Source organism: Tauraco erythrolophus, unplaced genomic scaffold, assembly GCF_009769465.1.
Source record: "Tauraco erythrolophus isolate bTauEry1 unplaced genomic scaffold, bTauEry1.pri scaffold_45_arrow_ctg1, whole genome shotgun sequence".
Lineage (NCBI taxonomy): Eukaryota > Metazoa > Chordata > Aves > Musophagiformes > Musophagidae > Tauraco > Tauraco erythrolophus.
The window spans coordinates 21063-90574 of record NW_028238615.1 but is presented as its reverse complement, the minus strand read 5'-3'; the positions used below and the strand labels follow the sequence as shown (position 1 = coordinate 90574).

The following is a 69512-nucleotide window of genomic DNA, read 5'->3' as shown; positions in this document are numbered from 1 at the left end:
CAAATATTTTCTAATACACTGCTTCTAAGACCAAGATCCACAATGTGATTTAGATATATACTCTCCATACTTTCTAATACCTTCGTATTTGCAGCGATGCCTTTACTTTATGGATTTGAATACATTAACTTTTACTTTTCTATAGATTAATCAAATACATGGTGCTGAAAGATGTTGATGTGATCACAAGGCTGCTGCCCATTATATATTAAAAATTGTGCCTTTGGAGAGGTCTTTGATGACTGGAAATCAGCTAATAGAGCTGGCAGATCTTTAATGATACTTCCCACAGAGTGCAAGAGCTCTCCATCCTCATGTGTAAAAAATCAGGAAAGGATGGCAAGAGACCAGCATGGCTGAATAAAGACCTGCTGGTCAAACTAAAGGGCAAGAAGGAAAGGCACAGGCAGTGGAAGCAGGGACAGGTATCCTCGGAAGAGTGAAGAGACCTTGCCTGGTTGTGTAGGGATGGGGTCAGGAAGGCCAAGATACAGCTGAAGCTGAACTTGGCAAGGGATGCAAAGAGTAATAGGAAGGACTTCTATAGGTATGTCAGCCAGATAAGGAAGGTCAAAGAAAGTGTACCTGCCCTGATGGACATGACTGGCAAACGGTAATAACAGACGAGGAGAAGTGTTGCAGACGAGACCAAGCTGGGTGGGGGTTTTGATCTGCCTGAGGGAAGGAAGGCTCCACAAAGAGCTCTGGACAGGCTGGATCGATGGGCTGAGGCCAACTGTATAAGATTCAACAAGGCTGAGTGCCCGATCCTGCACTTGGGTCACAACAACCCCACACAACACTATAGGCTTGTGGGAGAGCAGCTGGAAAGCTGACCAGCAGAAAAAGACCTGAGACTGTTGATTGACAGCTGGCTGAACATGAGCCAGCAGTGTGCCCAGGTGGCCAAGAAGACAAATAGCATCCTGGCTTGTATCAGCAATGTGTGACCAGCAGGACTGGGGAAGTGATTGTCCCTCTGTACTCGGCACTGGTGAGGCCGCACCTCAAATCTTGTGTTCAGTGTTGGGCCCCTCACTACAAGAAGGATATTGAGGTGCTGGAACGTGTCCAGAGAAGGGCACAGAGCTGGTGAAGGGTCTGGAGCACAAGTCTTATGAGGAGCGGCTGAGGGAACTGGGGTTGTTCAGCCTGGAGAAAAGGCAGCTCAGGGGAGACCTTCTCGCTCTCTACAGCTACCTGAAAGGAGGTTGTAGCGAGGTGGGGGTCGGTCTCTTTTCCCAAGTAGCAAGTGATAGGACAAGAGGAAACAACTTCAGGTTGTACCAAGGGAGGTTTAGATTGGATATTAGGAAAAAATTCTTCACTGAAAGGGTTGTCAAACATTGGAACAGGCTGCCTGGGGAAGTGGTTGAGTCACCATCCCTGGATGTACTTAAAAGATGTGTTGATGTGGTGCTTAGAGACATGGTTTAGTGGTGGACTTGGCAGCGTTGGTTAACGGTTGTACTCGAAAATCTTAAAGGTCTTTTCCAACCTAAAAGATTCTGTGATTCCTTGATTCTACTCAATAACTTTTTTGCCTCAGTCTTCATTGACCATCTCTCTTCCCACACCTCTTGAGTGGATACACCTCAAGGCAGGGACTAGGGGAGCAAAGTCCCTCCCACTGTAAGATAAGATCAGGTTCGAGACCACCTGAGGAACCTGAACATACATAAGTCTATGGGACCTGACAAGATGCATCCCAGCGTCCTGAGGGAATAGACTGATGTATTTGCCAAGCCACTCTCGATGATATTCGAAAAGTCAAGTGAAGTCTCAGGTGACTGGAAAATGGGAAACATTGTACCTATTCTTAAAAAGAGTAGAAAAGAGGACCCCAGGAACTACCGACCAGTCAGCCTCACCTCTGTGCCTGGGAAGATCATGGAACAGATCCTCCTAGAAGCTATATTAAGGCACATGGAGGACAGGAAGGTGATTTGAGACAGCCAGTTCACCAAAGGCAAGTCTTCCCTGACCAATCTAGAGGCCTTCTATGATGGTGTGACCATATCAGTGGACAAGGGAAGAGCTACAGATGTCACCTATCTGGACTTCTGTAAGCCCTTTGGCACGTTCCCCACAGCATCCTTCTCTCTAAACTGGAGATACGGATTTGATGGATGGACTACTCAGTGGATAAGAAATTGGCTGGATGGCTGCATCCAGAGAGTACTGATCAACGGCTCAATGTCCAGATGGAGATCAGTGATGAGTGGTGTCCCTCAGGGATCTGTATTAGGACCAGTACAGTTTAATATCTTCAGCAATTACATAGACAGTGGGATTGAGAACACCCTCAGCAAATTTATAGGTGACACCAAGCTGAGTGCTGCAGTTGACATGCCTGAGGGACAGGATGCCATCCAGAGAGACCTGGACAAGCTCGAGAAGTGGGCCTATGTGAACCTCATGAGGCCAAGTGCAAGGTCCTGCACATGGCTTGAGGCAAGCCCCAGCATCAATACAGGCTGGGGAATGCAGGGGTTGAGAGCAGCCCTGCAGAGAAGGACTTCAGGGTACCGGTGGATGAAAAACTGGACATGAGCCAGCAATGTACACTTGCAGCCCAGAAAGCCAATCATATCCTGGGCTGCATCAAAAGAAGCATGGGCAGCAGGTCGAGGGAGGGGTTTCTCTCCCTCTGCTCCACTCTGGTGAGACCTCACCTGGAACACTGCATCCGGCTCTGGAGTTCTCAGCACAGGAAAGACATGAAGCTGTTGGAGCAGGTCCAGAGGAGGGCCATGAAGATGATCCGAGGGCTGAAGCACCTCTGCTATGGAGACAGGCTGAGAAAGTTGGGGCTGTTCAGCCTGGGGAGACCTTATTGTGACTTTTCAATACTTAGAGAGGGCTTATAAGAAAGATGGGGACAGACTTTTTAGTAAGGCCTGCAGTGACAGGACAAGAGGTAGTGGTTTTGAACTAAAGGAGATTAGATTTAGACTAGATATAAGGCCGAATTTTTTTACAACAAGGGTGGTGAAACACTGGAACGGGTTGCCCAGAGAGACTGGAAATGCCCCATTGCTGAACACATTCAAGGTCAGGTTGGACGGGGCTCTTGAGCAACCTGATGTAGTTGAAGATGTCCCTGCCTGTTGCAAGGGGAATGGGCTAGATGACCTTTAAAGGTCCCTTCCAACCCAGACCATTCTATTATTCTAACACTACACTCACCTTTAAGAACAGCAAGGAGGAACTCAGTGAACCATCAGTTTGCCAGAGTCATCTCCGTACCCAGAAAACTCATGGACCGCATTGTCTCAGAATCCATTTCTGAACATATGGAGAACAAGGAGGCAATCAGGAGCTAGCATAGATTTAGCAAGCACAAATTGTGCTTGACCAGCCTGATTAACTTCTCTGATAAAATGACTGGCTATATGGATGAAGAGAAAGCAGTGGATGCAAAGTTCCTTGATGGCCTTGACAGTGGCTCCCACAAGAATTTTCATTTATAACCTGAGGAAGTATGGGGTGAATGAATTGAGCATGAAGTGAGCTGAAAATTGGCTGCACCTCTGGGCTTAAAGGGTAGTGATGAATTATTCAATATGGGGTTGGTGCCTGGCAGCCAACAAAGTATACCAAGCGTTGCTTCGAGAGCCAATATTGTTCATATCTTCATTAATGTTCTGTAATGACACAGAGTGCAAGTTTGCAGATGACACTAGGAGAGATGGCTCATACGTTGCATGGCAGAACTTTGGTCCAGAGAGATGTCTAGAAATTCAAAGAGTTTGATCAGCAGGAACCTCATGAAGTTCAATAAGGAGAAGTACAAAGTTCTGCACCTAAGGCAGAATAACTGCATAATTGGTACAGGCTGGGAACCAACTGGCTGAGTTGCAGTCCTGCTGAAAAGAACGTGGAGGTAGGGGTGGACACTGAGTCACGAGTCGGTAGTATGCTCTCATTGCAAATAAGGCAAACAACTTACTGCGATGCACTAGAAGAAGGGTGAGCAGCAGATCAAGGGAAATAATTATCCCCCTCGACTTGGGAAGTGCTGAAGACACACACGGAATCCTATGTACATTTCTGGCTCCCTCTGTTCATGAGGCATGTGGCAAAACTGTAGGAGAAAGGTAGGGACCTGGCACAAATAGATTTATAAAGAGAGATGGTGGATGCTCCATCCCTGGAGACGTTCAAGGCCAGGTTGGACAAGGCCCTGAGCAACCTGATCTAGTTGGAGATATCCCTGTTCCTTGCAGGGGGGTTGGACTAGATGACCTTTGAAGGTCCCTTCCAGCCCTAACCATTCTATGATTCTATGAGACTGAAGAAGGTGGGCTTGTTCAGTGTGGTGATGAGTAGGCTGAGGGGCTTTTTAACAGCAACCTACTGATACCTGAAGGACAAGTTAAAAAGATGATGGAATCAAATCCTTCTTTGTAGTAGCAGACAACAGAACGGCCACAGTGACAGCTTGGGAGAGTCAGAGTGAACATTAGGGAAAGTTTTTTCAGCAGGAGAGTAGTGTAGCACTGGAAAAAGCTACTTGCAGAGGCTATGAATCTCAACCCCTTGCAAGTTTTCAAGGCTGATCTGACCCAGTATTGTTGACAGTCTGTCTTCAAATGAGAGGTTGAACTATGCATCTCTGGAAATCCCGTTTAAACCTGAAGAGTTGTGTACTATGAATCTATGAATTTCATTCCATTTTGGTTAAGTACTCCTCAATAGTAGCTTTTTACTTTTGTTATGTTCTATCACCCTCTGTACTCACAATGCCTCTTCATTTTGTGTCACTGATGAACCTTATCAGCATAATTTCTTCTTTTTTTTCCTGAGATAGGCAGCGGACATGAGGAGAAGGTGTCGCCCTCTATGTCAATGGCGAGCTGGAGTGCATGGAGCTCCACCTGGGGATGGATGAAGAGCTGACTGAGAGCTTATGGGTCAGGATTAAAAGAAGAGCAGGAACAGGTGACATTATAGTGGGGGGTCTACTACAGGCCACTCAACCAGGAAGACAGAGTGGATGAGGACCTCTATAGACAGATAGGAGCGGCCTCACGTTCACATGCCCTGATCCTCATGGGAGACTTCAACCACCCCGATATCTGTTGGAGGGACAACACAGCAGGGCATAGGCAATCCAGGAGGTTCCTGGAATGCGTTGATGGTAACTTCATTCTTTAAGTGACAGAGCAACCAATGAGGAGAGCTGCTATGATGGACCTTGTTCTCACCAACTAGGAAAGGTGGAGGGGAACGTGAAGCTCAAGGGCAGACTTGGCTGCAGTGATCATGAAATGGGGGAGATCAAGATCCTTAGGGCAGCAAGGAGGGTGCTCAGCAAGCTCACTACCCTGGTCTTCACGAGAGCAGACTTAGGCCTCTGGAGGGATTTGCTTGGTAGAGTACCACAGGATAAAGCCCTGGAGGGAAGAGGGGCGCAAAAAAGCTGGGTAATATTCAAGGATCACCTCCTCCAAGCTCAAGAGCTGTGCAGAAACGCCAGGAGGCCTGCATGAATGAACAAGGAGCTCCTGGACCAACTCAAGCACAAAAAGAAGGACTACAGAGGGTGGAAGCAAGGACAGGTACCTTGAGAGGAATACAGAGAAATTGTCCGAGCATCCAGGAATCAGGTTAGGAAAGCTAAAGCCCTGATAGAATTAAATCTGGCCAGGGACATCAAGGGCAACAAGAAAAGCTTCTATAGATATGTCAGTGATAAAAGGAGGACTAGGGAAAATATGGGCCCTCTCTGGAAGTAAACAGCAGATCTGGTTACCCGGAATACGGAGAAGACTGAGGTACTCAATGACTTTTTTGCTTCAGTCTTCACTGGCAAGTGCTCCAGCTTCACCAAGAGGGTGGTGAGGCACTGGCACAGGTTGCCCAGAGAAGCTGTGGCTGCCCCATCCCTGGAAGTGTTCAAGGCCACATTGGATGAGGCTTTGGGCAACCTGATCTGGCGGAAGATGTCCCTGTCCATGGCAGAGGAGTTGTAGCTAGATGATCTTGAGCGTCCCTTCCAACCCAAACCATTCTATTATTCTGTGATCTCTACAGAAAAAAAATTAAGTAGATGAGCTCTTAAACTGATCCCTGAATAGACTGTGCATTCCCTCCAGCATAAAACTTGTGATTTACTGGTAGTCCTTTTCTTTTTACCAGTCTTACAGTTTTCATCTTAATTTCTGTCTTCTCTATTTGAATTGACTATTTCTCTGGTGTTGCTGTAGCAGTGCAGTTCAGATAGTCCGATCAACCTTTTTTCCTGACCTCAGAAAAATCACTTATAAAGAAATTTGTCTGATGTGCTCATCTGGCATGATTTGGCAAACTTGCTGCACTTGATCACACATGCCATTTTCAAATTTTGAAATTATTGTTTCCCTTTAAAATCTGCTTTGAAACTTTTATACTACTGCGAACAATCTGCATTTTCCTAGTCATCAACTTCAGTCCTCCCTTCTTCAGTATCTGCGATGTTTGTTATTCTTCAGCCCCGTGGCGTTACCCCAGGTTATTAAACTACCCTTCTCTCAGACTTGAAATTTGCACACAAGTACTGCCTACTTAGGGATGGAAATCAGTGAATTCCTTTCGGTCTCCTAGTTAATTCTAATTTACTATATATTCTTGGAGCCCCTTGGCAAGAGAAGGGAGAACAGATCCATATCATGTGCTTGGACATTCAGAGAGATCTTAGACAGTCTTTCTGACATGCAAGTATCTTTGGAGCTGTATGTGGACTGGTAGAAAAATCTAAGTCAAGCTATGCCTTGTAAGAGCAACTAAGACACAGAAACAATACCAGAAATACGCCATTCAGCCATTCAGGGCAGAATGTTACTGGTAGTAGTAAAGGTGGGAACAGGACTGAAAGTCTCCCAGCTATGTCATGCCTTTTGTTGGAATTATTAGTGATATGGAGACTAGTGTATGGAGAAGTGAGAAAATTTGAAGATAACAGTTCTTTGGATTAATCAGTGCTTTGGTGAACTTCAGAAATTGAAATAACTTAGGAGCTGGTGAAACATGGCAAACTGGAGTCAGTAGTGACCCAAGCATAGCTGGTAGGCAGCACAGAAAACATGCTCCCTGCATGCTCTGTGTTTCCCTACATCTACAGTGCAATGGGATGTTGTGCCATCTCTCATGTTGCTATTCTGTCACCACAGTGACCCTGATCCTCGAGTCGTGCACATCCCCACCCAGACTGGACTTTGCATGTTCCCACCCTCATCCATAGCAGGTGGGAAGTGGTCTGGCAGTTGGGCATCTTGCTCCTGAACAGGACAGAAGCAGTCTGGCAGGTAGCCCAGCAGGACTGAGTTGCTCAGAGGCTTCCACTCTTGCACGCTGGAGTCTGGCTCAAAAGTCCCAAACAGGAAATCCTTCTAGGATGTGCTTAGGCTCTAATTCCCGGATGTTCACAGCAAGCAAAGGCTTCCTGCATTCAGAATGAAGGTTAAAAATAAAAGGCAAGCACCTGCTAGGAACATACATGACTGCAGCACGAGGGGGGAGGGAGGGAGTGAAGTGAGGGGACAGCTCTCCCTAAGACAGGAGTAAGTTTTTCCAGGTGAGATCTCAAGTTTGTCTCTGTCATTGGAATGCCCTTGAAATCCATGAAATACAGAGAAAGAGTTGCAAGATCATTTCACCTAGCAAATGGAGCTGGTTCCTCAGCTTTGCGGCTCTATATTCACAGCGTGGTCAAAAGGAAATGCTGCTAGTGCACTGCTGCTGGATGTAACCTGACTAGATAGCTTTGACCCTTACAACGGAAGAGTTCTGCATCTCCTGCTTGTCTAGATGGACGCAAAGCTCCTGTCATATAAAGTTCTTGTAACAGATATTTCTGTGTCATAGGCTTTGTTCATGAGCAGCCTGGAGCCCTGAACATAAGGTCCTCTCCCTGGGCTGCACGTGATGGTTGGTTTTAGGGTAGAGCAGGTAGAGTTCATGGTTTGTATTAATTAGTTTATGAGAATGTTTACCATCTTGGAAATTTGGTGGAGCTCTGGTAGTGTGGGAAGCAGCTGGATTGACCAGTGGTCTTAACGTCACACTTATGCTACATCATGCTTGAAGTAAGAATGTCCAGCAATCACCTCCCATTGCTTCCCATCTTTCTCATAGTAGCCTGGTAAGGACTCCCACAGTCTATTTTTCAGGGCTTTATCTAGCACAGTCCTAAATGCCCTGAACTCTTGATTGTCACCCTCTCCTCTTTTTTAGAGAAATTCTCTAGCACAGCAAAACCTGTAAAATAATTGGGCTTAAAATGTTGCCCCTTGCTACCTCCTTGTCTTGAAGTTACGTTATACTGTGCATCTTGCAGGCTGGGAGTCCCACTGCTCATCATTTCATCTGTCCCAGCCCTGGACTTGTTCTTAATTTTGCTAGTTTCTTGCATTCCCGACTAGCAGCTCTCTTGTAATTCAGCTTGGGAATTCTCAAACAGCTCATTTGGTCATTTGGTATTATTTTAAGTTATAGCAGCATAAAGGTTAAGACTTCATGTGCAGCAACAAGACAATTCATATCCAGAAGACAAAATAACGAGAAGCGAAGGCAGTAGGTACATACAACAAAGAGTGTGGAAGGATAAGGCTACAAGTGAGACAGTAGTTATATTCTTTACAAGTATTTTCTAAACAGCAAAGCATAGGCAGATTTTAAAAAGCAGAAAAAAAAATCTAGGGCTGTCAGGTGCCTCATTCCCATACTTCGAAGAGGGTTCAGTTGAACCCAGAAGCCCCTGTCATGCTCAGCAGATGTGCACCTGACTAGTACTTAAAGTCCTCCCATAACGAAGACTTCATAAAACTGCCAGTCAATCTATTCAGTGCTAAATTTTCTTTGCTATTATTTAAACGCATTATTTCTTGTACTATCTGTCATGAACACTGGAAATAGATGGCTCTCTTTGCAACTGTCTTTTACAAATCAAGGTGGTTATCATATCTTCTTGCTCTACTTTAAGCTAAACTTCCACAGAGCATTTAATCTTTCCATATTGCATTTTCTCAACCTCTAATCGTCTCCTCTGGACTTTCTCAGATTTGTCTACGTTCTCTGAAGTGCACTAAGATTGGACACAGTGCTGTGGCTAAGGGCCTTATCACAGCAAAGCAGAGCCAGAAATGTTACTTCATGCATCCTGCAAGTCATATTCCTGTTTACACCATCTCATATAATGTTATTTTGCTTTTGCAACAACATGCCCTCAACTGATTTCATATTCAACCTACAGGTCACTATAAACTAAACACAGAGAACTACTGTATGGACTGCTGTTTGTCAATCTCTATCTGTACAGCTTATTATTCCTACCAAGCCGATAATCCTCCTACCTAGGAATAATGAGAATGTCAATATTTCTATCAACTTTGTTTAGTATCTTGACTAATAATCTGCAAGGAAGTATGGACTGACTAAACAAAGCACACGGAAGAATAGGGAAATTATATTACTGCAGCTTTAGTGATGTAAATTTAATGTTCAATACAAAGACTATAGAAAACTCAAACAGTCAGAGAAGAGTCATAAGAATGAGTCAAGATCTATAGAACAAGTTTCCACACGGAGAACTTCAGAAAGAGTAAAAACCAGGTGATTTCTAAGGCTCTGTAAGAAATATTTTTTATTCGTTATTTTTTATTAAAATTATTTTATTAAAAATTATATTTTTAATAATGTTTCAGTCTAGCATCCTGATCTAGTTGGAGATATCCCTGTTCCTTGCAGGGGGGTTGGACTAGATGACCTTTGAAGGTCCCTTCCAGCCCTGACCATTCTATGATTCTATGATTCTATGATTCTAACAATGTTTCAGTCTAGCAAATGAAGGCAGAACAGGAGCAATGGCACGGAACTGCTGTTATACAAACTAAAAGTAAAGGGTAACAGTTCAGTGGAAGGAGGAATTAATCAGTAGCATGATCAAGAAAAAGGTGTAATAGATTCCTAGCAGTCAAGGTTGTCCATCCTCAGCTGGACAATCTTGTCTAGAACATGCTTTTGTCAAAGAAAGGTTGGACCAGGTGATCCTTGAGGTCCCTTCCAACCTGGTATTCTATGATTCTGTGATTCTACGATCTTTTTCAAGAGATGTTCTAGCTTAGCGAAAGTTACAGAGTTTGAAAGAAGAGTCTCTCCCTGAGGCTCTGTGAGCTTCGTGGTTCCCAAAAGTCACAGACAGTGTCACGCAGTCCTGGTGTCTGAAGTGCCCTCTGAATCTGCGTGCTGATTGCACCTTTACACTCTTCCCAAAGAGATGGCTGAGCTGTGTCAAACCAAGGAATGATTTTTATGATGAGAAAAGGGAATGAGAGACTGATGAGAAGGAAACCGCCTAATATGTTTTAGTCTGTGAGCCAAGACAAAACTGAAATCAACATTTCCAGAGAGGGGAGTGGACTGAGCTGAGCCCGGTGCTACTGACGGCTCTACTTCCTGTCCTGGCTTCTTCCACCCTCCTCTTCTGGAAGCTCTTCATCCACGTTTCTGCAGCAGGGTGACCTCATTTGGCAGCGCCTCCGCGAGCATATGCTGACTACAGCGCACCATTCTCATAGGTGCCTCTTAGAAAGCTGCTCGCTAAGGCCTGGACTTCCTCCCTGGTAGCAAACAAGTCTCCTTCTGTTCCCCTGAAAATCAGCTGGGAGGAAGTGAGATGGGGAGGTGGTTTCCGAAATATTGTCGATTGTGATTACAGACGTAGTCTCCGAATCCAGGGGTGGGGGGAGGGAGCTCAGGAGCTGCATGGGGAACCCGGATTATTTTCATGAGAGGGGAACACGTGCCTTTGATCAGCAGTGTTCACAAACAGATAAAAGCCTGATGGCAAAGGGCCTGCTGGTGTTTTGTAAAAGGCAGAAAACGATCTGAGGAATATCCCTTCCCAAAGAACATGGCTTTTACTTTGGAGGAGCTTTCTATATATAGTGAGGTGATTATTTCAGAATGGAAAATGTTTGTTCAGGAAGGAAAGGCTCTGAGATCAGCAGTCGAGTCTCACCCACACGCTGTCGGCTCCACTGGACTCTTCTGCCCGGCAGCAGGGAGCTGGGAGGAGTGTGCAGGGGCGACTGCCTGTCCAGGAATCGCCCATCTAACCCAAGCTCTCCTTGCTGAAGAGCCTGGCTTCAAGCTCTGCTCTGTCACAGAGGGGCAGGTTCTGAAGTAAGATCTGATGATTCCTCCGGGAAAAGGAAAAATGCAGATGGTCTGACCTGCTTTTCGCCTTTGACAAACGACGTTTATCACCCACAGCCGACACACAGTGGGATGGAACAAGACATCCCACAAATACACCATACTCCTGTACATGCCGGGGGGCAAATTGGCAACAACGTGCACACTGACCAAATGGTCCGTGCTAAATATGCTGCATGCATGTAGAAGATCTGAATGGCACTAAATACACCTGCCACAAACAGACACAGGAAGCTGTGCTTCTTAAGCTAGAGAGGATGACACACAAGCACGCGTACATCTCTGCTCCTTCCCCGCTCCCCCCACCAAGGGAAGAAGGAACGAACTGCTGTGACGCACCTCCATCTTGTGGAAGTTTATGTATTACACAATCTCATGAATATTAGTGACTCGTGTTATCGCATTGCGTATGAGTCCCAGACACGAGCCAGTGTGACTGCTAAACTTACCATGTTTAAAATATTTAAAACAAACAAACAAACAAACAAACAAAACAAAAAAGAAATTATTAATTAGCCGTTTAAGCTGCTGTGATGTACATAACTTGACAAAGATTACCATTAGGTAACATCTAACGCTCTAATCTAAGTCATGATCCAAAAACATCCCATAGGTTAAAAATGCACGTATAAGTCTACCACACACTTTAAAAAGTTACCAGACCTCCAGGTTAAATCACAGCTGCGTAGCTCCTTTAACAGAAGAATCAGGCTATCAGCAAACCCTTAGTTGATCCTGCTTTCCGTAACTCTTACAGGCCGTAAGGAAGAAAGTAAGTTTGGGTTATGAGCCAACTTAATGATTCTTAGATACTTAAAAATAACTCAGGCTACTGTGAGGCACTGTGAGATGGCAGAAGGGACAGGTAACCCAAGAGGAATACAGATATGTTATCCAAGCAAGCAGATACAGGGTAGGTAAAATGAAAGCCCCCCGGAGTCAAATCTGGCAAGAGACGTGAAGTGCAACAAGACAGACTTCTGCTGGTATATCAGCAGCAACAGGAAAAGTAAGGAAAATGTGGGTCCACTGCTAAAAGGGGCAAGCACCCTAGTGACAAAGGACACGGGAAAGAAGCCTTCGGGAATCCCAGGCCCCTAAGACCAAAGGAAAACTCTGGAGCAAGGACATCTTACCTTCAGTGGAAGAGAGCCAGGTTAGGGACCACTTTTAGCAGACCGGGCTTACACAAGTCCGTGAGACCTGAAAGAATGCACCCACAAAGGTGAGGGAGCTGGATGACATCACTGCGAGGCTATTCTCATTTATCTTTGAAAGGTCACAGTGACAGGGGGAGGTTCCTGAGCATTGGAAGAAAGCAAATATCACTCCTATCTTCAAGAAGCGCAAAAATGAAGATTCAGGGACCTTCAGACTGTTCAGCATCACCTCAGTGCCTGAGAATGTGCTGTTTAACATCTTTGTTGGCAACATGGACAGTGGGATCAAGTGCACCCTCAGCAAGTTTGCTGACGACACCAAGCTGTGTGGTGTGGTGGACACGCTGGAGGGAAGGGATGCCATCCAGAGAGACCTTGATAGGCTGGAGAGGTGGGCCTGTGAGAACCTAATGAAGTTCAACAAGGCCAAGTGCAAGGTCCTGCACGTGGGTTGGGGCAATCCCAAGCACAAATAGAGGCTGGGAGGAGAATGGATTGAGAGGAGACCTGAGGAGAAGGACTTGGGGGTGTTGGCTGATGAGAAGCTCAACATGAGCTGGCAATGTGTGCTTGCAATCTGGAAAGCCAACCGTATCCTGGGCTGCATCAAAAGAAGCATGGCCAGTAGGTCAAGGAACGGGATTCTGCCCTTCTACTCTGCTCTCATGAGACCCGCCTGTGGTAACATTTGTGGAAATTGAAATTATAAGGGACTAGTTGTATCTGTTGAATGTTCGTAAGTTCATGGGGCCTGATGGGATTCATCCCAGAGTACTGAAGGACTTAGCGGATGTTACAGCAGGACCCCTCTCAATCACCTACCAAAGGTCTTGGGAGTCTGGAGAGCTAACTGGAAGCTAACCAACATTATTCCAATTTACAAGGGCATAAGGGAAAACCCAGGAAACTATAACTGGAGCCCCCAACATAAGAAGGACATGGACCAGTTGGAGAGGGTCCAGAGGAGGGCCATGAAGATGATAAGAGGGCTGGAGCACCTTTCCTATGAGGACAGGCTGAAAGAGTTGGGACTGTTCAGCCTGGAGAAGAGGAGGCTCCAGGGTGACCTTATAGCGGTCTTCCAGTACCTCAAGGGGGCCTACAAGAAAGATGGAGAGAGGCTGTTCAGGAGGGCCTGTTGTGATAGGACAAGGGGTAATGGTTTTAAAATAGAGGGAGGTAGATTCAGGTTGGATACTAGGAAAAAATTTTTTACCATGAGAGTTGTAGAACACTGGAGCAGGTTGCCCAGAGAGGTGGTGGATGCTCCATCCCTGGAGACGTTCAAGGCCAGGTTGGACGAGGCCCTGAGCAACCTGATCTAGTTGGAGATATCCCTGTTCCTTTCAGGGGGGTTGGACTAGATGACCTTTGAAGGTCCCTTCCAGCCCTAACCATTCTATGATTCTATGATTCTATACACCTGTTAGTCTAGTCTCAGTACCTGGAAAAATTATGGAGAAGATCATACTGAGTGCTACTGAAAAGCATTTAAAATACAATGCATTTATCAGGCACACTCAAAATGGGTTCACAAAGTGAAAACCCTAACTAATTTGATATCCTTCTATGATAAGGTCACCTGCCTAGTGGATGAAGGGAAGGCAGTGGATGTAGTTTTTCTGGATTTCAGTAGGGCTTTTGACACTGTCCTTCAGTATCAGACAGACAATATCCTTCTGGTCAAGTTGTCCAACTGTGAGATGAGCAAGTACATGGTGCACTGGGTGAAGAACTGTCTGAACGGCAGAGCTCAGAGGGCTGTACTGAATAGGGCTACATCTGGCTGGCAACTGGTCACCACCGGTGTTCCTCATAGCTCAATCCTAGAGACAGTTCTGTTCAATATGATCTGTTCAATGATCTAGATGCAGGAATTGAATGTACCATTAGAAAGTCTGATGATGATACTAAACTGGTAGAATGTGTTGACTCTCTTGAGAGATAGGAAGCTTTGCAGAGAGATCTAGATAGACTGGAGCATTGGACAATCATCAATGGTATGAAATATGACAACAACAAAAAAAGCCAGATTCTGCCCATGGGATGGAGTAATGCTGGACACAAGTATAAATTGGGAGAGGAGTGGCTGAAGAGCAGCACTGCAGAAAGGGGCCTGGAGGTGCTGGTTGGCAGCAGGGTCAATATGAATCAGCAGTGTACCCTGGCAGTCAAGAGGGCAAACTGCATCCTGGGGTGCACTAAACACAGTAAAACCAGGCAGTCAAGAGAGGTGATTATCCTGCTGAATTTAGCGATGGTGTGGTCTCTCCTTGAGTATTGTGTTCAGTTCTGGGCCCCACCATTTAAAAAGGATGTGAAGGTACTTGAATGAGTGAAGAGGAGGGCAACAAGGCTGATGAAGGGGCTGGAAGGCATGAACTACAAGGAGCAGCTAAGGACACTGGATTTGTCTAGTTTGGAGAGAAAGAGATTGAGGGGCAACTTCATTGCTCTCTACAGCTTCCTGAGGGGGAGACATGGAGAGGGAGGTGTTGATCTCTTCTCCCTGGTATCCAGGGACAGGACATGTGGGAATGGTTCCAAGCTGCATCAGGGGAGGTTTAGACTGGACATTAGGAAGCATTTATTTACAGAAAGGGTGGTCGAACACTGGAGCAGGCTTCTTAGAGAGGTGGTCAATGCCCCATGCCTGTCAGTGTTTGAGGCATTTGGACAATGTCCTTAATGTCTTATTGTTTTAACTTTTGGTCAGCCCCGAAGTGGTCCGGCAGTGGGACTAGATGACCATTGTAGGTCACTTCCAAGTAGATCTATCCTATTCTAATATAGAATAAAAATATCTTCTGGTTTCATTACCGTCAAAGGTGAAAGACTCTTCTTAGCACTTTCCCAGGTCTGTCCCATCCAGTGTTCAGATCTGCACTTAGAGAGACAACATATCCAACACTGCTGACCTAAGAAACATTGGGACGTGCAGTGGCTTTAGCATCCTCTGCCTCAGCCATGTGACAGAACGAACAATATGAAGCTTTTGGAACTATATAATTCTGAGAAACATTATCGCTCACCTACATTATACACAACTACAGGTCCTCTGGTTTATGCTTGCTATTGAGTCTTTATTTCTCAAATAAAGAAGCAAAATATGAGGTTTAAGTGCCATTTACAGAAAATTAACACATCTCACAGCACTTGCTTGGTGCCTAAGTGATTTTGTGCATCACAGATTTTATATCCCACTCACACTGTATCCTGTAGCCTTGGAGGAAGTCCAGAGCCCACTGTGCTGCAAATTCACTATTAGTTGTAAAATTACCATCAACAAACTTTGTCTTCCCTTCTAGAGCAAACAATGAAAGAGTCAAACAAATTCTTTGAAATGTTGCACGTGAAATCCTCACAATGTGTTACCTGGGATTACAAAAATAGAATAAAGTAGGTAAGAAATTTCTGCATTTGTTATGGGGAGAAGAAAGAGAAGAATAAAAGCAAAGCAAAGAGAAAGAAGAGGTTATTTCTTGTTCCTTTCCTGTGGGAGGAAGCAGAGAGCTCTTACAAAGAAAGAACTGAAAGCAGGAAGAAAAAAGAGTTTGAGGAATGGTTAAAACAGGCTAAAGGAACCTGAAATTGAGGACAAGGGAGTAAGTAAAACTTTGAACCTTCCCATTTTAAACTAGGAAGACGGCAACACGAGAGCGGGAGGAAAGGCAGTGAAGTGGCAGAATTCAGATTGTTTATGGGAGTTTGTTAATACTCGTGCAGGAGGTGAAGGAGATCCTAGGAGTGTGTAAACGCTGAGGACTTTCAGGATTGAGCCTGTAATGGAAGAGAAAGGGAAAATGAATCAAGGGTAGAGGACAACAGAGCATGAAGAGAATTAGCCAGTGGAGAAGCGTGAGCGCTGACTGTGAGCGAAAGAAGAGAAAGAGCCAGAAATTGAAAGAAGAGAGAAAGGGTGGCAGGGTGGACCTGGTGACAGCAACACTGAAAAGCTGAACACAGCACTGCTCTGAAGAAGAAAAGAGAGAAGGAAGCAGGGTAGGGGAAGAGGGAGCAATGGAAAAGCAGCAGCGCAGCATTCCCCCACCCCACAGCCAGACCAAATTCAATTCCTGATCCATCAGGAGTTTAGACCTCGAGAAATGTCAAATAAAGGCACTGAAGTCTCTGAAGGACTCAGGACATAGACAGGGAAGACAAGAAGATTCCAGGGACAGATGCATTTTTTTACAGAGGGCATTTCAGAAACAGCAGGAGAAGGCAAGGTGATGTTAAAATCAGCAACATGACCTGGTGAGTAAGCAGAAGAGATGGAAGGAAATATTAATCAAACTAAGGGGGAGGGAATGAAGCAGCAGCTCTTGCAATAGGGATGCAGGATTTTGATTTATATTTAAAACGAGAAAGCAAAAACAAGGCAGAGAAAGGATCTAGCAAAGGTAATGTGAACCATTAAAAGATAAGGGTAGCGATGGAGAATTAGCATCAGCAAGACAGGAGGAATAAAAAGTATGAATGGCACATAAACAAGAACCTTCCCTTAGAGCATTTGAAAAATGCTGAGCAGATAACTTTCACAGCAGGACCCCAAAAGTGCTGGACTGTACCAGGCTACCCTGGAGGAAAAGAGGATGATTGCAAGGCAAGGCATAAAAATGAAGACAAGAACATCTTCCACATGTTTGCAACAATCCCTGCTAGGTTACGAACAGCAGTAGCCCAAGCTCTACATTAGTCCTTAGGACAGGTTAGCAGGACAAGCTCAGAGTGCCGTTACCCATAGTACAATGTCACCTCGAGCAGAGTTGAGAGATGGGACAGAGGTGAGAAAAGCCAGTTGTGCTTCCCTTCCATTTCTGCTTGGCGTTTGCTTTACTCTATTGCTCTGAGTCTGGCAGAGGGAGTCCTTTCCTCTCGGGAAGAGCTCCATTCTGCATCTTACTAAGAATTGGTCTCATTCTCCAACAAGGATCCCTTTCCCATGGGGTGAGAACATGCTTCATTCCTACAGCCCTTCTCACTGTAACAGGCTGGACTGGGACTGCACTGTTCATCAACTCCTGCAACTGCAAGTAGCCTGGCTGCTCTGCACTGATGTGGGATAATTAAAACCTTCCTTGGTACTGCTTTCTCCACTCAGAATACAAAGCGCCTCCCTTTCCATTATGAAACCCATTTCCAGCCCAGAACAAAGGCTAGAAGTTCTGGCAAGTACAGATCTCACCACAAGAAAGCAAGGGCCGGCATGATTTATATTGCTTCCTCCCTTGCCATCTCTGTGTGGGGCCCCAAAGTGATGACATCATGGCTCAGATGCTATAAACAAGGTCAAATTCATGGACCAGAGACTCCCTGGAGATTGGCTCGATGTCTGTGTTAGGTCATGAGTTCCTGAGAGCAGAAATAATAGTAGGGTGAAGCTGAGAGAATGGGAAGTTGCAGAACTAGGGGTTAGGACACTTCAGAGATACTGTCATAGAATCATAGAATCAGAAAGGTTGGAAAGGACCTCTAAGATCAAGTCCAACCGTCAACCCAATACCACCATGCACATTAAATGATGTCCTGAAGTGCTACATCTACATGTTTTTTGAACACTTCCAGGAATGTTGAACACCACTTCCCTGGGAAACCTGTTCCAATATTTGACCACTCTTTCAGTAAAGAAATTTTTCCTAATATCTAATCTAAACCTCCCCTGACGCAACTTGAGGCTGTTACCTCTTGTCCTATTGCTAGCTGCCTGGGAGAAGAGACCGACACCACCCTCGCTACAACCTCCTTTCAGGTAGCTGTAGAGAGCGAGAAGGTCTCCCCTGAGCTGCCTTTTCTCCAGGCTGAACAACCCCAGTTCCCTCAGCCGCTCCTCATAAGACTTGTGCTCCAGACCCTTCACCAGCTCTGTGCCCTTCTCTGGACACACTCCAGCACCTCAATGTCCTTCTTATAATGATAGGCCTAACACTGAACACAGGATTTGAGGTGCGGCCTCACCAGTGCCGAGTACAGGGGGACAATCACTTCCCCATCCTGCTGGTCACACATTGCTGATACAAGCCAGGATGCTGTTGGCCTTCTTGGCCACCTGGGCACACTGCTGGCTCAGGTTCGGTCAAGTGTCAACCATCATCCCCAGGTCTTTTTCTGCCAGGCAGCTCTCCCCCAAGCCTGTAGCGTTGTGTGGGGCTGTGGTGACCCAAGTGCAGGACCCGGCACTCGGCCTTGTTGAACCTCATACAAGTGGCCTCAGTCCATCGATCCAGCCTGTGCAGATCCCTCTGCAGAGCCTTCCTATCCTCGAGCAGATCAGGAAGGCCTCGAGCCTTCCTATCCTCCCGCCCAGCTTGGTGTTGTCTGCAAACTCATTGCAGGTGCACTCGATCCCCTCATCCAGATCATTGATAAAGATACTAAACAAGACTGGCCCAGAACTGAGCCCTGGGGAACACCACTTGTGACCAGCCACCAACTGGATTGAACTCCATCCACCACAACTCTCTGGGCTCGGCCATCCAGCCAGTTTTTTACCCAGCAAAGAGTACACCTGTCTAAGTCACAAGCCACCAGCTTCTCGAGGAGAATGCTGTGGGAGACAGTGTCAAAGGCCTTACTGAAGTCCAGGTAGACAACATCCACAGCCTTTCCCTCATCCACTAGGCAGGTCACCTGGTCATAGAAGGAGATCAGGTTGGTCAAGCAGGACCTACCTTTCATGAACTCATGCTGGCTGGGCCTGATCCCCTGATTGTCCTGCACATGCCCTGTGAGCACACTCAAGATGAACCGCCCCATGATTTTCCCCAGTACTGAGGTCAGGCTGACAGGCCTGTAGTTCCTCAGATCTTTCTTCCAACCCTTCTTGGAGATGGGTGTCACACTGGCAAGCCTCCAGTCTTCTGGGACCTCCCCTGTTAGCCAGGACTGCTAATAAATGATGGAGCGTGGCTTGGCAAGCTCCTCTGCCAGCTCCCTCAGTATTCTCAGGTGGACCCCATCCAGCCCCATGGATTTGTGAGCATCCAGGTGCTGTAGCAGGTCCTTGACTGCTTCCTTCTGGATTACAGGGGGTTTGTTCGGCTCTCGGTCCCTGTCTTTCAGCTCAGGCTGAATACCCTGAGGGTAACAGGTCTGGTCATTAAAGACTGAGGTAAAGAAGGCATTAAGTACCTCATCCTTGGTGACAATGTTCCCCTTCACATCCAATAAAGGATGGAGATTCTCCTTGGCTCTCTTTTTGTTGCTAATGTACTTGTAAAAACATTTTTTGTTATCCCCGTTATCCCTTATGACAGTGTCCACGTTGAGTTCTAGCTGGGCTTTTGTCTCTAATTTTCTCTCTACATGACCTAATGAGACCCTTGTACTCTTCTTCTTCTTCTCTCCTACTGTCCCTTTGCTAGTCCTGTTCATCTGAGCCTCCTAGGAAGAAACTGGTGAACGTGATTCTGGTTTTAACATCACGTGGATGGGGAATTCAAATTTGCGGAAAGCAGCACTATGTCTGCTGGCAAACATGAGAATTTAATACTGGTGATGCTTGAAACATCAGGAAACTGGTAAGAAATAATGCCACCTGCCGGAGGAACATAGAAGGCATCACGTATCTGGAACTCTCGATAAAATTTACTCACAGTCCAAATACAGATTGGACTTCATTTTCTGAAAGTCCTGTTGTAGTTCCATTCTAGTTAATTTTACAACCATTTTAAAACCATAGACTCTGTGCCTTCCATCTCTGAATAAAGGGGAGACCTTAAACCAGAACTCCTTTCAACTTGTAAACAGAATGGATTTGAAACGCTGATCCCAGAACACTGACATTATGCTAGTAATCATTATCTTGACGAAATATGCCTGTGTAATACCAGTCCTTCTTTGCAGTGGACTAGATGACTGTTGTAGGTCCCTTCCAACTGAACTATTCTATTCTATTCTATTCTATTCTATTCTATTCTATTCTATTCTATTCTATTCTATTCTAATGTTGTTGTCCTTTTGCATACTCTTTAAAATACCTCTTGGTCTAGGTATCTCATCAAACTGAAAACTCATTTTTTATTGAATTCTATTCACCTAATACAATCATCAAATCCTTTAATTTCTGCTTTCCAGGAGACAGCCACCAATCTGTAACCGTGAACTGCTCTGTGGGACTCTCCTCAAAACAACCCTGCTGGCTGACAATCATCCATTGTAAAATACAGTAATAAAGTTTAATTCAAAAGTTGATGAATTTCTGCTCAGTGTCTAATCAGCTCTTCATGCGCTACTGACAAATGCCTTACAGAAATCCCTTATCTATCTCTGATGTGCCAAAATTCCTTTCTATTTTCTCATGCCTCTCTCCTTGGAGGTATGAAATTTGGTCTTATCCCCATTTTACAGATGCGGAATTGAGACAGAGATTTGAGGAGGAAACAATATAACGGCTGGCTTTTTGAAGGCTTTTCGAGTCACCAAAGAAACTATGAAACAGCCAGTGTATAATTTTTGTGTTTGGAACCAGTCAGGGTCTTTATTTCTAAAATATAAAGGGAGCTCTGAGAGGCTTGAGTCTACCGATTAAAGCAGCTGGAGGAGCAGCACCCCATCCATCAAGCCCCTAAATACAGGCAGAAAGGGTACTTTTGAAACTGCCCTATATTGCTCATATCTCTCTGAAAAAAACACACACTGGACAATAACTCAAACCGGATGTTGACCTGTTCAGAGAGAAAAAGCAAATTTGGATCGTGTGATAAAGTCTTTGAACAGCACAAACGTAAGTGCCATGACAATTTATCAGGAGTACCACAGGTGCTTTACCTCAATCCATGTTTATTCACAAAATGTACAGGATCACTGAATGTAAATGCAACAGACCTGGTGCAGTGTTACTTAAAACGGGGAAAGCAGCAGGTAGTACAGGAACTCTGCAGTGGGCAAGGAGATGGAGTGCCTCCCACCGAGCAGATGAATGGCAGAGTGGGGGTCGAGATCACCTGATGTGACTGTATGAGCAGCCTCCTGCAAGGAGAAGACTTGAAGACATTTTTTGGCAAGCTCTGGCAGTTTTTCAGAAATAGTTGATCAAAGCAGTGCCTAAGGTCAAGCTCTTCTCCTTCAAGATGGAATGGACAGTATCGTTTAATGAAGTTTTGAATCATTAACAAGGAGATTTTAAAAGACCATAATATTACATGGGAATAAAGCAGGGAAGCAAACCTCCTAGGATATCAACATATCTCCACTGGTGGTATTCCAAACAGATACATAATTATCTTGCTCAGAAATATATATTGGTTGTAGAGTTAATGGCCCTTCCACTACTTTGCCCAGCGTTGATATTGTGTTAAGTATTCAACATTTTAACAAGACGTCGTTTTCATCCTATAAATATCAGTGCACTGGTAATTTGCCAAGATCCTTTGGTCCAAGATTTCTGTAAAACAAAAACAAAAGAAAAACAAAACCCCATCTCAACATTCTTTGTCCTCACATCTCCTCAGCTGATTCTTTTCACACTCCTTGTTGATTCACAAATCTAAGTCCACTATAATATTGGAGCAAATGTTATCCTTCCAGGCTAGTATTTTATCCATATCCTTACCTCAGTTCCCCCTTCTCTACTGCACAGTCTCTACAAGACAACAAAACAAACCATTTATTTTATCTTTTAAAAGTCTTCACAACTGTTTCCTGCACTTCCTAACTTCTGTGACAAGACACAGAATGATTGTTTCTTCCCTTCACTTCCACAATCACTGCCATTGGTATCTAAGGATATCTTCTAAACTTCCTTTCTGTTACTCTTTTTGAAGGAGAAAAGATCCCACTGAATGCCAAAGAATGAGAAAATCACAGTATCTTCCTTGACAGTGACGGATTTTTTTTTTTTGAGATGCTTACATTCTTAACAATGACTAGGAAATTGGCTCCTGTGATCGTGTTCAATGTTCAAAGTCAGTTGAGCGAGGATTTAAGCAACCAGATCTAGTGAAAGACGTCCCTGCCCATGGCATGGGAGGTGGACTAGATGACCTTTAAAGGTCTTCTCCAACCCAAACCATTCTATGGTTCTGTGATTGTATCTTGTTTTGTTACTCACAGCCTCCTTGATGACAGAGATGTATTTTGTGAAGTATTTAGCTTATACGCTCAAGTCTTCCGTGTGCATGTAAGACTTACAAGTTATGTTGTTTATCTCTAAGTTTTGCTGCACCGGCCTTAGCCTGACAAGGCCTTGTCTGGTCAGTGAGGCCTCTCTGTGGTATGACATTACAGTAAAATGATCAGAGTCTGAGACTCATACCATATGTTCTCCTGGATCCAATTCTTACCACATTGTCCTAGATTGGCAGATTGATCCAGCCTTCCATTCTTGCAGTGACTGAGAGCAACAGGACAGTATCAGTAGCGATAGAACCAAATATTTTGGGTAGCAATATTTTTAAGGCACGGTCCTACTGCCTATCACAACATAACCTCCTTATCATTCCTAGAACTATTTCACAGGTGCAAGCTGCAACTGATAATCTTCAGCATGCATCCAAGTGGTTAAGAAAGCAGAACAGGTAAGGGAAAATGCTTGTAGAATCATAGAATGGTTTGGGTTGGAAGGGACCTCAAACATCATCTAGTTCCAACCCCCCTGCCATGGGCAGAGAAATCCTCCACTACACCAGGTTGCCCAAAGCCCCATCCAACCCGGCCTTGAACACTTCAGGGATGGGGCAGTCACAACTTCTCTGGGCAACCTGTTCCACTGCCTCACCACCCTCAACGTAAAAAATGTCTTTCTTATACCTAATCAAAATCTATCCTCTTTCAGTTTAAAGCCATTGCCCTTGTCTTATCACCATATACCCTTGTAAAAAGTCCCTCTCTGGCTTTCTTGTAGGCCCCCTTCAGGTACTGGAAGACTGCTAGGCAGTGGGTTGTGTGCTTGTTCCCTTTCATAAATTACAAAGGGTTTTCCTGAAGTAACTGAGTATTTAAGCAGCGTCAGGTGCACATGCAGGATGAGGGATGCAATTTTCAGTTCTGCAGCCACGCACTAAGCAAAATATGAGTTGTACTTACTGTGCAATTTGTGCTAAATTCTTTCCTGCCTCCTGTCCCTAACTTGTAAGTCCATCACTAGTAGCTCTGGGAGCAGCAGCTGAAGGACAAACGTAAGGTCTTCTGGCTTGTACGTGGCATAGAGAGTTGGCCTTGGCAGCACTTCCCCTGCTGCACGGGATGTTTTGGGGGAGCTGGGAGGTACAAGTCAACGTGTTGGGCTCTTCCAGTGTTGCTGTGCCACGATGCAGGGCATGGCAGCCTGCAGTGCTGTCAGTTTGCAGCCCATCTGCCTGGGTGCTTGGGGCTTCCCTCACCTTGGCGGGGTCTGGGGGGAGCAAGTAGTAGATCAGAAGCACAGATTTTGTGTTGCTGAGTCAGCCCATAGAAAGACCCAAACTTTTTTCACCCACCTTGAAGCCAGAGTCTTGATACTGTGGATACAGAGTACCCCTCTGTCCCATCTTCTCTCTTCTCTCGTTTAGTGGTGCTGGTGTCTCACCTTCCACGCCGGGTAGCCTGGCTGTGCTTCTCTCTCTCGAGCACTCCCTGTTACTCATTTGGGGTTCTCTGACGTCAACTCTGAGGCCTGGCAGGCAGGGCCACGCCTGTCCCTGCCCGCTCCCAAACACAAAAGACTATAGATAGCTGCTGCAGCAAATGCTTTTCATTATGTACTCCCCTCTCCTCAGACCGCCCGCTCAGTTGGGGGTGGGAGCAGCATGGGGCCCCTAGATGCCTGTGCTGCTCTGCTATGTGTTTTCTCTTATTTGGGGTGAGTTGTGCATTCCTCACAAGCTTTACATGTCGTGCAGAGCCCCATGGGAATCCTCAGAGGATGCACACCAGGGAAGAGGCATCCTCTCCCCCATGTCAGCCTGTGAAGATGTCCAAACCAGAGGGAAGTGCCAGGTCTATGACAGCATACCCTCCGCACACAGCATCCATCCCCTCTCAGAAATGTAATTCAAAGCTCTCTGTTTCCCACTAGCAGAACCTGCTTAGCTAGCCTTAGTCTAGCAAGACACGGACCAAGAGGTGACAAACCTGTCTGCTTGTACACTTGGAGTCAGTGCCAGAAAGGCAAAGGAACAACTTCACATTAAGACTAACTGTGAATCAAGAATAAATGGATATAAATTGGCCATTAATACATGTGACAAGAAATCCGAAGATTTCTAGCTATTACAGCAATCAGGCTTCAAAACATCCTTCCAAACTAAGAAGGATGTAGAAGCAAAAATCCAATCTGCTTCTAAACTAGAGCCTGATAAAACTATGAGTGATTACAGGATTTTATATCTGTGACACCTAGAGACTGGGCATGCAGGCCCAAGAATGGCTGCACACCACCTTCTCGTCCTTTACTAAGGGGATTTGATACAGAGCCTCCCTTCCTGGAGCACGCATGCAGTGCTTTGTGCTAAGGACAGGAAACTAATCTCCCGGCTCCTCCGTACCTCCCCCTCAATCTGTTTGGGTCTGCGTTCTTGTGTCAAACCCAAGATGCCCAGTTCATGTTTCAGTGTCTTCTCACAGAGTTTGCACAGAAGGTTTTTATGGATATAGAAATGTAGGACTGGAAAGGACTTCCTGGGATGACTGGATGCAGTGAGTTCAGTGGCCACTCCCCAGCTCGCTGCCATGTGTTTTGTTCTGTCCTAATTCTCTGGACGCTGGTATAATTGGAAATCCTGCAGGATCTGAAGTGCCAGCAGGATGGGCTAGCATTCCCTGTAAGTTTTAACCTGTAACTAAATAAAAACATCATTTCCAGATTCCAGAGATGTGACAAGACACAGAAAATGATGAACAGCTAGGAAAAGGGAACTTGGAGCAAAAGGAAGCCTTGATCTCTGCAGAAACTGTGCACACATCTAGAATACAAATAGGAAAACAAGAGATACCGTAACGTGCTGTATCCTGCACTATTACTGCGGCAGCTAGGACTGGCTACCTCAGGTATGCCAGGAATCACCTAACAGGCAACACAATAAAATACACCTCAGAGGAAAATTTTCACGTGGTTGTTGATAAAATGCTAGCACTGGGCTGAGGATTGAGCTTTATGGGTCCCAGTTAGAAACATGCATACTGGCCATTTCCCATAAAAGTGGCATTTTGAGATTGTAACTTATTTAATACACAAAGTACTAATTTGTGGATTGTAAGATGTGTAGAGACAGTGAAAAGGAAGTAAGCGTAGTACTTGTGACACCTTACACAGCTCAGGCTACCACGGCTCCTCTACAACGCCTAGTACAAATCCTAAAGAGAAATAACATGGGACATTCACCTCCTCTACCACAGATACTACCATGGTTCTGTCTGTTTGTCCTCAACATTGCCAGCTTGGGAACCCCAAGAAGCCACGTCCCAAAGCACAGGCAGTCACCAGTGCCAGCTCTGCTCTGAACTGCAGCACAGGGCACCGAGCACGGGCAGAACCACCGCGGATCCCGCTGCAGAGAGCTGCGCGCCCCGCCGCGGAGATGCGCGCCCCGCCGCGGAGCTGCGCGCCCCGCCACGGAGCTGCGCGCCCCGCCACGGAGCTCTGCGTCAGCCCCGGGCAGCTCCGCGCCCCGCCGGGGCGATGGGCTCCCTCCTCCGCGGAGCCGCGCACCCCCCTCTGACGCAGCGCTTCTTCCCCCGCCCCTCCGCTTACCGCGCAGAGGCTGCCCGTTGCCATGGCGACGTGCTCCTGCCTCCCCGCCGCTACCCGGCCCAGGGGCGGCCAGGCCGCCATCCCACGCGCGGGAGGCCAGTCCGGGCCGGTCGCCCGGAGGCGGGCCCGGCACGGGGCGGCGGGCCCGCCAGGGGGCGCGCCCCACCGGCCGCTCCCCGCTCCTGGCGCTCCCCGGCCGGGCGTCGCGCGCTGCGCGTCACTGCGCGCGCCCGGCCGAGCGCGCGAGCTTCCGGTCGCTGCGCGCGGGATGGGCCGCGGGCGCCCGGGCGCGCCGCGCCCCGCCGCCGTGAGTGATCCCCGGCCGGGCGCCGCCCTCCGCCGCGCGGGGGGCCCGCCGGCAGTCCCTGCTCCGGCGGGGCCCCGGCCTGGGTGGCGACGCGCGGGCGGGCTTCAGGGGACGAGGGGAGGCAAACGCGGGGGCGGGAGGCCGGGGCTCGGCGGCGCCGGCGGGAACTGCCCTTCCCTCCCCGCGAGTCCCCTTTGCGCTGCCGGGACCCGCCGTCCCGCCCCGGTGGGCCCGGGCGCTTCCCGGGCCGCGGCGTCGGTCGGAGGCGCCGGAGCCGCGGCCCTGCGCCAGCGCCGTGTCCTTGTCCCGGCAGGTGCAGGGCACCGGCGGCAGCAGCGCCGTCAGCAAGTGCTCGGCGGCTGCGCGGGGCTACATCCAGGACCGGTTCCTGCAGCTCCTGGTGGGGCGGCGGCGGCGGCGGCGAGCCCCTCTCGTCCACCGGTGAGGAGCGGGCGGGGCTCCGGTGGCTGCCGAGCTGCCGTTGCAGCCCGCGGGGGCCTCGCAGCCTCTCCGGCTGCAGAGGGGCCCTGGCGATTCCCCGGGCCCGGCGCTGGCCCTTTTGCTTAAGGCACGGGGTTTTTAATGTGTTTTAAAGAGAGCGCACGTAGTGACGGCGTGGCGGCTGGCAGAGCGCTGCCTGTCAGTGATGGAACCTTTTTGGGCTGTTAGTGTAATTTTCCATGGCTCACGGGCAAAAATTGAAAGCTTTGTCCTGAGTACAGTGTGTCCCCAGACTGGTTCCTGGCTCCACTCTGCAATGCTGCTGAAAACGGCTTTAGATAGGATTTGAAAACTAATGTACTAAAAAATGTTAGCATGTCAGTTGTTTTCTCATTAATGTTCTCCGAAACATTACAATTCCAGTAAGGTATTTGGTGGCTCAGGGGAACTATTATCTTTGGAGTCACTGGCGTCTGATCATTAGGTCTTCTCTGGAGCTTTATGGGACACAAGCATGCGTATTTTAATGTATATATGGGGAGGGTACTATGCCGAGACGGTAGTGGAGTTTACAGAAGATGAGGCTAATAGTTTAATGCAATCAAAATGACTGTAAATTGCCAAATGAGTTTCATTCAAGGTGGAGTGAGTCGGAGGGCGAAGTGGTATTCAAGCAGAAGCTTGCAGGCCTGTGAAGATGAGTACTGCTCATCAGGTCAGGAAGCTGAGCCTGTGTTAACTTGTCACATGACATTGGCATGCCAAAAATAGAGTCATGTATTGCAGTTGTCAACACTGTCATCATGAATTTTGGGACATCTTACACACTGTTCCTTGCAGGGGGGCTGGACTAGATGGCCTTTGAAGGTCCCTTCCAGCCCTAACCATTCTATGATTCTATCTATTGAAATCTTTAGTCCCTGTGAGGAATGGGGATGATAACATGCTTATTAAAGGGAGTGATAGGAACTGGTAAGCCTGTGGGGACATGATGAAACTAACTAAAAGAGAATGCTAAGGAGAAAGAGGCATCAGTTCCTACCAGACTAGGCAAATGGTAAACATTTTCTAGGAGTTAGACAGACTTAGTTCCATTCATTCGAAAAACAGAATGAAATTCCTGTCCTGACTGCTTCTCTTCCCTTTTTTGTTGCCCTCTTACTGCATTTGCACATACTGTAATTCATTTTGTTGTACCCAATAGCCCCTTGTGATTAAAGGATTTAATTTGATATTGTTGTGGCATCTGACTTGGGGCAGGAACTCAGGTATTGGCCACCCACATTGCAGGGGAGCATCCTAACTGTCTGGATTCATATTTTTTTCATCCAGTGAATGTTTATTTATGGAGAACGGAACAGGTCCAGCTAGGATATCTACCCATTTTCTGTAGTCTTGTCGGTTAATACACTTGCTGAATACAGGAGATCTCTAGATATAACAAAATCATCAGACATCTCCCAGTGCAGGTCTATAAATGTGGGGTTATTGGGTAGAAGCTGAGAGGGGAAAAAATCAGATTTTTGAAATGGAGGATGCCAGTGCTGGAGAAACAGGGTTCGTGGACAGTGATTACAACTGAATTTCATTCCACAGGGGTTATTACATCCGCGCCTGTGCTGTAGATCACTGTGTTCAAGACTTCCTGCTGAAGACCCAAAGCCACCCTAGGACACAGGTGTGTTTTCTTCACCTGGGTGTACTGGCGTTTCCACTATATGTGTGAAAAGTCTTTTCAGCCTCTTGGCACTGCAGTAGCTTATTAGTGCATCTGTTGTGATCCTTCCCAGAAGGGCACAGAGAATCTGACTGGCACTACTGTGGCTGTCCATTTGCCACTTTGACAGAAATATTTGGGAGGTGGCAATACCTACACAAAATTCTTCTGCCCTTTGCAGGAGATTGCCTGATTTTGTACTCCACAGATGATGTTATTGAATATTTTTCACACTTAGATGCTCAGGATGCTGCTAGGGTTGAGTATAATTTTTTTCTGATACTTTCTCTGCAGATCCTGTCTTTAGGTGCTGGCTTTGACTCCTTATACTTCCGTTTGAAGGACATGGGTCTTCTGCATCACACTGTGGTATATGAGGTGGATTTTCCAAATGTGGCATGCCAAAAAGCTACTCTGATCAAAAGAATGAGAGAGTTGTCAGCGCTGGTGGGAGATATTGGAGAGGAAGGATTAGGTATGATATCTGTGGAAGGTTTTCTAGATACTAAATGTTTAGAAGAAACAAACATAGCTTCAGCCTTTAAAAAGTGAGATATGATGGTAGAGGAGCTACAAAGTTGTAGATAACAAGCATGTTCATTTTCTGAAAAATTTTGGAACAAATAAATAATTCGTAAACATTGGGAGATAAGAAGATGTGTAGCTGCAAGAGTGGATTTGTCAGGAGCAAATTACATCAAATCAAGTCCAGTTTCTTTCTGTTATAATTTCTGAACTACTGTGTCCAGCTTCGGGCCCACTAGTACAAAGGCAGTGGCAAACTGCAGCATGTCCAGTGAGAGGTCTTGATAAAGTGGAGCACATGACATAGGAGGGGGAGGCTGAGAGAACGGGTTTATTCAGCCTTAAGAGGAGGTTGGGAGGGAGGTGAGTCTTCTTCAACTACCTAATGGGAAAGCGTAGGAAAGATGGAGCCAGACTTTTCTTGGAGTCACGAAGCAAACAAGTCAGGGGCAATGGTTGCAAGTTGCAACAAAGGAAATTCCAGTTACGTGTAATGAAAAGGTTTTTTTTCTTTTCTGCCATGTGAGTAGTTAAAAACAGGAACAGATTGCCTAGAAAGGTGGTGGAATCTCCAGCCTTGGAGGTAGTTAGAGCTTGACTGGACAAAGCCTTGAGCAACCTGATACAGGTAGCTCTGCTGTGAGCAAGGAGTTGGGCTAGATGACCTTCAAAGGTCCCTTTCAACTTAAATTATACCGTGATCTGTGGCTTTATGGATAGGAGAGGAGGTGTGACTCTTAGCTGTCTTGGCTGTAAGAAAACATTAGTTGTTATGTTGGCTGACTTTTGTTTTCCTCTCCAAGGCAGGAAAAAATGAGCCTAACGAAACTGCTGTAGGATATAAGCACAGCTGAAAGGATTATTAGGCCGGCGAGATACTAAGGGGCAGTTCAGTGGCAAAATGGAGGAGTGTAAAATACGGGATTTACTGGAGGTTTCTCTTGCATCTGATTTCCTTCAAGGTTTCTGCTAATATTCTAGACAATATGCTATAGAAGGTGAAAATGTAATAAACCCGCAGGAAACCGGGAGAGTAGCAATATGGTGGATGAGAGTAGGATTTTGACAAAGTGTATTAATGGTCTGGAAAATGTGGAATGAAATACAGTAGAGACATACGTAAGCCACTATGTTTAGACTGTAATAATCAATTTAAACACAGATGGAAGACAGCTACAGAGCTAAGTGCAGACCTCAAGTCCCTGGCTCCCATAAGCAGTTGAACAAGTCTTAGCAAGTAGCTCTTCCATGAGCTTGTTCAGTTTCCTCTTTAATCCACTCACATTTTTAATATCGGCAGCATCCTGTGGCAGGGAATTCTGTCCATACCAATAATCTTCAAGTACTTCAACTAAAAAACAGATGTCAAAAAGACTTGGGAATACCCTATTCCCTGTGTCCAGAGGGCCAGAAGTGATGGATAGACAAGTTAGTTGTTAGAAGAAATTAACAGGGAACACTGGGATGGACTTCTGAAGAAGGCCATTTGGCCTCCAGTAATAGATACCTTTGAGAACAGTGTAGATTAACAGTTCTCAAGGCAGGTATAATTGTTGAATTGAGCTGGTACAGAGGCACAGAGTAAGTGATTTCTATAGGTATTTTACAGTTTGCTTTGTTTATGATTTGATTTGGATTGAAACTGGTCAGCAAGCTATATCTTATGATATTCTTGGGGAGTACAGAGGAATACCGTGATAGTGTTTGCAAATCATAAGTTGGAGCTTATTTCTGAGATCGGTGATGTGAGACTAGTCCTGGTGTTTGCAGAGAGCTAACGTGTGCTGGTTCAGGTTTCAGTGCCATTTTACAGAAATGAAATCTATTTAAAAAGCAAACAAACAAACAAACGCCAAAAAACTTGAGAATGGTTTTATGGTTGTGAGGCAAACCATTCAAATTAAATCAAAGCAACAGTACTTCTTAGCCTAAACTGAAAGGTCTATAAATGAGAGCCCTTGAGATTTGATTCTGAATTACAGTGGTTCTATAAAAATGTTGTTAAAGTAAATATGATAAAGTTTTGTTGTTATGGTAAATGTGATAATAAAATGGCATAAATCTGTAGGTGAATTTACATTAGGAATAATGGAATTTGAGATCTGCATTTAATGGATTGCTGCTTGACACTATCCCTTATGGTTCATTTAGCGATGGGGATTTTTTTGTACATGTGCCAAAGAAATTGAGCTGATGGACACAGCCTTGTGAGCAATTGCCTGTGGGGTTGATTTTCCTGTTTGTCCGTTTTGGTCTCAGTATTGCATCAGCACAGTAGTGAGGTTGTATCATTTTTTGTCTCCCAGGAGTCATTGCCTTTTCTGGAGAGGATTATAAATTACTGGGAGTGGATTTATCAGAGCTGTCTGAGCTGGAGAGAGCCCTGGAGGAAGCCGGACTGGACAATGAAATCCCCATCCTCTTCATAGCAGAGGTGGTGCTCACCTACATGGAAAACAGCAGGTCAGTTGAATTATTCTCTGTTAGCTAGGGGACAAAATGAAAAGAACAAGATTCTTTGTATGTTTGTCACCTGGGGCTGGGAGACCTGCTGTCTTAAAACTAAAGCCTCAGGAATTCTGTGGAAGTCCCAAGCAGCTCCTTGCATCATAATTGTGATGGGGTAATGGGCATCCACATGACATCCTAAAAGGGAGGGGGAAAAAAAGGAAGAAAAACTTCAAAGGAGTGATTCTGAGTTTTTTTTTCTCATCTCCTCCTGAATTCTCTGCACAAACGAGAGAGGAAATGTTCGTAAGTCCACAGCACAGGATTCTCTTTTGTGTATATACCACTTTCAGGATTCCTTAGTAGCATACTTTATGGTGTTGCAGGAAGATGTACTGCATCTGCCATATGATAGGTTGACCCTCGATCATTTAATTTTTTCTGCACGATCTGCCTGACAGGTCAGATGCATTGATTCAGTGGGCGGCAGAGCGTTTCTCTCAGGCATGCTTTCTGCTGTATGAGCAGATGCACCCAGAGGACCCCTTTGGACGTGTCATGCAGCAGCATTTTAGCCAGCTGAACTCTGCGCTTCGTTCTTTGGCACAGTACCCTGATTGTGAGGCACAGCAGAGGCGCTTTTTTGAAAAGGTAAGTAATTGCAGCTTTAGGGCACAGATGAAGCATAATATACCTGTGAAAGATTGTAGCATTAAATAATTTTGGAACTCATCAGCTGTGTCACTTATGAGTTGAAGTAGACAGCGCCAAGGTTGAAACACTGCCTTCTTTGGGAGCATGACTAGTCATTTGAAGGTCCTTCCAGCCAACTTGCAGCCTCCCTTCTGGGATGGGATTAAGGCAAGATGGGTTCCACTGAGACTTTTGATATAATAAATTAAGTTCTTAAGAGCTTTACAGGTAAGAGATCTATCATCACGAGATTCTGGGCTGCTGTTGTTCCAGCTAGATGGTCTTAAAGGCTCATGCAGGTGTTTAATTTAGAGTCTTTGTTTTCTTGTGGGAAGTGAGTCTCCCCCCTAATTTGAGGGATTTCTGTTTTAGGGCTGGACTGAGTGCAGTGTCATGGATATGAATGAGTTTTTCACCTGTTGTACTCCAGAAGATGAGCAGAAAAGAGTGCAGGCGCTGGAGCCTTTTGATGAATATGAGGTAACCCTCCTTTATTCTGAACACCAGTAACTTGACTTTGATGTGATAAGGTGTCTGCAATTATGACCTGTACAAGAGCTGCTGAGGCATCGGTGTTCATGTAGGCAGAAAGGATCTTGAATCAGGCTTAATTAATGCAGAGCCTGCAGGAAGCTCCTTGTCAAGCTTGGGCAAGTAGCATTGGAAGAAGACTCTCTTTGGTGTTAGAAAAGCTTCTTGTTCCTTTCTCAGTGAGTTGTCTCTCAGGGAGACAGTCTTAGCATAGCAAACTAACTGGTGGTATAAAAGATTTGTAGATGCTGAAAGTTTGCATGGGTTCAAGGTGCAATTATTTTAATGAAAGAGAAATCCATTGTGGATTACTGAATACATAAAAATACACCTGATGTGAGGTTCCCGACTGCAAATGGTTGGGAGCATTCCTGGGGGACGTAGATGGCACTTGTCCTGCTCTCTTACATTTCCATAGGCTATTACTGTTTGTCATACTGTTTGTCATCTTAGACGATGTCTAAGAGCAACTGACATCGTCTACCTGGACTTATCCAAAGCATTTGATACTGTCCCACACCACATCCTTGTCTCTAATCTGGAAAGACAAGGTTTTGATGGATGGACCACTCGGTGGATAAGGAATTGGCTGGATGGCCGCACTCAAAGAGTTGTGGTCAACGGTTCAATGTCCAAGTGGAGGCCAGTGAGGAGTGGTGTTCCTCAGGGGTCAGTACTGGGGCCAGTGCTATTTAACATCTTTGTTGGTGACATGGACAGTGGGATCAAGTGCACCCTCAGCAAGTTTACAGATGACACAAGTTGTGTGGTGTTGTGGACACGCTGGAGGGAAGAGATGCCATCCAGAGGGACCTGGACAGGCTGGAGAGATGGGCCTGTGAGAACCTAATGAAGTTCAACAAGGCCAAGTGCAAGGTCCTGCACGTGGGTCGGGGCAATCCCAAGCACATGTACAGGCTGGGTGGAGAATGGATTGAGAGCAGCTCTGAGGAGAAGGACTTGAGGGTGCTGGTTGATTGCTGGCTCAACATAAGCAATGTGCACTTGGAGCCCAGAAAGACAGCTGTATCCTAGGCTTCATCCAAAGCAGTTTGAGCAGCAGGTCGAGGGAGTTGATTCTGCCCCTCTGCTCTACTTTCCTGAGATGCCCCTGCAGTGCCGTGTTCAGCTCTGGAGTCCCCAACTCAAGAAGGACATGGAGCTGCTGGAGCGGGTCCAGAGGAGGCTACAAAAATGATGCGAGGACTGGAGCATCTCTCCTCTGAGAACAGGCTGAGAGAGTTGGGGCTGTTCAGCCTGGAGAAGAGGAGGCTCCGGGGAGACCTTCCAGCACCTTCCAGTTCCTAAAGGGGCTACAAGAAAGCTGAAGAGGGGCTTTGGACAAGGGTGTGTAGTGACAGGACACGGGGCAATGGCTTTAAACTGAAAGAGGGGAGATTTTGATGGGATCTAAGGAAGAAATTCTTCCCTCTGAGGGTGGTGAGGCACTGGAACAGGTTGCCCAGAGGAGTGTGGATGCCTCATTCCTGGAGGTGTTTAAGGTCAGGTTGGATGGGGCTTTGGGCTACCTGGTGTAGTGGAGGGTGTCCCTGCCCATGGCAGGGGGGTTGGAACTAGATGATATTTGAGGTCCCTTCCAACACAAACCATTCTGTGATTCTATGATAAGTCAAAGACACTGAGTAACTTTGACATAAATATCCTGTAGGACACTTGCTAAAAGTTTCCCTTTTGATTTTGTGATTCTCTGTTTATAATTGTTAATAGAAATGTAACAGCTTGCAGTATGAAAACAATTTATTGTGCTTGCATTTATTTTGCCATCGTGCAGGATCTGCTCTGCTACATGAATGCAAAAGTGATGACTGAAAGATGCTGGCAGATTTGCAAAGTGGTGTAGAAATGTCTACAAGAATTATTGTAGATCAAGGCAATTGCTCATACAGTGAGAAAGTAAAGACTTTTTATCATTTTCCTTAAAAAGGAGGCTAACGTGTAGGCAAGTTCAAGCTGAGAAATGTGCATAGGAGGAAGATATGTGACAACGGAGAGCTCTACAATTAGCCTTTGAGATCAAGTAAGGTCCAGGTGTTACGGAAACAAGCTTGATCGAATTAGATAAGAAATGTGAAACACACATAGTGCTAAGAGTAACTAATTTGTAGAATAATTTGCCAGGGGACAAATAGTGGATTCTTCATTTTCAAAAGATGCTTTTTACTTCTGGTAGAAGTTGGGGCCATGATGCTATCGTTGTGGTTTCTTGTGCCTTTTAAATTCATGTTTATGACTTCTAGTCATGTAGTTGGCTGAATATATCCCACCCCATGGGAATGAGCATACTCAATTCCCTAATGTCCGTAAAAGCCAGGGTGGACTCTGATATTGCAACTCAATTCCTTACAGTCCTCGTGCTTGTGCTTCTGCCTCTGAGTGATTCCAGGGCCAGACTGGAAATCATATTTATGTATTATCAGCTAACAGCGACCGTGTTGCACCTTTGAACATTTGTGATTTCTTTGGGATCACGTATATTCCGTGACCTTTAAGAAACCTTAATCCCTCTGGTATGCAGCCCTCACTCTTTTCTGTGATCAGAACTGGGAAACACAAAGGGAAGCTGATTCCAAGAAAAAAAAATGTTCCTCATGCAATGTGTAATTAAGCTATGGAACTCCTTGCCGCAGCATGTTACAGGTGATAAAAGTTTATGTGAGTTCAGAGATCAACTGGCTAGGCTCATGGATCAGAAATCCATCAAGGATTGTTCATCACAAAGGCACAGCTTCTTGCTTAGAAAATCTCCGAGCTGTAAATTTTTGAAGGTTGGAGTGAGGAAGGTGTTTACACACTTGCTCTTTCTCAGGTTCAACTTTAGTCTTCTGATTTTGGCCACTGTTGGAAACAGTGCTAGGCTAGGTTGGTCTTCGATTTGATCACCCTGGCCATTCTGAGATCCGTGCTACTGCTTGCTCTAAGATTTTGAGGGGGATTGTTTGTTTTTGTTTTTTTTTTCTTTGGGCTTGCTACAGGAATGGCATCTGAAATGTTCCCATTACTTTGTCTTGACTGCATCAAAGGGGATGGAACCTTCCTGGACTCCATTGTTATCCAATATGACAGGTACATACTGACTAGTTTTTGTAGTATTCTCTTATCTCATGCAGGCTTCTCTGAGAGATTTTAGGAGACAGTAAAACTCTGGAGGAACAGATGGGATGCTGCCATCTGAGTAGCTTTCTCCATCCTTCTAACAATGGTTCTGCTGTCCATAGGGAAGCCAGGGCTATGTCCTGACTGGTGGTTCTGACCACTTTCATTCTTTCAGTTCATTGAACCTTCCAGTCTGAACAGCTTTTCCTCTGTTTATACGTGGAGCCCTTCAGTGCACAGCTGCACTGCCAGTCTACCCTGCTCCTTCTTGTATTTTTGGGATCCCACAGACTCTCCCTTTCCAATTTATTCCTGCTTGCCTCCATGTATGGCTCTCTGAGACATTCTATCCTTCCAGCTCCCAAAAGGTTGCTACGTTTTATTTACTGCACTATTTATTTATTGTCTAGCAGAGCGCTCAGGAGCGTGTCACAAAGTTTGTACTTTGTTTTGTTTTCTCCTGTGGGTGGAATCGTACATGTGGTATTTCTGCTTCTTGAGATGCTGTTAAATCTGTATGTTGCTTTTTTTAGATGGGAGAAAAGTGGTACAGCTGGGGAAAAGACGAGACCAAGACTGTGTTTCCATGATAAGAAGGACTTGGCAGCAGTAGCAGTCCAAGAAATTCTTGCGTTTGGCTGCTTGCTTCCTTTTTCACGGTGGAAAGCAGATTATTTTTAACCTGTTTCACATCACTAGTCTTGCTCACAGTATAGCACCAGAAGTAATTCTCTCTGCAATTGAAAGTAGAGATCTGTGTTCTAGGGATCAGGAAAAGCAGCTGGAAAAGAATAAGGCAGGATGCCATTCCTTAAGCCAACAGCACCACTGAATGCATTGCGTTGTGTCTTGATTAGATCTGAAAATGTGTAGTAAAATCAAAGCTAAATGAACGGGGGTGTGGTTAAATATACTGTGTGATTGTCCCTGATCCTTGTATTAAAACCTTAAAGGCTCCTAAAAGTGTAGGATCTATCCTTAAGTTAAAAAAAAATGACATTTGCTTAACCGACGTTCATACAGTGAAGGCACTTCATTCATTAGAGGCAGCAATAGAGTCTTTCTGCTGCTGCCTCTCTTGTATTCCAAACTGACAGCAAAAGCCTTCAAAGTCTGGTAAATTATCCGTGCTTAGATATGTTTTACTGGTCACGGCAAAAGGTATGTCTCAAATACCAGTATGTGCCCCCAACTATCATCTCAAATGGATTTGTGTCCCTGTTTGAGAGAGTCCAAGTACTAAACCTTCCAAACAGAGCATGATAAATATATTTTCTGAAATGAAGAACACCCTCAGTCTTAAAAAGAGCCATCTGTCAGAAGACATTTAAGCCCAAGGAGATGAAATTTTTGACTTCCTCAAACTATAGAAAGTAGGGTCTTTTACTAAACCACGTTCAGTTCAGGCAATTTTTCTGGGTATGGCATACAAAAAATAGACTGAGAGCTGTTTCTCCTCCACCTCGTCATATCTTATAACACAAGAATAAGGCACTTGGTTAAAACAAGGCAAATTCAAAACTAATTTAAAGAAAACAATTTGTACAGTGCGTAGGTGAGATAGAGTCCTGTGTTGAAAGCTCTTTTCATACTAAGGGATATAGTATTTAGAGAGACAATATTTAGGTAACTGAAATATTCTTTTGTAGTAGGGCCATTGGAATTAACAGAGATTATTCATCATGCTTTAGAACTTTATTTCAATGCTTTGTGAAGGTAGGACCAAAATCTAGCAAGAAACTTTGAAATCCAGCTTCCAGGTGTTTGTTCTTTTTCTGCTGTTCTTTGCTATTTAAGTAGCCAAATATTGTCTTCATCTGAAAGATGCTCCTTCTGAAGGAATTGCAGCGATTCTTGTCTTGCAGATAGGGAGTCACTGCAGTCTCTTAGCCAGTCTTACCTCTCTCTCCCCCAGTAAAGCAGTCGCAGAACTGTGTCAGGAGCTGAGGGAGCAGTAAGCAGAAGCTGAATGTTGTCCCAGTGGTAGTTTAAACCATTACAGTGTGATTTCTAGGGCACGTCAGATTGTCTGTGTGCTCTGTCAACTTGCTTCACAAGTTTTTTCTTCTTGAAAAGCTGAACAGATTTGCTTAATCTCTCGTTTAAAATGTAGTTCTTGGTTCTTGTTTGTGCACAAGTGTTGTCCCAAAACTTGGATTTGTCACCCGGTGTGCCACAAGCCAATCCACACACAGAGTGGAGGTATTTCCTTGTATTACATATATACGTATATATGGGTGCCTGTCCCAAGACAGCACACCCAGGCTCCAAATTGGTGGTTATATATAAACAAAGCATATTCACCCTCCTAATACATAGATGTTTTATTCTAGTAAATGATTGGTTAAATTCTTTTCTAGCATGTAAATTAGTACACATGCCTAGTCCTTCTTCTCTGGCCTTTCCTTTTGAGTCAGCGTGATTCTGTCCCTCTACTCTGCTCTCGTGAGACCCCACCCGGAATACTGCGTTCAGCTCTGGGGTCCCCAACACAAGAAGGACATGGAGCTGCTGGAGCAGGTCCAGAGGAGGCCACGAAGATGATCCGAGGGCTGGAGCACCTTTGCTCTGGAGACAGGCTGGGAGAGTTGGGGCTGTTCAGCCTGGAGAAGAGAAGGCTCCGGGGTGATCTTATAGCAGCCTTCCAGTGCCTAAAGGGGGCCTACAGGAAAGCTGGAGAGGGGCTGCTTACAAGGGCGTGTAGTGATAGGACAAGGAGCAATGGCTTTAAATTGAAAGAGGGCAGATTTCGCTTAGATATGAGGAAGAAATTTTTCCCTCAGAGGGTGGTGAGGCACTGGAACAGGTTGTCCAGAGAAGGTGTAGATGCCCCATCCCTGGAAGCGTTCAAGGCCAGGTTGGATGGGGCTTTGGGCAACCTGGTGTAGTGAAGGGTGTCCCTGCCCATGGCAGGGGGGTTGTAACTAGACGATCTTTGAGGTCCCTTCCAACCCAAACCATTCTATGATTCTATGGTTCTATAACTGGGATAGATGGTCTGTGAGTTGGTGGTTGTGATCTCCCCCTGCTGGAATTAGTCTTCCCCTAGTTTCTTATTTCTTTGGCACGTTTAAGCAGTTCTTCATGGGTTGCTGATTAAACTAGAGATTCATCACTTGTTTGAAACTTCTGCTTCTGATAAATATATACAAAGGTACATTGTTTTAAGATCCTGGTGTTCTGCAATTTCCTTAAGTCTGGTAGAGTTAATTTCTAACCCATAGTATTTTGACATCACAAGTTCTTTGGTTCTCTTCCACTTACAGTTCCTCATCATGACGCTCCGTTCAGGGTGGCTGGGAGTATCACTGCAGCAGTGTGTGCAATGCAGTCTGAAATATATGGCCTGAGACGTTACGGTCACCACTCTGTTCTTATAAAACCCAATGTGATTCTCACCACTGGAGGCTTTGGGGAAGAGGATGGACGGCACTGCCGTATGAGAAATTTTCATGTGCTAATTAAGCATGGAGGCTACTGGAAAGCTGGCTCTGTGAAAAAGGAAAATCCTGATAAAAGATGGGGTGAGTTCCCACACTGATGGTAAGCGTAAGGAAGATGTTCTTGTGCTAACAACGAAGTAATGTCTAGTGGAAAAGTGATGTCACAGCGCAGTTATGCTGGCAGACAAAGAGATCCGAAGGTTCTGAACGCTAAGTGCCAGGTCTTGCACTTGGATCATAACAAACCTATGCAACGCTATAGCCTTGGGGAAGAATGGCTGGAAAGCTGACCAGCAGAAAAGGACCTGGGACTGTTGGTTGACAGCCGGCTGAATATGAGCCAGCAGTGTGCCCAGGTGGCCAAGAAGACAAATAGCATCCTGGCTTGTATCAGCAATAGTGTGGCCAGCAGGACTGGGGAAGTGATTGTCCCCCTGTACTTGGCACTGGTGAGGCCGCACCTCAAAGCCTGTGTTCAGTGTTGGGCCCCTCACTACAAGAAGGACATTAAGGTGCTGGAGTGTGTCCAGAGAAGGGCACAGAGCTGGTGAAGGGTCTGGAGCACAAGTCTTATGAGGAGCGGCTGAGGGAACTGGGGTTGTTCAGCCTGGAGAAAAGGCAGCTCAGGGGAGACCTTCTCGCTCTCTACAGCTACCTGAAAGGAGGTTGTAGTGAATTGGATGTCAGTCTCTTTTCCCAAGTAACAAGTGATAGGACAAGAGAAAACAATTTCAGGTTGTACCAGGGGAGGTTTAGATTGGATATTAGGAAAAAATTCTTCACTGAAAGGGTTGTCAAACATTGGAACAAGCTGCCTGGGGCAGTGGTTGAGTCACCATCCCTGGATGTATATAAAAGATGTGTTGACGTGGCGCTTAGGGACAGGTTTAATGGTGAATTTGGCAGTGTTAGGTTTACAGTTGGACTCGATGATCTTAAGGGTCTTTTCCAACCTAAATGGTTCTAAGATTCTATTAATTTAATGGGAGAAAGATTTCATAGATTTCATAGATTTTCTAGGTTGGAAAAGACCTTAGAGATCATCCAGTCCAACCGTCCCTAATCCCCCATTAAACCATATCCCTAAGTGATAGGTTCCAAGTGCACCATGCACCCTTTTCTTAAACGCATCCAGGGATGGGGACTCAACCACCTCCCTGGGCAGCCTATTCCAGTGGCTGACAACCCTTTCAGAGAAGAAATTCTTTCTAACATCCAACCTGAATCTCCCCTGACTAAGCTTATGCCCATTTCCTCTTGTTCTATCACCCATCACTAATGTAAAGAGCCCTTCCCCCACCTCCCCACCATCCCTTCTCAAGTATTTGTAGGCTGTAATCAGGTCTCCCCTCAGCCTCCTCTTCTCCAGGCTAAACAGCCCCAACTCCCTCAGCCGCTCCCCATAAGTTTTATTTTCCAGCCCCTTGACCAGTTTAGTCGCCCTTCTCTGGACCCGCTCCAGGAGCTCAACATCTCTCTTAAAGCGAGGGGCCCAAAACTGGGCACAATATTCCAGGTGCGGCCTCACCAGTGCCGAGTACAGGGGCAGGATCACTTCCCTGTTCCTGCTGGTCACACTATTCTTGACACACGCCAGTATCCCATTGGCCTTTTTGGCCACCTGGGCACACTGCTGGCTCATATCAAGCCGGTAGTCAACCAACACCCCCAGGTCCTTCTCCGCCAGGCAGCTCTCCAGCCACTCCTCCCCGAGCCTATAGCGATGCTTGGGGTTTTTATACCCCAAGTGAAGGACTCTGCCCTTGGCCTTATTAAAGCTCATGCCGTTGGCCTCAGCCCAACGATCCAGCCTGTTCAAATCCCTCTGAAGGGCCTCCCTACCCTCGAGCAGATCGACACAGCCTCCCAGCTTGGTGTCGTCCGCAAACTTACTGAGGGTACATTCAATCCCCTCATCCAGGTCATTGATAAAGATGTTAAACAGAACTGGACCCAGCACTGAGCCCTGGGGAACCCCACTGGTGACCGGCCTCCAGCCGGATTTAGCCCCATTTACCGCCACTCTTTGGGCCCGGCCATCCAGCCAGTTTTTAACCCAGAGGAGGGTGTGCCTATCCAGGCCAGCAGTTACCAGTTTCTCAACCAGAACACTATGAGAGACTGTATCAAAGGCTTTACTGAGGTCCAGGAAAACTACATCCACAGCCCTTCCCTCGTCAACCAGGCGGCTCACCCTGTCATAGAAGGTGATCAGGTTTGATTGGCAAGACCTGCCTTTCATAAACCCATGTTGACTGGGCCTGATCACCCGGTTAACCTGTATGTGCTCGTTAATAGCACTCAAGATAACCTGTTCCATGACTGTGCCCGTCACCGAGGTCAGACTGACAGGCCTGTAGTTCCCCGGATCCTCCTTCCGCCCTTTTTTGTAAATGGGGGTAACATCCGCCAGCCTCCAGTCCAGCGGAACTTCCCCAGTGAGCCAAGACTGTCCAAAGATAATGGACAGGGGTTTGGCAATGACATCCGCCAGCTCTCTCAGGACTCTCGGGTGGATACCATCAGGCCCCATAGACTTGTGGGCATCCAGCCGAAGGAGCAGATCCTTGACCCGTTCCGCTTGGATCACAGGAGCTTCGATCTGCTCTCCCTCCCCACACTCAGACACCGAAGGCCAGCTCACCTGGGAACTGCTGACCTTATTATTAAAGACTGAGGCAAAGAAGGCATTAAGGACCTCAACCTTGTCCTCATCCCTAGTGACTAACGTACCCCCTGTGTCCAGTAGGGGCTGGAGGTGATCTTTAGCCCTCCTTTTGTTGTTAATGTATTTATAGAAGGACTTTTTGTTGTCCTTTACGGAGCAGCCTAGTCTTAAGTTCCAGTTGGGCTTTTGCCCCCCTGATTATCTCCCTACATGCCCTGTAGTCCTCCCTGGACGCCTGCCCATTCTTCCAAGACTTATAGACTTCCCTTTTTCTTTTGAGGTGTTCCCAGATCTCCTTGGTCATCCAAGCCGGTTTTCTACCCCGGCAACTCGATTTCCGGCACACAGGGACAGCTCGCTCCTGTGATTGATGTGAGCTGTGATTTTTTTGTATCTCTACAGACGAGCGGTTGTACCACACTGTGTCATGTCTCTCGAACAGTCTGGCCCTGGTGGTAGGAGGGCGAACATCCCCATCAAGGGCAGGTTTGGGAATGTTGTGGCTAAAGTTCCCTGAAAGCTGTAATGCCTCGGACCCAGATGATGTTACAGTGGAGCTTGTAAGCCTGCAGCCTTTTGCTGAACCAGCTGCTTTGCGTTGGAGACACAGTACAACTGAAGTAATATTCAAAGGTAAAAAGCCTGGAAAGAGTGGAAATGGCTGTAGATATGTGGAGGTGTGCAAATTCCAGAATGTATGGGGCAGTCCTGTCCAGACAGTGGGGTCTAAAAGGCCAAGTGTCATGATACAGCCTTACTTTTTGTGTAGTACAGGCTATGCAGTTAATGTTGTGCATTGTATTCCTTTGTCTGAAACAGTAGCTTTTTGCTGAACATTTTGAAAAGAACATGATCTTGATAGATTGATCATCACTTTAGAGAATCAAGTTACGTTTTGTTTCAGGGTGATTTTTTTTTTCCAGGCTTAAAGCCTTAAGGCTTAAACTTCATTTGAATGTATTTTTCTTATCATATCTGCCCAGTTCTTGTGCCTTTTTTGTTTGTCAAGTATTTGTGAGAGGCTTTAGTAAATCTGACAAAAGGGAAAGACTGAGCTGTCTCGACTGAATTTCCTGAACTGAGCAACTGAATTGGTTGATCCAACGATTGAGCAGGATTTCAGTTATCTCTGCCATTAGTACAAGGTCGACTTGTTATAGAACCTATACAACAGATACCTTGTGATAATGACTTTTATTATAGATGAGCTGCAATCTTGTTAGTTTTCTAGATGCAGGGCAGGAATCAAAAATACGTATGACTCTATAGTTCTGAAAAAAGCTCATAATGCATTTTTGGAAGCACTACAATATATACTTGCAACTGCGATTTGGTTGACTCTCTCTCACAAACACCCCTACCCACAAATGAAAAGACTCATTTCCAGCTGTTCCTGTTTAAGGTACAGGATGTGGCCAGACAGGCATACTGACCAGCAGCCTGTTTACATGTGACTAGCCCATTTTATCCTGTTACCCATCTGTCTTCCTGTGTTTGTACCTCTCCAAATCACCTAAATCCACCTATTTTTCTGCCTCTGGTTCTCTCCTGAGCACCCCGTAAGTCGTCTTACGCAAACCCTAAATGCTCTTCCCCTGCATCTTATAATGTGTCCCATACCCCTAGGCAGTAGCCCCTCAAAGGTGCTCCAGAGAGTTGCTCCTGTTCACTCATTTCGATGGGTTTCATAGCTGGACAGCGGGGCTGACGCTTGTCCTGGGACAGCCCTGGGAGGAACCAGGACAGATTGTCGATTCTGTAAGCAAGTAACTGGGGTTCTGTTGCCTGCACACCTGCCACTTCTGTGCTCCTCTTGTGCGTGAGGAAATGAGCCTTTTACGGCTTGATTGCTTTTCTGGGATGGGTCTGGAAACAGCTGAGGCAGCATATTATTTGGGTTCCCCTGCCTTGTTTTGCCTCTATGCTCCTCTGTGGGTGTGCAGGTGAGCTTTTGAGCATGTATCCCAGCACTGCTAGTGAGTGAGGCTTTGTAATGATAAACAGATGCTTAAAAGCAAAGCAAAGCAAATGTTAAGAATTCTTAGTGTTAAGAATTACTAGTAAAGTAACAAAAACCAGAATGGAGAATACTGTTGTGCCATTATGTAAATCATTCAATCATAGAATGGTTTGGGTTGGAAGGGACCTTTGAAGGTCATCCAGTTCCAACCCCCCTGCCATGGGCAGGGACACCCTCCACTACACCAGGTTGCCCAAAGCCCCATCCAACCTGGCCTGGAACACTGCCAGGGATGGGGCAGCCACAGCTTCTCTGGGCAACCTGCGCCAAGACAACCTGATGTAGGGGAAGGTGTCCCTGTCCACTGCAGGGGAGTTGGAACTAGATGATCTTTAAGGTCCCTTCCAGCCCCAAACATTCTATGATTCTATGAAATGTTACTCTTCTAGTAGCAATTAAAAAATACTCAGTAGTTCTGACTAGGTCTAGAATCAAGCACTGCAGTGGCACGCTGAAGGTTTGTCTAGTAAAAGATATCGACAGTAAGGGGCAAAAACTTTAGCAGTTGTTAGCAAGTCAGTGGTGAGACTTGGTGGAATTCTGGAGGTGAAAGCTGTCTTTTCTTAAGCTGTTTCATTCTCCAGTAGCTGACAGGGAGCTATTGAAGGGGAACACCAAGGGAATTGTTTAATTAACACCATAATGTAGTTTAGAGTTCAGCCTTCCAGTCTAAATTTTACATCAAAGAAGCAATTACTAAATGGGTAAATAAAATTTTATAAATAATACATTGGGTTTTGTCTTTGTCAGACTGTATTGTATTATAGTTTTGCCTTGATTTTGCTTTGTAGCTGAAATGTTCAGTTTACAACACTTCAGTAAGTGATACAAACCAACACTTGTGTTAATTGCACAGTCCATTGTGAAGAAGTGAGCTGACAGCATAGTGCAATTAATGCAGATCCTTGACATCTACCAAGAGTACTTTTGCACCTTCTATACCTCCTTTTTGAGACTTCTCCACGTTAACTCCTGCACACTTAGGTTATCATTATGTCCCTTTTGTATGAACAAATACACATCTTATGAGGATTTACCTGTTTCCTTGGGATAAATAGGTGCCATTGTGTTGCTATGATTACTGTACTTAGGGTTTTCTAGTTTTATTAGTTCTACAGATGTAATCTTTCTGTTGTCTAAATTTTCATTCCTTGGGTCCATTATGTATATTAAACTCCATGTTTTCTCCTTTTGCTTTTGAGACTATAGTGTGTGGTTTTCCATTCAGACCTTAAATATTCAGAAACTATATAATGTAGCTAAATGATGGAGGTCTTCTGAATGACCATAAATGTGAATAATACAGCTTCTTAGTAAAAATACTTAGTCTTCTATGTGTTGTATAAAAGATCTAGATACAAGAGTAATTCTTGTGTCTATGAAACAATTTCTTCCATTTATTGCTCAAGTCAGGTTGCCCAGAGAGGTGGTGGATGCTCCATCCCTGGAGACGTTCAAGGCCAGGTTGGACGAGGCCCTGAGCAACCTGATCTAGTTGGAGATATCCCTGTTCCTTGCAGGGGGGTTGGACTAGATGACCTTTGAAGGTCCCTTCCAGCCCTAACGATTCTATGATTCTAAGTCTGGAAATATTTGCCAAGTTGCTGGATGTTTTAATATAAATAATGTGTAAAACTTTTGCCTGACTGCATTAATTTCTGTCTTGGGTCAGCTTCCCTTCTGTGCAAACAGAAATTTTTGCTTTTGTGAAATACCAAATTCTAACTTCTTTTTTCACCTGATTGTCTTTTTCTGTAGGCGAGAAGTACCTGTTTTTATATGGTGGCCGCTCTGCTATGGAGCCTGTGCTAGGGGACTGGTATTTCCTGCACACTCAAGAACTTTCCTGCACTGTGGTAAGAATTTAGGGAGGCCGTGGGGAGTAGAAATTGAGTTCACTTCATAGGTGCATGCTGCTGTATTGGAAGCCCAACTAAATCACAGTGGTATTACCATATTGAAGCGGATGGCATTGGCAGTACTGTCGTGCTCCACGGTGATTAGAGTTAGAGCTAACGTCTAAATATTGCTATTTAGTGCAATACCATCTTATAATTGAGGTTGGAAGGGAACATCTGGAGATCATCTAGTCCAGCACCCTTGCTTAAAGCAGGTGTAACTAAGAACAGGTTGCTCAGGATATTGTCCACTCAGATTTTGATTATCTCCAAAGATGGAGACTCCACAACCTCTTTGGGCAACCTATTCCAGTGCTTGACCACCCTTATAGTAAAATGTGAGGGGTTTTTATGATTAAGTGAATTTTTTTGTATTTCAGTTTGTGCCCATTGCCTCTTGCCCTGTCGCTGGATACTACTGAGGACATTCTGTCTCCATCTTCTTTCATCTCTCCCATTAGGCATTTATACATGTCGATAAGATTTCCCCGTGAGTGTCCTCATTCACCGAGGCAGGTACCTCTGGTGCCAGCATGATATGCAGCAGACGCGCTTTGCAGTTAGCAGGGAGTTTTCTGAGCCAGGGAAGCCTTGGGAGTGTGCAGAGACAGAGCCAGGAGCAACTGTGGCCAAGCCTCCCCCACTGATAAAAGAAACCCTTAGGGAGTGCTAGCGACCAAGAGTGCTGCGACCAGGGCATGCAAACAGCGCGGCGTGGCGTGGCATGGCATGGCATCCAGGGTGTGATGTGGCAGTTTGCACCAAAGGGCACTGTACCTTTGCCAGCTCAAACAGGGAGCAATGGTATCTACCCAGCAGAAGGCTATCTATGTCCGCAACTGACGCAGCGTCCCGGGCAGAGCTCTGATGGGAACATGCTGCCACCCTGGTCCTCATGGGGGACTTCAACCACCCTGACATCTGTTGGAGAGACAATACGGCAGGGCACAGGCAGTCTAGGAGGTTCCTGGAATGCGTGGATGACAACTTCCTCCTGCAGGTGATAGAGGAGCCGACAAGGAGGGGTGCCATGCTCGACCTTGTGCTCACCAACAGGGAGGGACTGGTGGGCGATGTGAAACTTAAGGATAGCCTTGGCTGCAGTGACCACGACACAGTGGAGTTCAAGATCCATGGGGCAGCAAGGAAACCATTCAGCAAGCTCTGTACCCTAGACTTCAGGAAGGCGGACTTCGGCCTCTTGAAGCACCTGATGGGCAAAGTGCCGTGGGAGGCGGCCCTGGAGGGACAAGGGGCCCAGGAAAGTTGGTCCACATTCAAGGAGCACCTTCTCCAAGCTCAGCAGAGGTGCATCCCGACGAAGAACAAGTCGGGCAAAAAGACCAGGAGGCCGGCGTGGATGAGCAAGGAGCTCCTGGACCAACTGAAAATGAAGAGGTTAGCCTACAGAGGGTGGAAGCGGAGACAGATAGCCTGGGAGGAATACAGAGAAGCTGTAAGAGTGACCAGGGATCAAGTGAGGAAGGCTAAAGCCCTAAAGGAATTGAATTTGGCAAGGGATATAAAAAGCAACAAGAAATGCTTCTATAGGTATGTAGGGGACAAAAGGAAGTCCAAGGAGAACATAGGCCCCCTCCGGAAGGATACTGGTGCTCTGGTTACCCGGGACATAGAGAAGGCTGAGGTACTCAATGAATTTTTTGCCTCAGTCTTCACTGGTAAAGCCTCTTGTCTTGCCACCCAAGCTGTGGAAAGAACTAGCAGGGACTCTGAGGATGAACCACCGCCCACTGTACTTGAAGACCAGGTTCGAGAACATCTGAGGAACTTGAAGGTGCACAAGTCCATGGGACCTGATGAGATCCATCCGCGGGTCCTGAAGGAACTGGCGGATGAAGTTGCCAAGCCACTGGCTATTGTATTCGAGAAGTCGTGGCGGTCTGGCGAGGTCCCCGATGACTGGAAGAGAGGGAACATAACCCCCATTTTTAAAAAGGGGAACAAGGAGGACCCGGGCAACTACAGACCGGTCAGCCTCACCTCTGTGCCTGGCAAGGTCATGGAGCAGATTCTCCTGGGAACCATGCTAAGGCACATGGAGAGCAAGGAGGTGGTGGGTGACAGCCAACATGGCTTCACCAAAGGCAGATCGTGCCTGACCAACTTGGTGGCCTTTTACGATGGGGTGACAACATCGGTGGACAAGGGTCGACCAACGGATGTCATCTACCTGGACTTGTGCAAAGCTTTTGACACTGTCCCGCACGACATTCTTCTCTCTAAACTAGAGAGGCATGGGTTTGATGGATGGACCACTCGGTGGATAAGGAATTGGCTCAATGGCCGCACTCAGAGAGTAGTGGTCAACGGCTCAATGTCCAAGTGGAGACCGGTCACGAGTGGCGTCCCTCAGGGGTCCGTGTTGGGCCCGGCCCTCTTCAACATCTTTGTCGGTGACGTGGACAGTGGCATGGAGTGCACCCTCAGCAAGTTCGCCGATGACACCAAGCTGTGTGGTGCCGTCGACACGCTGGAAGGGAGGGATGCCATCCAGAGGGACCTCGACAGGCTGGAGAGGTGGGCCCGTACCAACCTCATGAAGTTTAACCAGGCCAAATGCAAGGTCCTACATCTGAGTCGTGGCAATCCCAGGCATAAATACAGACTGGGTGGTGAATGGATCGAGAGCAGCCCTGAGGAGAAGGACTTGGGAGTACTGGTGGACGAGAAGCTCAATATGAGCCGGCAATGTGCTCTTGCGGCCCAGAAGGCCAACCGCGTCCTGGGCTGCATCAAGAGGAGCGTGGCCAGCAGGTCGAGGGAGGTGATTCTCCCCCTCTACTCTGCCCTTGTGAGACCTCACTTGGAGTACTGCGTCCAGTTCTGGAGTCCCCAACATAAGAAGGACATGGACCAGTTGGAGAGGGTCCAGAGGAGGGCCACGAAGATGATAAGAGGGCTGGAGCACCTTTCCTATGAGGACAGGCTGAAAGAGTTGGGGCTGTTCAGCCTGGAGAAGAGGAGGCTCCGGGGTGACCTTATAGCGGTCTTCCAGTACCTCAAGGGGGCCTACAGGAAAGATGGGGAGAGGCTGTTCAGGAGGGCCAGTTATGATAGGACAAGGGGTAACGGTTTTAAAATAGAGGGAGGTAGGTTCAGGTTGGATATTAGGAAAAAATTTTTTACCATGAGAGTGGTAGAACACTGGAACAGGTTGCCCAGAGAGGTGGTGGATGCTCCATCCCTGGAGACGTTCAAGGCCAGGTTGGACAAGGCCCTGAGCAACCTGATCTAGTTGGAGATATCCCTGTTCCTTGCAGGGGGGTTGGACTAGATGACCTTTGAAGGTCCCTTCCAGCCCTAACCATTCTATGATTCTATGATTGTGATCATAACGAGAATGACCAGATCATATACCTTACAGGGGAAGATTTTGAAGGACTTGTAGCTATTGAGTCTGGAAAAGATTCAAGATAGAAATAAATTTTCAAATATGTAAAATATAGCTGCAGAGAGGACAAACAAATTATTCTCCATGTTTACTTTGAGTAGTACAAGGAATCTATAGAAAGGGCAACTTCAACTGGACACTTAGAAGAGCTCTTAATTGTGAAGATAGTAAAGTGCCGAAAGAGGTGGGACGTTCTTGTCACTGCAGACTTTGAGAAACTATTAAATAACCATCTGTCCAGATGGTAATAGATATAGTTGGATTTGCCTTAGAAGAAAGGGATGGACCAGATGGCCTCTGAAATTTTCTCCACAGATTGTTTGTTATAATATTCCTTTAAACCCATCATCTTACATTTTTGCCTTTAGCGCTTGCACTAGAGGTTTTCTTTCTGCATATTAGTACTGCAGTCAGCATTTTATCTTGCTCTGTGGTTTGAACCATTGATCACCTGCTTTGCTGGTCACTGCATTATTCCATGTGTTTACAAACTTGTGGTTCTCAGGGGCATGTCTTGAACAGAAAGTAACACGCAAGAATGCAAATAAAGTTACCTCTAATAAATGTGCAGAAATAAAACCCTCTGAAGACTGAGCAATATTGAATATACTGAGGGCCAGCAAAATATTTGAGACAGTGTAAATGGGAACAGTTCTACTTAGCCATCCCTAGAGGAACATGTGTAGATTGGGGTTTTTTTTGGTTGTGTCCTATCATGCTTACTCTGTTCCACTCCAGCAACTGTTCGTATCCTATGGCAGGAAATAACGTTACATCCCACAGGACATGAAACAGGAAGAGACCATTTAAGAGCCTGGACATGACGAAGACACCTAGCTTGGCAAACTTCAGCCTTGGACTTATGTTTTCTTAGATTCCTGTTGAAGGTCCAGTACCAGAAAGCCGTCACTCTCACAGTGCCTGTAGCTGGAAAGGAGGAGTGCTAATTGCAGGAGGTCTGGGAGCAGCTGAGCAGCCTTTAGGTTCAGTTTTCTTTCTGAGGGACCTTGAACATGGCTTTCAGTGGCAGACAGTAGACACACATCCTCCTCTTATCCCAAGGTAAGTAGAAGGCATTCAGCAGTGAATCTTCAGCCTGTTTCTGTCTGCGTCCCTTACTAATGGAGTTCAGTCTCATTTTGAACTTACAGGTATTCACATACTGCACACGTGCATGACGGAAAACTTCTGCTTGTTGGTGGAGTGTGGTTTCATTCATCCGCTGTGCCAGGTGTCACTGTCATTGACTTAACGACTGGTCTCTGCTTGGACTATACGATTAATGTGGCAAGTACTGAATTTTTTCTTTCGGAGTAAACAGTGTTTTGTGAAGGAACCTGGTAACTTTAGGGCTATTCCCTAAAACACAGTAGGAAGTGCAAAGTAGGCATTTTCGTGACTGGAATAAATATTCCTTGTTTGAGCTAGAATCTAATTTTGAAGTGCTTTTACCCATCCAGACAACATAATAGTGTTAAAGGAGGGAGAGTCTGAGTGTAGAGAAGACTGGAGGGCACGGAGTTGCTCTATACCAGAAGAGGGAGCAGAAGTGAGATGGGCACAAGCATAGTCATTTCAGGATGTCTGTGGAAGAAGAGAACAGATGAAACCAGAGCCTCAGTTAGTCTTTATGGAGGTCTGTGGTATCGTTTCATTAAAAACTTCATGGTGGAAATTGCTGTGTGCTATAGCTGATGCCTGAAGTACAGGAAGAAAACAGCATGGAAATACTGGAAACTCTACTTAAATGTAAGAAAACTTTTTACTGTAAGGGTGATTGAACACTGAACAGGTTGCTCAGAGAAGCTGTGGTATCTCCATCATTGGAGATGCTCAAAACCTGACTGGGCAAAGTACTGAGCAACCTGCTGTAATTGAGCCTGCTTTGCACAGGGGTGGTTTTACGAGAGGATACTCAGAGGTCCCTTCCAACCTTAACTATTCCGTGATTCTGTTCTATGATTCGGTGAAGAACAATCATACAGATGATGTCACATAGCATGATTTTGGCATATTCTGGGCAAAACTTGGTCTAAATCTGTGAGTAGCCCTCATCTGTGATAATAGTGCCTGGAGTACAAGAAAGATATGGACCTGTTTGAGCGGGTCCAGAGGAGGGCCACAAAAATGATCAGAGGGATGGAACACCTCTCCTATGAGGACAGGCTGAGAGATAGTTGAGTTTGTTTAGGCTGGAGAAGAGAAGGCTCTGTGACACCTTATTGCAGCCTTTCGATACTTAAAGGGGGCTTATAAGAAAGATGGGAACAGACTTTTTCATAGGGCCTGTAGTGGCAGGACAAGGGGTAATGGTTTTAAACTAAAGGAGATTAGATTCAGACTAGATATAAAGAAGAAATTTTTTACAATGATGGTGGTGAAACACTGGAACAGGTTGCCCAGAGAAGTTGTAGATGCCCCATCCCTGAACACATTCAAGGTCAGGTTGGACGAAGCTCTCAGCAGCCTTATCTAGTTGAAGCTGTCCCTGCTCATTGCAAAGCGGGTTGGACTAGATGACCTTTAAAGGCACCTTCTAACCCAAACCATTCTGTGATGCGATGAGAAAGCTTCTGTTGCTTGACAAGTTTTTATTTGTCTAGAGAAACAAATTTCTTCAGATACCTGTATGTATGGATCCTGTCTTTGTTGAAACTGGAATTTCTGACTAGTCTGTTTTTTATAAAAGAGGCAGTATATGTACATCTGGCAGCATTTTCCTGAGGGCGTAAAGCATGAATTATGCTTAACTGTAGTTTAGCTTTTTCTTACTCTCTATAGCAGAAGTTCTAAGTGGCCTAGTATCCTTTAGATGAAATAGACTACTCTTGTTGGATAGCAGTGATAATAAAGTTGTATCTCAAAGAATAAAACTTTTTTATTTACATGGAATAAGTGGATGCAGATGGATTGGTAGCTACCTTTACTTATGAGCTATTGGCTTTGACTTAGGTGAAACTCTGTAGGCTTTTGAACAGGTGGTCCCAGTTTTGAAAGACCGGAGTTGTCAGTGATTTTCTCTGCAGTACTAGATACTATTAGTATTACTGGATTCTATTAGTACTGTTACTATTAGTATTACTGCTTTGATACATCTGTTAGAAGTGATAGCACCAAAACCATTGGCTGGCAGCTTTCTCTGTGCTTGAAAAAGCCATGGAACAGTTACCATGGGCAAATGCATCTCTCTAACTCCCTATCCCTTAACTGTTCTCCAAGGCTATAGACAAGGGTGCACTCATAAAAGTTGCCTTCTGTCTTGAGGATTTTACAAAAGAAGCCTCTACAACCTGTCCTCTTCAGATTCCAGTGGCCCCAACAAGAAATGAATTGCCAACACAGCAGTTTTATTACCGCTGCAGTCTGTTACCTGCAACAAGTGTGTCTCCAACATTTACTTTCCTGAGCTTTCCAGTGTTGGAGGTCATCATGAAAAAGCTGCTCTATAGATTGTCAGATATACAGGTTATAAATCAGATGTTTCTTGGACCTCAGATGTTCAGCTGTATACTTTAGGCTGTTTCCTTTGTGGTGAAGAGTGCATGACTGTTCATTGCTTTTTCTGATGTAAGAAGTAGGAGACATCAAAAGAAGCTGGCAAGCAAACGAGTGCTTCATATGAAACATAGTTAAGCTCTGCAACTCCTCGCCAGAGGACATGAATGCCAAAGGTTTACATGGATTCAAAAAGTGACTGGGTATGTTCTTGGAAGGAAAAATGTTAAGGTTCAGGGAGTACAAAGACATTATCTCTCCTTAAAAATCACTGAACTGCAAGGTGCTTGGGAGGTGGAGTATACTAGAGGAGTATAGCATGGTTTCCATATTCCTGTGTTCTCTAACTGTCTATTCTTGCCCACATTTGTGGATGCTATAGTGAACTAAATTGTCCTAGATGGGACCCAGTGTGGCTGTTTCTAACTTTCTAATGAAGATACCGTATGAAATACCTCTACAGCACTGTATGAGGTACACGTGTTGAAGTCCTGTTTGTTCAAAATCTTCTTTCCTTTTTTAGGAGCATCTGGAATGGCCATTAATGCTACATAATCATAGCAGTGTCTTTCTGCCAAATGAGAAGGAGTTGTTGCTTATTGGCGGTGGTGGGAACTGCTTCTCCTTTGGGACACATCTGAACCCAGAGCCTGTCTCATTGAGCCTCAGCAACATCCTGAGCAGCCACTGACTGGGACCAAACAGGACTGAACCATGCTGCTGCACTGTGGTGAGACATCTGTGCACTTACAGGTCTGAGAGCAGCGATAAGTGTCTACAAAGGTTTTGTATCCAGAATGCATTTGTAAAGGTGGGATTAGGAGGGACAGTTATGCAGGGGTTGCATACTTCATCTGTCCTTTTTTTGTACTGCTCTTTGTGTTGCTGTAAATAAAATATCTCAAAAGTAACTCTGTGGTGATAGTAGTAGTCCTTAGAGGTGACATGAGGAACAGTGCTGTGTTCAAAAGGGACATGACTTTGCACAATGCCGACTTAGAGGTACAGTGAAGTCACTGAGTCAAAAAGCCACTGGAAATGTTCAGTCAAACATAATTAAATAAGTGAAAGGATGCGTATCATAGGTCATACTTGAATGTTTCCAAAGGTCATGTCTAGTCTAGATATGACAAACTCATGCTCCTCTGATCTTTGTTGCCAGCAGCTCAGACCCTGCTGGCTGTAGACCTTGCTTGTTTCCTGGGAGGCTAATGACATAGCAATAAAAGAGGGGCGAGGAGGGTGCTACATGAAATCATGACTCAGCCTCATTGCTAACATTTGAATTCTTCTGTGCCTGGGAAGGTGCCATGGTGAGGAGACTGTGCTTGGAACATAGTGTTTGAGCACAATGTTCAAACTAGGATGATGATCCTGAGAAGAGACATAAGCTTCTGTCAATATGTATTGTATCTAAGATGACCAAATTAGTTCAGGGAGTTTTTTCGTTTTGGGGAAAGCCCCACAGGAGACTACTAGAGGGAGACTCCTTGGAGTATAAACTAGAAAATGAGAAAGGGAGATCTATAAAGATGCAGAATGGGTTCACAGAAGTAGAGTACTGGAGCTAGTATTCTTTGTGATCCCAGTAAGAAAAACACTCAGACTGTGTAAGGTATTGGTTAAAATGCCATTTATTGAAGCTAAGACCAGAAGGAAAAAGAGGATAGTACAGGTAGTCTTGACGTCACTTCAGACACTGGGAACATGGAGTTGTGCTGAGTTAGAGGGACCTCCAGTGGGGGCATGGCATGCACTGCAGATCCTGCCTATGGAGAGGTTCCACCAACAACTTGGTTTCTCGAGCTCTTATTTTCTTAGAACAAAATAATACCATTCATCATTTCTACTGTCAAACAAAAGGATGTCCACTTGAGAACCTACTGCTTTACTTCATGATGAAGTGAAGGACATGCAGGTGATATAATTGCCAGTGCCAAGTGGGAGCCGTCTACGGGTTCCTTTCTTACCATTGTTAGGTGGCCAGCGTTATCCTGTGAGCAAGGGACGTGAGCAGCACAATGCAGGCTGGGAGGCCAAGCGTTATTTGCCACATGGCACAGCACCAGGCCTGCACCTTCTCAAGGCTGACTGTTAAATGGATCATAGAATCATAGAATGGTTTGGGTTGGAAGGGACGTTAAAGATCATCTATTTCCAACCCTCCTGCCATGGGCAGGGACACCCTCCACTACACCAGGTTGCCCAAAGCCTCATCCAACCTGGCCTTGAACACTTCCAGGGATGGGGCATCCACACCTTCTCTGGGCAACCTGGTCCAGTGCCTCACCACCCTCAGAGTGAAAAATTTCTTCCTTATATCCAATCTAAATCTCCCCTCTTCCAGTTTGAATCCATTTCCCCTTGTCCTATCACTGCACACCCTTGTAAAAAGCCCCTCTCCAGCTTTCTTGTAGGCACCCTTTAAGTACTGGAAGGCTGCAATAAGATCACCCCGGAGCCTTCTCTTCTCCAGGCTGAACAGCCCCTTGCTCCTTAGATCACTCCTGTACAATATTCTGGTCAGGATCTTTGGTACTCCCATGGTTTTCTTCAGTGTGAGCAGTAGCAACAACAAAGGCAGAAAACATATCAACAGTTACATGCACATATTTAGATCGATTAAACGATTGAATATAAGTAATATCAGTTTGCCATAATTCGTTGGCACATAAACCTTTTGGATTTACTCCTGCTGGAGTATTTGAAGGCACAATATGTTGACGGTCAGGGCAGACGTGTACAATCTGCTGAGCCTGATCTGCTGTCTGACCTGACGGAGAGCATCATCTACCACCAACTGACAAACTGTAGGAATATTCATCATTCCTTGAGGCAGTACAATCCAATGATATTGTTGCGTGAGTAGTTCGTTGTTAAGCACTGGAACTGAAAAGGCAAATCTAGGACAATCATTAGGGTGTAAAAAAAAAAAAAAAGTAAAAAACCCCAATCTTTTAAATCAATCACCATCAAATGCCAACATTCTGGAATCATAGTAGGATTTGGTACACCCGGTTGTAATGCACCCATTGGTGAATAATTGCATTAATAGCTCTTAAATATTTTAATATAAATCTCCATTTTCCTGATTTCTTTGGGATAACAAATATTGGAGTATTCCATAGGCTAATGGAGGGAACTATGTGTCCTTATTTGTGCTATTCATTGACTAATTTTTGAGCCCACTCCAGCCACTCACCTTTTAATGGCCACTGATTGACCCAGACCAGCTTGCCAGTCAACCAGTCTAGCTTGAGTCGGGGCTGGACATCAGTGACCTGTGCTAAAAATTTGTGGTTAGCCTCACATTCCACTGATTCAACAAATCCCGACCTCATAATGTACCTGGGACATTAAAAACATATGGTTTCAAAATAGCTTGTTTGTTCCCTGGGCCTACGACTAACCAGGATTGTGCGCTCCGCTGTGGGATCTGTGTTCCACCTACTCCGATCCCAGCTGCCAGGGCTGTGCCAGAGGCCAAGAGGGCGGCCAGTCAGTATTTTCACTATAGATACATCAGCCCATGTCAACTAGGCCAGAAAAAGCCTTCCCATCAATGATTACTGCAGCTGGATTTTCTGTTTGTCTCTGAACGGCTGTTTGCAGCCGATCAAGGAAATGCTCATAAGGTTCCTGTGCTCCCTGCCGAATGGAAGCAGAGGAAGCCTCCCCTGCCCCAAAAATCAGGGACACGTCTTAATGCTCTCATAGCCAATCCAGTCAGTTGTTGGAAAGGCACTTGCTGTAACCCTGCCTGTGCCTGATTTTGACGTGTGACATTTTATCCATCCCAAAATGTTTAGCCCTCGATTTAAGAAATTTAACACCTGTAACACTTTAGCTATTGTTTCGTTGGGAGATTTCCCTGTCATTCCCCCTTCTTGTTTTAAAAGCATATTCTCCAAAGTACCATGTGCGTGTTCTATGATCGGTTGCCCAGCAGGATTGTAAGGAATACCAGTAACATGCTCAATACCTCATGATGACAAAAATACATACGTCTGGTAAGAGGTATATGCTAAAGTTCCTGCAAGTGTAAACCACGAGGATTAACACCATTCTCTGGTGGCATGATCATATTTTAACAGCTAGTACACAATTGTATGATTGAGCGGGCTTGTTGTCGTGTTAAACCAAATTGTCACCTAATAGCGTCAGCATCCTGATGGTAGAAGTCTTGCAAGATGTTTGCCTGCATTAACGAGTTTGGTACCAGAGCTGCACTCGTGAGAGGCTCAGCTCGCCCGTTCCCTTCTGCTGCAGGCCCTGGCAGCGCGGTGTGCGCTACAGGTGTGCGATGGAATGTGCATGTTTACGGTTTTGCAACACCGATATTAACTGTTGGAATTGCTGGAACAAAGAGGATTAGTTATTTCCCGCAACACCGACCGAGACGATCCCAGTTACGATGCGCTGTCTCGCGGTAAAGCCCGGGCCCCGGGCGGGGCCGAGCGGCCGCTCTCCAGGCGCGGCCGGGGCGGGGCGGGCAGCGGCGGCGGGGGGTCAGCTCGGCCTCGCCTCAGCCGGGCGGGGGGCGGGGGGGGGGGGGGACACAGCGACCCAGCCGCCCCGTGCCGGCCCCCCCTTGTTGTTTCTGTTGCTGTTGTTGCCCCCGCGGCTCCGGCCGCTCGCGCTCCGTAACCGCCGCCGCCCCCTCCCGCCGAGGGACCATCCGCTGCGAACGAACCGGCCCGGCGGGGCCCGCAGCGCATCTCCGCCCCTCCGGCCGCGGCTCGCCCCGCGCACGGGCGGCAGCGCCGGGGCCGACGCCGCCCGCGGCCCCGGCCGGCAGCAGCAGCCGCGTTCGCGGGGCGCCGCCGGGCGCGGGGGGCGGCGCGGCGCGGGGGCCCGAGGGCGGCGCGGCTGGCGGGTGTGCCGGTGTGCCGGGATCGTTGGGCGGGAGGGGAAGAAAGCAATCAGCCTGGCTCTCGTTCGGGGCCCTGGATCACAAGGATGCGGTGATGGCTTTTCCAGGCCGGCAGCTCCGCACAGTTCCTCTGCCGGTGGGGCCGCGGGGGAGGCGGGGATGGGGCTGCTGGCTCTGCCGGTGCCAGCGGGGCTGCCGGGGCTACCGGCGCCGCCGGAGGAGGCGGACGCCGATGTCCCCTCGCCCCCGCTCTCTCCCGCCGCGCCCTTCAGCGCCTCGAACACAGCGCGCCGGGCTGTCGGCTGTCGCTGCACGGCAGCATCCCCGCGGGTGGCTGCGTCCCAAAGTTTAACGTCTATAGTGTCCCAAGTCCTTGTCACGTGTATATTTGAAGAATTTGCCTCCGGTACATGGGCTGATACCCAAACCAGGAGTACCAGGAGCTTTATCAAGTCGGTGCTGCTGACAGTGCCGTTCTGTTTCTCTAGCACTTTTGTCAACACCTTAACTACAGACTTATGTTCTGTTAAAGCCGTGCTTCCCATTGTTCCCAGTCACTTACCTCCTCCTGTTGAGGCAGTTGTCGCTTATTTTTTTCTGTCTTTAGGTTCTTATTTCTTCTTTCTTTTGGTTCCTAATTCTTCGTGTCTCCCAATATGGAAGACCTCATCGTCCCTGGCTGCTCACCTGTATCCTTCAGGTGTCACTGGTCCAGACTCCAGCTCTCGTACGCCGCTGTTAATTTCGGTCCGGGCCGCTCGGCTCTCCCTGCCGCCTCCTCCGCCGACTCATCCAGCCAGGCACCGCCGCCGATCACTCTCACACCGCGACTCCAAAGCCCGTCAGTCGACTTGAATATCAGGTCCCTGTTCGGGCGCCATTTGCGACGGCTGAATGCACGGACTCCGTAGATGTGATAGCAGAGAAACCTTTATTATTATTTTACAGGCAGCTTTTATAGATCATCACTCCAGCCACGATGTGTCCACGTGCCCCTCACCCAGCTGTGATTGGTTACAAACAACAGTGCACGCACCTATTTTAATTTTGCTATTGGCTATGCCTAAAAAGGCACTATTTTCCATCTGCTAAACTAAACATCATTTTCTCACACACTCTGTATCATCTTCCCATACTCCCCATGTCAGCTTCTCCCACTCCTGCACTAGCTTCTCACACTCCCTACACCAGCTGCTCACACTCCCTTTTCTCTTTTATCCTCTTTATTGGTGTTTTCCAGCTTCATCAATAACACAGGCTTAAATCATCAAGGCCGGGCCCCAACTGTAACTGTGTGTATGATTCCACAAAGGTAGGCGTGAGACCGCAGCCAACTTAGGGTGGAAGTGTTTACCATTTCAATCATACTTATCAGAATTGTGACAATTAGCACCGGGTCAGTCTTATTGTACTTGGTCCTGCGGCTTCTGCTGTCCATTGTTCCTCAGCCGCTTTCTTCATCCGGGAGTAATGAATCCAAGCAGGTCGTTCTCTGATCTTGATCGCCATGTAGGTTGTCAGCAATATCTGGAATGGTCCATTTCACTTTTCCTCAAGGGGGTGACCTTTTCCTTGTGTGGTTAAAAGTCCTTGTTCTTTCCAGATCGCTCCATGAGCATGTACTACACCAAAGGCAGACTTTGAAGCTGTCCATATATTTACTCGCAGTCCTTCAGCAAGCTCCAGCGCTCTCACCAAGGCAATTATCTCTGCCCTCTGTGCCGACGTACCTTTTGGGAGAGATCTTGCTTCTGATCAGTTGTTGTCACTGCATAGCCAGCCATTCGGACTCCATTCTTCACAAAGCTGCTCCCATCTGTATACCAGGTATGATCGGCCTCTTCCAGTGGTTCTTCTTTCAGGTCCGGTCTGCTCGCATAGTGTCGTGGTTTTAGGCTGATCCAGCAACTAAAACTCACACAGTCTCTCCTTCTCCAGTAAAGTAGAGAGGAGAGAAAAAAAAACAAAAGGACTGAGGGTTGAGGCAAGAACAGAGGGAGCACCCACCAACCATGGTCCTGGGCAAAACAGGCAGCGCTTTTCTCAAAGCAAAACAGTTTATTAATGATTACTTAGAAGGACAAAGGGAAATAAAAACCGATTACTTGAGAGGACAGAAAGAAACAAAACCAGATCTTAAAACCGACACCTTCCCCCCCCCACCTTCCTTTTCCTCCCGGCTCTACCTCCTCCCCCCAGCAGCACAGGGGGCAGGGACTGGGGGAGTGCAGGTCAGTTCATTCCGTGCTGTTACTGCTGCTTCTTTCTTAAAGGAGAAGGAGTCCTTACACCCTTTTCCCCTGCTCCAATGGATCCCCTACCCACGAGGAAAAATCCACAAATTTCTCCAACGTGAGTCCAGCCCACTGGAAACAATCCTTCCCCACAGATTGCTCCGGTGTGGGCTATACCACAGTCTCGGGTACTTAGGGAGCTGTAGCCACTCGCTCCGGCGTGGGTCGTCACGAAGACTCCAGATGCCTTTCTGCCTTGCCGTGCCCCCAACACGACCATCCTCGGGCTCAGGCATCTTCTCCCCACGGGCTGCGAGTGGGTTGCTGCTCCACCGAGGCCGTCCTGGTTGCAGGGGGGCCGCCTGCCATCTCACCACCAGCCGCAGGGGAAACTCGGCTCCAGCACCTCCTCCCGCTCCATCCTCACTGACCTGCTGTCGATGCGGCTGTTTCTCTCAGATCTCAGTCCTCTCCAGGTGAACTCAGCCCAGTGGGCACCCTGGGAGTGGGGTGCCCCCGAGTTCCCCAGCTGGCTCCGCCGCCGCCATTCTCCGTGGGCGGCGCCGGCCCGACGCAGGCAGCCGCCCGGCCGGGAGCCAGGGAGCGGGGGCAGTGCCCTCCTCCCTTCTCTGGTCGATCCTGGGCGAAGCACCTTTTCCGGTTCCCTTGTCCTGACTTAAATAGGGCAATTCGCAGAGGCGCCCTATTGGCTCAACCCCGAGGGGGATGGCAGTCTGATCCGGTGGCCAGAACTAAGCCTAACCCGGTTCCGAAACCGGGGAGGTCGCAGGGAGCAAAATCCCTCTCCTGCCACCAGAACCACCCCCCCCTCCACATCAAACCATGACATATAGACAGTTTCAAGTGCCTCTATGCAGTCATGTACGATGGGGTCGGTTTCCTGTTTATCGCTCAGGAAAGATGCAGGGTTAACGACTATAGATGTAACAATTTCCACATCACCCTGCTCCATCAGGATTGCCTGATATTTTAAAAATCTTGATGGTGATAACCAATGGCCGCCTTTCTGTTCTAAAACAGAAATTACTGCATGGGAAGTATAAATGATCATTTTCTGCCCCAGGGTAAATTTGCGAGCCTCTCAAATGATTATGAATACAGCCGCCGCTGCCCGGAGGCATCCTGGCCATCCTTTGCTGACTTCGTCCAATTGTTTGGAAAAATATGCTACTGCTCGCTTGTAGGGTTCCAGCCTTTGGGCTAAAATTCCCAGGGCCACTCCTTGTTTTTCATATGCAAATAGCCAAAAAAGTTTAGTCACGTCTGACAAGCCCAAAGCAGGGGCTCTCATCAGTTCTAATTTTAATTCTTTGAAGGCTCTTTTGGCCTCATCAGTCCAGATTAATTGTTTCTGATTGTCTTTCAGTAATTCATATAAAGGTTTCACTAACAGTCCATAATTATGAATCCATAAGCGACACCAACCTGTCATTCCTAGAAAAGTTCGAAGTTCCTTTACTGTAGTCAGTTCTGGAGTCTTACAGATGGCCTCTTTCCTTTCATTTCCGAGCTGTCATTGTCCTTGGGAAATCAGGTATCCCAAGTAGGTCACTTCTCTCTGCAGGATTTGGGCTTTCTGTAATGACACTCGATAACCACTTAATCCAAGGAAGTTCAATAAACTCACAGTCCATTCTTCACACTCTTCTCTCTTTTCTGTAGCTATCAAAATGTCATCCACATGTTGTAAAAGAATGCCATTGCCTGGAGGCCTTTCCCAAAGTTCCAATTCCCTTGCTAATTGGTTTCCAAAAATTGTAGGACTGTTTTTAAATCCTTGGGGTAACACTGTCCAAGCGAGGTGAGTTTTACGTCTCGAATCGGAGTTTTCCCATTCAAAAGCAAATAGATTACGGCTTTCAGGGGGCAAGGTGAAGGCACAGGAATGCATCCTTGAAATCCAGACCTGTGAACCGTTCGTATGTTTCTTTCAGGCTGGTTAATAAGGTGTACGGGTTTGCTACTACTGGATAGAGGTCTTCTACAATTCTGTTTATTGCCCTTAAATCTTGTACTATTCTATATTTCACATCTGGTTTCTTTACTGGTAAAATTGGGGTATTATATTCTGATTCACATTCAATCAGTAACCCATACTTTTGGAATTTTTCAGTTGTTTCTTTTATGCCCCTTCGGTCTTCCAGCCTTAAAGGATTTTGTTTTATTCTAATGGTACCAGAACCAAGTTTTACTTCCACCTTTATCTGTACAGCGTTCTTTGCTTTATCTGGAATCTCAGAAGCCCATACCCCTGGACACACTTGATCTAGGATTTCTTCAATCTCTGAGGTACCTTCAGTTGGCTTTTCAATTTGGATCATAGCCAAACTTAAGACTTCAATTCATCGATCATCTTTTACTTTGAATTCTACTTTACCCTTTTCAAAAATTATTTGTGCCTCCAATTGCTCTAATAGGTCCCGTCCAAGTAAAGGTTTCGGAGATTCTGGTAAATGAAGGAATTGGTGAATCCCTATTTGTTTTCCAATCTGAAATTTAATTGGCTGCAAAAAGAAAGCCTTTTTCTGCTGGCCAATGGCTCCTATTGCAGTTACAAAATCATGACCTACAGGTACTTATAGCCCCGAATCGAACAGTTTGAAACTGCCTACTCGCTACTTCCCTTCTTTTTACCTTGGAAATACCGACCGCTTCCGCCGGCAAGGTGAGAGATTTCTCCTGCAGGGGGTTCCCGAGCCTTAGGTGCTGTTTCTCCCTTTTCAGGCAAAAGAGGGAAAGGGAGGGAAGCGAACAGCCGCCGGTAATTTCCCAATGTTCCCTCGAAAGGAGAACGGCGCGGCAGGCGGGCCAGCCGCAAGGCCAGAGGCACCAACGGGGGCCCGGGACACGCCGCCCCGCTGCCGCTCGGGCACGCCGGGCTCGGCCGGCCCCACGGCCCCACGGCCCCGCGCCGCGCCGCGAGCCCCGCGCTCCGCACGGCGGCGCTGCCCGCGCGCCCCGCGCGCCGCGCCCGGGGAGCAGCGCGGGGCGGGGCCGGCGGGCGCGCGGGCACGGCGCGCGCCGCGTCTCCTGCTCCCGCGCCCGGTCGCCGGCCCGGGCGGCGCGAGGGAAGCTCGTTCCCTCTGGGCCCGGCTGCCGCCAGGGCGTCCCCGGCGGTCGGGGTCGGGGCCCGGTGCGGGAGGCTGCGGGGCCTGGCGGGAAGCGCTGCCGAAGCCGCCCGCGGAGCGCTCCCCTCAGGGGCGGCCCCTCCGCCGGCTGCTCCGAGGGCAGCGGGCAGTTGCCGCGTCGCGGGACTCGGTGTGCGGGACGCGCAGCCCGAGGCAGAGACACGAACCGTCGGGCTTCTCTAGACGAGTCATTTTCACCTTGGCTCGACCGGAGACACCGGTTCGCCCGCGAGGGCGAGGGGAAGGGCAGGATGAGAGGCCCGAGGGGCAGCGCAGGCCAACAGGCCTCTCTCTCACTGCCAGCCTGTTCTTAAGCTCTGCTGCTTGGCAAGAACATGGCCTTTTTCGTTTTCCCTACGGCAAAATTCCTGTAAATTGGAGGCAGGACTTAGAAGGACGTGGTGTTTCTTTCCACGTTATGCCAACGTGTCAGACCGTTACAATGAGCCGTACGCTTTGGAACACCCTTCTTTCTTCGGCGTTAGACCAAGGTTGTTTTTACTGCAGCATTGGAAAAGCAAAGAGTGTGCGTTATCAAAAATAGTGTTGTAGAAATTAATTGCTTTTATGGTTCGTTGCACTTTATAAATGACATTTAAAGTATTTCAATGACATTTTTTTTCTCATTTTTTTTAGCTTTTTTGTAGATGGAAATAGAAGTATTCTTTCAATTGGAATGAAATCCTGTCAGAAGCTGGTGCTGGGCATAGACAAGCCTGGCTTTGGTCACGGGTGCGTTTCAGGCCGGGCTGCACTGCACAGCAGCTTTTGTTATTTTTGTTTCCTTTCTGAAACATGCAGTAGGCTCATTTAAAGAGTCTCAAGCAACAAATGGTTAAGACATAACGTACTGATATTTAGTATTACATCTGTGGATCTAGCTGATCCAGCTGCTAGGAATTGTGGCTGCTAGGAATTGTGGAAACTAATAAATTAATCAGCTACCTTGAAGTTAAGGCCCTTCCTACAAAAGGCGGGCCATTTCCTCCTGGCTGCGGGAGAAGTGACAATCTGCTTTAGAGCTGCAGCCTGAAGCCTTCTTCTGGTGAGCAACAACATCTGCCCTGTTGGTGCGAGAGACGCGCCCACGCCAGCGGTGTTCCCGCAGCTCCTTCGGGGGCAAAGCCAGCGGAGCGCGGGTGATTCGCGCCGGAGCCCGTTAGGTATTTGGGAACGGGGAGGGGATATTGCGATTACTCCTGGAAGTCATTTACATAAATCCGCCTTACTCCCCCCCCCCCACCTCCGGCGAGCATGCGCAGTTGGACCTGGGGGTCATCCCTGGGTCGGGGTGGAGGAAGTTAGGAGTCTTCATCAGCGTGAACTTTTCACCGTGGAGGAAGTCAGGAGTCTTCATCAGCGTGAACTTTTCACCGTGGAAGAAGTTAGCAGCATGAATTTCTCACGTTCCAGTCCGTCGATTTGTTACAGTGTGCTTCTAACCGTTATCTGGGTTGTACTCGTAGCCGTATGTGTCCTCGTTATGCCTTCTTAATTAACTCTTAGCGAAAGCGAAATTTTATCAACCGCTTCTTTACTTGTCACAGTTTGCCATCGTCTGGTTCCGTTCGTTAACCTGCACCAGAAAGGAGAAGTCTATAAATGCACTGGGTTTAAGTACGCTTAAATAAGTGCCATTATTTTTTCCCTAAAATACTGTGTTTGATGTGCCTTCTTGGCATCAAATGAGCTCTGGTTTCCTTCACTGAGTTTCCCAGTTGGAAAGTTTTGTGCTGAGTTGTCACGTGTGCAGTAAGTCTGAACCTAGCTCGCTGCAGGAAGAAGCTACTCCCTGGTTAATGAGGGTTCGTTTCAGGAAGCTATAGTCTCATGGTGTCGATGTTAATCACATCATAAAAGAAAACGCTGTTGGAAAGAACCTGTCTTGCTGCGCAAATAGAACTATTTTGTACGTCTGCAAACAGCCGTTTCTCAAGCACACAATTGCTGGAGCTAAATCAAGGGAGGGCACGTGGGGGAGACCTCCTCTCTCGGGAACCTGCCCTTAGGCTAATTTATGCTGGTTATGAGCTCACGGCTGCATTTCTGCCTTAGCACCTGGAGATACCTACTTCATTAGCAGGGTTATGTAAGCAGAGATTTGCATTTCTTGGGGTTTACTTTGTTTCTATTTCTCAGTATGGGCTCTTGTAAATCCCTGAGGCCTTCCAATTAAATATTGTCACAGCGTTCCCCCTGTGAAATATGTTCATTTGATTCGTGTCAATATGGGACAATGGATGGATGTGCAAATAAGTGGCGAGGAGCAGGGTGTGCTTATTCAAGATAAGTGATTGTCTTAGTTTAAGATCTCTGTGAAATGCAAAAACGTGAACCTGCGAAATGCCTCATGATGCTGCTAACCACGAGCCCCAATTGTGAAATGTGTTCCCCTGATACGTGGCAATATAAAACAGTGCTAGGGCCGCACAGTGAAATATGACCTTCTCTGTATAGGTAACCTTTAACCATTCTGCTCGTTCTTGTATAACCGTAGTCCTAGAGAAAGCAGAATGGTATGGATATAGTTCTCGCTTCTTGCAAAAGACACCTAACATTTTGGTTTTTTTTTTTTCTCTTCTTCTTCTGCTTTACTGCCAGTTGCAAGGTGTTAGACAAGAGGGGCCTGGGGGCCTGTACGCGCTTAATCTCTAATCTCGCTTAACCACTTTTAAGTCAGCTTGCTTAAGTCGTGTATCTGCAAGTTGCATAACCCTTGTGTAAGATAAGCAGGAGCCAAGATGGAGAACAAGGACAGTCCTGATGACTTCGCAGAGCAGAGTCATGATGACTTCACTAGTTTTCTGGGGAGGTGAAAAAGTCATCACGAGGAAGACATACAGCCTTCATCCCTGAGACCCCTACTCACGACCACCAGGAGACACTGCGCACGCGCAACTGGGGGGGGTTAGGGGTGGAGACTATGGAGATGACTTCTCTGAGCTCATTGTAATAAGACCACCTCTTCTCGGAAATAATTAAGAATATGTATTAGTAAAAGAAATATAAACCAGAAATAGGAACTATACGGTGTGCGTCTTGGTGGAGCGGAGACTCCCGGCGCACCCAGCGCTGTTTGCTTGCTTTTATTCGCCTAATAAATTGTAAACTTTAATTGGAGTTCTGTTTGGGACTCACTCCTTTATCACAACTGGGGGCTCGTCCGGGAGGGTCTTCGTTCCTGAAGTCTGACCTAATCTAGGAGGGGCGCCCCAGCATTTACATTTTTGGTGGCTCCTGATCGGGTTGGGTCGGGACTGACGCCATCCTGATCCTGAATAGAAGCAAGCAAAGAATTTGATTTTTATACGAGCTCAGCTCCCGTGCCGGCTTCAGTAGTTTTGTTTTGCCCGTAATCCTCTGCGCGCAGACCCGAGCGACCGTTCGGTTCGATCCCGAACGAAGACAGCGGAGCTGTGAGAGACGCCGTGTGTGATTGTGGTGTGTGTACACTGTTTGGTTCGATCCCGAACAGAGACGGCCAAGGCCGTGCGTACACCGTTCGGTTCGATCCCGAACGACGGACAATGGAGTCATGAGAAGACGACGGCGTCGTAAGTATTTAAGGCGTTGATCGTTCAGTTGGGTGGGAATCGGTTGCTTGTGTGTGCCAGAGAGTGTGACTGAGATGGAACCTAGTTCCGAAGCGAGTGCGGAGGTCTTCTAACCGCGGTTCCAATCTCCCGCGAGGGACTTGGCCGGTGAAGGACCGAAGCGATTCCTATAGGACTCGTGGACGGGTGATAGATCATTAACCCCCTGCCAGACACTCTTACCAGCAACCAAGGGCTGCGGGAATTGCCAGAGTAAAATTCCTAGATAGGTCAAAAGAAGTGATACCGTTCGGTCGGACCCGAACGAAGGCGGCGACCCAGGACCAGAAAGAAGGGAGCAAATTACCAGATATACCGGCAGAAAGTCCATTAAGAATAATGATTAAAAATTGGAATGAAAGGGGCCCCAGAAAAGATAAAAGTAAATTAAAATTAATTCAATATTGTATGGTAGAATGGCCAGAAGAGCCTATAAGACCGCATGTTTTTTGGCCTGTTTTTGAATCTTTTGAAAACTGGATCTGCCAGGCTTTAAATATATATGTTAACAAAAAAGAACCTTTTAGTCAGGAGGAAAGTGAGTATGCAGAATTATGGATCAGAACTTTATGTCCTCCTCCAACATCAATATATACATTAAAAACAAATAAGAAGTTTAAAGAAGAAATAGATGATAAATGGGAGCCACTGGATAACTTACCGCCTCCATATCTTAACAATTCACCTCTGGCGGCGGCTCCCCCTCCGGTGGCCGTAATACCTCCACCAGTACCACCGTTGCCCCTGCCTCCATCATCAACAGCACCGAAATTAAAACGACCTCCGGCTGCATGTACAAGAAGTAGGACTGCCGTATCCGAGAGAGCTTCTTTATATCCCTTACGGGAGGTACCCCTCGGAGGCAATCGGGGGCATCGGGTTTGTGGCAGTCCCATTAAATACCACAGATGTAAGAAATTTTAAGAAAGAAATGGGGACTTCAACATTAACAAAGCGCTTGATAAAATTATTAATAGGTCCCCATAAAGAGGAAGTTTTATTTTAATAGATACAAGGGCCAAAATATAAAGAAAAAGGAATTAGAAAAGTAGAAATGGACCCCATAAGCGTTTACATAATAAATCTACATCGCCCGATTAGAATCAAGCAATACCCTGTACGCATGGAGGGTCGAAAAGGGTTAAAACCCGTAGTTGACGGACTTTTAGAGAAAGGAACTTTGGAACCATGTATGTCACCTCATAACAAACCCATCCTCCCCGTAAAGAAACCGGGTGGGTCATACAGAATGGTGCAAGACCTGAGAGCTGTAAATCAGCGAACCATCACTAAATTCCCTGTGGTAACAAATCCTTACGCTTTACCGAGTCATACCCCCCCCAAACACACTTGGTGTAGCGCAATAAATGTGAGAGATGCCTTTGGGGCTGCTCTCGGGATGCCAGACCCAGGAACCATTTTCCCTTGGAGCGGGAGCCCTGGCTGCCCGCGGCTGCTCGCGGAGGTGGCGGCGGGGCCCGGCGCGGCGCACGGCCCCCCCGGGCCGGGCTGCCGGCGGCCGCGGCCCCTCGGCGGGGCTGGCCCTGCCTGGCGCGGCCGCGCTCGGCCCGCCCCGGGCCCCCATTGCCGCCGGCGGCGGGACGGGACGGGACGGGAGGGGGGGCGGCTTTGTGGCGGCCGCGCCTCCCCGTGCGCGGGCGGAGCGGGTCCGGGCCCGTTCGGCTCGGCCCGGCCGGCGCCGGGGGCCGCCGAGCCCGGAGCTGTGAGACACGTCGGGGAGCGAAGGCGTTGAGCGATCGCTGCCCTGAGCAGTTCGGCTGTAGCGGGATTTTTGAAATAGCGAAGCAAACTACACAACACTGCTGAACTTGCAAAAAGATAAATCAGAAAGTGTTTCGGCAAGTGGCTTCGGGAGGAAGAAAAACAGCTACAGACCTTTCGAGAGAATGCAGATTGATCTCACTGAATTGCCCAAGGTGGGAAGAACAAAATATTTGTTAGTAATAGTAAATCATTTAACACGATGGGTAGAAGCTCACCCTGTAGCACGAGCTACAGCACAGATGGTGGTAAAAATTTTGTTAGAGCACTTGATACCTCGATATGGGATAATCGAGTACATCGATTCTGATCAGGGCACACACTTCACTTCTGAAATAACAAAACTGTTATGCCAATCGTTAGGTATTCAATGGGAGTACCACACTCCGTGGCATCCACAAAGTTCGGGAAAGGTGGAAAGAATGAATCAAACAATAAAACAACAATTGGCTAAATTAATGATTGAAACTCAAATGCCTTGGACAAAGTGCTTACCTTTGGCACTTTTAAATATAAGAACAAAACCACACAGTGAGACTGGATTATCACCATATGAAATGTTATACGGTATGCCTTATTCCTGAGGAGTGCCCTTGGGAAATAATGTAATTGAAGATGATAATATCCAAAAATATATAATCACTATTGGAAAAAAATTGAAAGAGCTAAGAGAAATTGGAATGATAGCTTAAACACCTTTAGGGTTTGCAATTCACCAAATAAAACCGGGAGATAAAGTTTTGATAAAAACATGGAAGGAAGAAACCTTATCTCCTCTCGGGGAAGGACCTTTTCTTGTTTTGTTAACTACAGAGATAGCTGTAAGAACTGCTGAAAAAGGATGGACACACACATTGCAAGTGAAAGGTCCAGTGAAGAAGTGGAAAATAACATCTGAACCAAGAGAAACTAAGCTTACCTTCAGACGAACTTAAAAGGGACTCCACTGGGAAAAACAAACAAACAAAAATATATATATATATATATGCTAAGTTACTGTGGGAATTTCATAGCAGTAACTCCAATAAAGCTTAGCAGGAGGTAATATTTCTATAAGCCTCTGGAGAGGAGTTGGCACTTGTGCCTGTTGCTTGTTTAAATAATGTTGTTTGTTTGTTAGTGTTAAGTGTTCTGAGTGTTT

General features: G+C 46.7%; 1 protein-coding gene and 1 long non-coding RNA gene across 2 annotated transcripts; one reads left to right on the top strand and one right to left on the bottom strand.

The window, feature by feature from the left end:
- Positions 1-21133: 21133 nt before the first annotated feature.
- On the bottom strand, positions 21134-26090 carry LOC147525974 (uncharacterized). The gene is made up of 4 exons (XR_015222982.1): positions 26029-26090; positions 23777-25117; positions 23385-23691; positions 21134-21744 (listed from the first exon to the last, which is right to left on the bottom strand). It is a non-coding gene; the product is annotated as an uncharacterized LOC147525974 (long non-coding RNA).
- A 206-nt stretch (positions 26091-26296) lies between these two features.
- LCMT2 (leucine carboxyl methyltransferase 2) lies at positions 26297-53641 on the top strand. Its single transcript, XM_086630659.1, has 14 exons — positions 26297-26335; positions 26649-26776; positions 28373-28454; positions 28788-28968; positions 31325-31481; positions 31928-32117; positions 32532-32639; positions 35684-35774; positions 39071-39328; positions 42318-42548; positions 45694-45791; positions 50120-50307; positions 50397-50532; positions 53264-53641. Exons 1-14 carry the CDS (start codon positions 26297-26299, stop codon positions 53429-53431), a joined length of 2055 nt encoding a protein of 684 aa, XP_086486785.1. The 3' UTR covers positions 53432-53641.
- Positions 53642-69512: the final 15871 nt, after the last annotated feature.

Excerpts from the sequence above, each read along its gene's own strand:
- LCMT2 (XM_086630659.1), top strand. The coding sequence starts at position 26,297 with ATGGGCCGCGGGCGCCCGGGCGCGCCGCGCCCCGCCGCC. Across the intron at positions 26,336-26,648 it reads GCGCGCCGCGCCCCGCCGCC|GTGCAGGGCACCGGCGGCAG; the intron begins GTGAGTGATCCC and ends TTGTCCCGGCAG. Across the intron at positions 35,775-39,070 it reads ATTGTTATCCAATATGACAG|TTCCTCATCATGACGCTCCG; the intron begins GTACATACTGAC and ends TTCCACTTACAG.